Genomic DNA, 60,948 nt, shown 5'->3' on the forward strand with positions numbered 1-60,948 from the left:
GAACGTACACATGTTCCACCAAAACAAGTTCCTTCCTGAGACTATTTAGCAGAGGCACCGTGGCTCCCCGCCACAAGACGATTGTGATTGGTTTAAAGAAATGCCAATAAACCAGAGCACGTTTTTCTCTCATCCCAGAATGCTTTGTGGACCAGCCAGACCTTCCTCTGCAGCGCTGTGGAGGAAGGTCTGACAATGCGAGACTAGACTAAAGGTGGATACAAACGTCAGGAAACTGTTTGCTTCCACGTTTGCTGAAACGACTGTAAAAGTCTGACGGAACAGCGTCGCAGAGCCGCCTCGGAACAGCGACTCGTCCTCAGCCTTATTTTTCCTCAGAAGATCAGCAGGCTGCGTCGGCGCAGAGGATCTTTTTTAAAGCATTCTTCATACATTATACCATATCTTTAATTTAATCTCACACTCTGTCTTCTCCTTTATTAACTCGGCTTCTGTCCGTTCTCTGAGATAATCCTTAATGCATTAATTACTAACGCAGTTTCAGTGGGGTTACTTCATCTGATCTTATCTTATTAAAACATTGACTGTGTGTGTGTGTGTGTGTGTGTGTGGGTGCATCCATCGTGACTGACTGCAGGAGGCTCTAATCGCCTCATTAACAGAAGCCTACATCGTTAACACATTAGTAATTTCTTCGTCCGTTGATCAGCAGCCTCTCTGCACTTTTTAACTTTTGTTTTTTAACTTTGTGTTTGCGATTATAACTCTAAAATCTAAAATGTCACATGATGTAAAATGCACGATTCAATTATTTTTGGAGCCGACGTGAACGTTTTCAAACGTACAAAGAGACACAAAATGTGTGGGGACATTGCTTTATAGTTTTTTTATTGAAAAACGTCACATATTCAAATTCCCCCCGCAGCCAAACACGCACACCTAAATCTTCCATAAACTTAAAAAGTATTAAGACTTGATGTGAAGTCTTACACATGGGCGTTTCTTTGTTAAGATATGAGGACTTGCTGCCAAATTTCGAAACTAAAACCTGTTGAATGAAGTAAATAAAGGCGTAGTGAATCTGAAATCTGAGCGCCCGCACATCCACCTGTTGCTGTGTTCGTCTTTTTACACCTTCTGCCGTGTAAACTCCGTCATCTCACACACACGCGCACGCACACACACACACACACACACACACCCCTACACACCTACACACCTACACACCTGCTTCTGTCGGCCGTCCTGTGTGTTGAAACACGTGAACAAATACTGATTTAATCCACCTGTACACACACAGAATAATAAGACATGAATGCACATGCAGTCCGGTCATACGCAAATACATCTGAGCACACTACAGCTACGTGTACACACAGAGTTTGGTAATCCTTTCTCAGACCTCATTTCCTCTCTCCACCCACCGCATCCTCTCTTCTTTGCTTGCTTAAAGGAACATGCCGACTTATTCACCGTATTCCCCAGAGTTAGATAAGTCCATACATACCCATCTCATCTCCGTGTGTGTTGTAACTCTGTCTGATGCACCCACCGCTAGCCTAGCTTAGCCCAGATCCTGGAGGTAACCGGCTCCATCTAGCCTAGCTTAGCACAGATCCTGGAGGTAACCGGCTCCATCTAGCCTAGCTTAGCACAGATCCTGGAGGTAACCGGCTCCATCTAGCCTAGCTTAGCACAGATCCTGGAGGTAACCGGCTCCATCTAGCCTAGCTTAGCCCAGATCCTGGAGGTAACCGGCTCCGTCTAGCCTAGCTTAGCACAGATCCTGGAGGTAACCGGCTCCATCTAGCCTAGCTTAGCACAGATCCTGGAGGTAACCGGCTCCATCTAGTCTACTGCTCTCAATAACTGAAAAAATAACGCCAACATTTTCCTATTTACGTGTGTCATGACATGAGTCAGAATAAGTATTTAGTATGAAAGTGAAAATCTGACATCATGTTCTCCTTTTTCTAACAGCTGCTTTGGCCTTTCATGTTTGCGTTAGATAACATGTTATCAGCTCCTCTGCCTCACAGCAGTCGGTGTGTTTGTGTGACTCTAATCAGTCATTTCCCGTTTAAATTAAAAGCATCAATGGCATGAACCTTATCTGTTTTTATGACTTTTGGTTTTGTCCCCATATCCCCTCCCCCTCTTTCTCTCTCTGTTCTCTCTGCCCGTGACTCAATGATTTTTTATAGTAATAGTGAGACCTACGCACAAACAAAGCTGACAGGTGAATGGACGTTTCCACTGAATGAAACACAATAGAAGCTAAATAATTAGCTTGGGAACCACGGACAAAAGACACAAATAACACAGTGTGTTTGTCTAACCGGGGAAGTCATCTGGTCCTAAACACACACACACACACGCACACATGAACGTCATCGAAACCTTTAATCTGAATCACAGTCTGACACAGGTCACGTTTCCTCTTCTGTACATTTAAATCATGGGTGTCAAAGTCAATCTCACTAAGGGCCACACTGGAAAATAGGAATCACTTAAAGGGACAGACATGTTGAGTTTATTCACATGCTTTTTTTTTTTTCTTCGCAAAAAGTGAAACATCCTTTTCTTTATTATTACATGTCTCATATTGTCTTCTCACTTACAGCTTGGTTGACATAAAGCCCCAAAAAAGTATCTTCACGAAAGAAAAAAGCGACAAAAAAGGTAAAAAAAAAAGAAAAACCTGAGAAAAACATCGGACAAAATGTCAGAAAATGTGCCAATAAATGTTGGAAAAAGTGGCAAAAAAAGGCGCCAAAAGCGTCGCCAAATTGACAAAAACTTCAGAAAAAGTGACAAAACGCTGAAAGAGCGATGTATGCAATGTATTGTGGACCTACAGTGCTCAGCATAAGTAGTTGCTAAAGTTGACTAAAAAGAGGGATAAAAACAATCATCTTTTGGAAATTGCTCTTAATGCCTTAATTAAAAAAATGAGGAAAAATCCAACCTTTAAAGGTGCCCTGCCACACGTATTTTATTACTCTGTGGTGATGTCTGAAGTTCTACCAATGGACTCTGTAACATTTTTTACCTACAGATTGGGGTACTTTCCTTAAAATCATCTCTCAATGCAAATCAAACCAGCTATTAGGCTAATTGAATAACAAACATTATTTTAATTAAGGCATTAAGATCATTTTCCAAAAGATGATTTTTGTATTCCTCTTTTTAGTCAACTTTAGCATGGGTGTATTCACTTATGCTTAGCACGTATACATTTATGTATGCGGCCCGGATCAAAATCTGCTAGGGGGCCAGATTTGGCCCGCGGGCCATGAGTTTGACACATGGGATTTAAATGCTGCTGATGTCTTTTGAAAATGTAGATTTTGTCGATTCCTTGATGCTGCATTGTGTCAAAATATTCCAATCTAAAAAGCTGACTCACAGTCGGCAGTAAATAATAGTTGTTGCTCTTTTTATGACGCCAATCAAGGCTTTAGTGGCTCTTAGCTGCAGGATTATTACTGCTGCTCGTTAATGCACTGAATGGGAGCGCTGTGACAGAAATGCATCATTTCTGTAGGCTTTTTTTCTTCTTGCCGCTGCACTTCATTACGCTGCTGACGTTTTGCTCCGCAGTTTGGGTGATGAATGTGTTGGACTTTCACTTTCTTGCATGTATTTGTGAATGAGCGAGCACAGAAACCTCCATTCACTGTGGTCACAAACAGATATTTACACTAAATAAAGACAGAAAAGAGGTATAAGTAAATGTTTTAGAATAGACTTTATTGGGTTACACTTTACTTGAAGGTATCTACATAAGAGTGACATGACACTGTCATAAACATTATAAACAAGTCATAAACATTTATGACTTAATGCTTCTTTTAGTGTCATTCGGTTCTTGTCATGACAAGTTATGGTTAGAGTTAGGGTTCATGTGTTATGACTGTGTCATGTCACTCTTATGTAGATACCTTCAAGTTACCCTCTATTGTCCCCGAGGGGAAATGTGTCTTGGGTATATTGCTGCAACACAAACATGTAGCAGAAAAAAACATTCTACAATCGACTTAAAATCAACATAAAAACATAATCATAAGATCAAAAAAACATTTCAGGACATAAAGGAAGGACACATATGTCTTTACAGACAAGACGACATCTTAAGAAGTGACTGTAAGAATTGAAGTGCGATGTGTAAAAGTGCTGGTGTGTTTGTTGCACTTTGCTCGGTTGTGCTAAGATTTACTATTCGACCTGATCTCACAGAACTCCGTGAAATGAGCACGGCCCCTTAACTCAAAATCTGTGGCAGTTTCACAGAATTGCAAAAGATTCTCCTTAAGTTAAGGAAAAGGTTGTGGGTGGGCTTATGTTTAGGAAAAGAGGGTTAGGTTAGGGTTAGGGGTTACGGTTGGGTTTAGGAAACGTGACACGCGGGACACGATCCCCGGTCTCCTGGGTGAAAGTCCTGTGTTGTTTGACCCATCCCCCAACCAACCTCCCTAACCGGATTTTCGGACTTTCATACTACTCGCTACCATTGTCACTCCTAATGCTACGTCATCTTCTCATTGACTTTACATTGGCATTGTTTTCCGTGGTGGCCACACTGAATTTTCACACATTCTGTGCCACCACCACGTAATGCGCAGTTTGTAAAACAGTTCGTGATCATTTCACGGAATTAAGTGAGACCAGGCTGTACTATTGGAGTTCAGCAGCTCGACAGACGTTGGGATAAACGATAACTTTAGTCTGTTGGTTTTACATCTCGGCACACGGGAATCTTTTCCCTGATGGCAGAAGTTCACATTCAGGAAGGAGAGGGTGTTGAGAGTTACCTGACTGCTTGCTCGTACAGACTATGCATGGACTTGTGCTCTGTTTTCATCGTTTGACTGTCCGCTTTTTTTTTTACTCCCTTCAAGCAGCAACTTAATCACATGTTGAACATGTTAGTCACAAGCACATGAGCATCTCTGTGAGGCTTTAATTCTCAATTCACTCCAAGAGAAAGGGTGGAAAAAGGCGGAGAAAGTTTGCTCTTTTTAAATCCATACCACTAGGACAAAACATGTAAAGTTTGTCCTGAGAGGCATGTTGTTGCCTCAATGCTCACTGGCAGTTTTTAGACATGTTAAACTCAGCTCTAGAGTGCCAGATTAGGGCCTTACTTTCATCATCTTAAGGCCACAGTATACCTAAAATAAAGTGCTCGTTGGATCGTCTACCAGCATCTGAAACCTTCGTTTTAACCCTTGTGTTGTCTTTGAGTCAAATTTGACCCGTTTTCTAAATGTCTATATCAGAAATATGGGTTTCTTTGTTACTACCTAATTGTAATTACCCAAAAATAACACAAATGATTCCATACAGCGCGCTTCACAAGTACGACAAAAGATCAGATCTCTATTTTCATTGAATTTTGGATGTTTTGTTAAGTTTTGTAGCATTTGAAAAAAAAAAAAATCGAAATGTTTCGAAACAGTATCCTGACTGAACGTTGACATATACCTTTCTGTGATTATCCTTCCTTTATTATTAGTCTGAATAATTCATAATTTCTGCTTTTTTAACTCCAGGATTAGGTATAATTTCCTATAAATAAGGTTTATTGGCCATGAATTCCAAAACTAAGTGTAAAACTGATAATAAGTTGGTGTTAGTGGTGTTCATACATGGTAGTGAAAGGAAGTGTAAAACGGTGGGAAAAAGGGGCCAAAAACATTGAAAAAAGTGCCAAAAGGGTCGAAAAAAAGAGACAAAAAACTGTGAAAAGTGAAAATGTTCAGTTTTGACCCGGGAGGACGACAAGTGCATGAGCCAATGGAAGACAGCACAAGGGTTAAGTGTGAAATTGGAGGATAGGTGCATCCGACAATTTTCGGTAATTTTCTGAAACCGACAACTGGACAATCACGGCCACTTTATGCAGCAATTGGCCAAGTCTGTGAAGGTGTAAAAGTAGACATGATTTGAACTGTCTGAAAGTGTGCACTGTTATCCCCATTTGGGTTGATTCTACACAGACAACGAGTTCATGGAGAGAGATAAGGGAGGCAGTGGGATGCAACCCAAAGGAGGCTGTAATGGCAGTTTCTTTGCCCCATCTTTAAGGCTAAAAAACAGATATCTTTTGCTCTCTTTAGGCCTGGCGTCCACACTACTGCAGTGTTTTTGAGCCCCTAAAACTTTAACATTTGGGGCCCTGGGGCAGGCTGTACCTGCTACTGAATCATTTTACTTTTCTTTTCTCACATGCAATGCAAGGCAACTGTATTCATGTAGCATATTTCAGCCACAAGGCAATTCAAAGTTTAATCATGTCAAAGCACTGCCGCATTTTGCCGCACTGAAGCTCACGTTCCCCACCCTGAAGAAGCATCTTCTGGCCAACTTAAAGATTGTTTATTTCTCTAACAGTTTGAGTTCATCAATCGTCACCAAAGTCCAGACACCAATTCACTCTGCTCATTAAGAATGAAACCAGTGTGTGGGGCATTGTCACACACACGTACACCCATCGGGAAATCGAGTGTGAGCAGTGATTTACACTAAGAGCTCATTCAATATATAATATCTCTCAATGCCTGACTCTCCCCAGACACCCATCGCTCAGTGCGTGTGTGTGCGTGTGTGTGCGTGTGTGTGCGTGTGTGTGTGTTTGTGTGTGTGTAATACGGGCCTAATGGAGCCCAATGGGAGCTGCAGTGTTCCCTCTGAAAATGATTTAATTACATTTGCAAAGTGGATGAGTCTGGAGGGAGTGTTTGCTGAGTCAGAGCTTTGGACACATACACACACACACACACACGCACTACTCTGTAAAGACCAGGAAGAGACACAGTCTTTCAATTAGTCTGATTGGCCACTGCTGCCTGACGTCTAGCAGCAGTGTTTTATTGGCCCTCTGTTTCTTTCCACTTCTAATCTCTCTCCGTCTCTTGCTCTCCTTTCTCTTTTGCCTCTCATATATATCTTTATTTTTCTGCATCTCACTCTCTACATTGCTTTCTTTTTTTTGTTTACATCCCTTCCTCTTTACATCTTTAAACTCTTCTCTCTCTGCATATCTCTAACTCATCTTCCTCCCTTCTTTTCTGTGTTGAATCCTACGCGTGCATACCATTTATAATCATGTACAGTGAGGCATCAATCAGTAGACTTAAATTGTGACAAAGTTGTAACAATTCTGATAAGTTGTGTACTGATTTTGCTGTACCATTGTACTCCTCATGCCTTCATCACTTTATGTTTAAGTTAGTTTTCACATTACAGTTAATGTTGTGCCAGTTGTTGTTAATTTCCTTTTATTCATATGTTACCTTGGCAATATAAGCAATGTCTTGTCATGCCAATAAAGCTCTTTAAATTTGAAAAAAATAATTATTGATGAAGCTCTGCATTAATCTTTGTAGAATGAACTAGCTAAGGATCTTTACTTAGGTTGCTTTCACATCTGCCTCATTTAGTCCGTTTAAAACTAACCTGGACCATTTGGGAGGATAGTTGGTTAGGTTGGTTCGGGGCGGTGTGAAAGGTCATCCGAACTCTGCGGCTCAAACAAACTCTGGTTCGCTTAAAAAGAAGGAGTCTCGGTTCTCTTCCAAATGAACTAGAGTTCGTTTCACTTCAGGTGAGAACTAGACTGGCTTTCACCAGACCAAGCTCAATATTTTAAGATTGAGCATTGGTCTGGGGAGTCTGCTCTGTATTTTCTACTGCACAAGAGGTCAGATCAACGGGCATAGTTCCAATGACTCTGTACACAATTGGATAGTCCTTCAACCAATCAGATCAGACCAACGATCTTGGTGACATGGCAGCGACAGCGGCATCAACGGTGATTGCTGCGCTTCTGTGGCCGCCATGTTGAATGTAAACAAGACGCTGCTTGGCCGCTTCTCTATCGCCATCGTGTTAAACCAGCCAATAGCGCGCCAGGTGGATAAGCCAGTTTGTGATTGGTTCCTCGCAGATTTGCAACGGAAGCAGGATAGATAAATGTACAGGTTTACCCAGCCTGAGCTGCAGGGAGGAATCAAATCGCCGGCAGATCGGGCTGGGGTTACCCGGTCTAGGTGAGAACGCGATCCGACCCAAACGCAGAGCATTTATTAGCCTGCAGTTTCAACCTCGCACACAATTTCCAGACTTCTATATGACATAAGGGATGATAACTTTCAGATCCATAACTTCTTCTGAGCACACATCGCTGGTCGTCTGTGTGACATCATCATCTCTCGCTTTCACTCGCTGTCTCAGCTGCTTATTGTTCGCCTTCTCCTAAAATATTAGAAACTCTAAAGCAGAACCAGGAAGCCCGAGACCTTATAAATGTGGTGTTGCTCCATTATATCTGAGAGCAGAAGTGTCGGAAAGTTTCGGATATTCTGTCCAGTAAACAAGCGCCCGTCTCGACTGCGTGACGTGTGGTTCCAGTGTTTGGTGCGTTTGACAAAGTGCGGTTTCAACACAAACCCATCGAGAGACGGTTTAGAACCGAGACGCCCCAACTCAGAGTAGTTTCCTGTATCTGTGTCACGTGGGCTCCGACACGGCCACGCCTCTTTAGGAGACTAGCAGCAGGTCCTGAGTGTGTTGATTGTGACCGATCCTTTCGCCCTGTGTGTGTGTGTGTGTGTGTGTGTGCAGGTTCTGGGACTACAGCAGGAACCAGCCTCTCCTGGACACCGTGGAACATCACTCAGAGTTTGTCTGTGGACTAGACTTCAACCTGCACATCCCCAACCAGGTGACCCACACACACAAAAACTGCTGTTTCTAAATTTAAGTGGACTTTGCAGAGACGCGGTTCTGAGAATAACCACCTTAGCCCAACCCAATGACCCTTGGAGTTTTGTTTTTGGAGGTCCTGGTTTTTGGTTTCAAGCAGGTGATACCCCAACGTTTGTATGCAGTTCTCCGTAAGAAATACACAATAACAAAGCAGTGGTGTTTGTTTTAAATGATTATTTTCCGGCTCACTGAAGCTCTACATGCCCACATAGAAACCAGAAAGCTCCCAGTGAGACTGGGGCCCTCGGTCCATCATTATAGATAAAACTGAATCATTCTTAACATGTAAACATCAGGAGGTCTGCTGCCTGTGGAGATTACACTTCACTAAACATGTCAGAGGAAAAGACACAGGGGAGGACTCTGCCACTGTGACCCAGACCTGGATAGGCCATGGCTGCTTTAGAAATAACTCATAGTTCTTTATGTACTCTGATCTAATACTACTGCAAGTAGTATTAGGCTAACATCCCAAGAAGAAGTAAATGCAGAAGGACATATATTTGAGTAATGCAATATTTGTATTCTTCTAATTTGGTTTCCAGATTTAGGAACTTCTCTTCCTCCCTTTACTCACATCTTTGTCTTCCTGTCGACCGTGTGGGTAACCATCGAAACACCGTGTCCACCAAGGGCGTAACTTTGGGTTCAACATTGGTGTGGGGGGGGGGGGCACATAACAAACACTTCCTGCATTCTGGTGATTTTTTTCTGCAACAATTTGTGCCTTTTCTGCATCAAGCTATGGTGCAAATATCTTCATTTCTGTAAATGAAATTATAATAGGTTTTTTGGGGGGTTGCACTGGACAGTTTTGATCATTGGGGCGGTTGTAAGCCCCCCCCTCCCCCTGTTAGTTAAGCCTATGGTGTCCACATCCGGTTTTCTATCTGTGTGAGTCTTTGCTGTAGCTCTGGAAGTGGGCCCATCTATCAATGTGTCTGCACACGAGCAGGCCGAGGTTAACCCACACACAGCAACACACGGTAACACACGGCAACACACAGCAACACACGGTAACACACAGCAACACACGGTAACACACGGTAACACACAGCAACACACAGCAACACACAGCAACACACGGTAACACACAGCAACACACGGTAACACACGGTAACACACGACAACACACAGCAACACACAGCAACACACGGTAACACACAGCAACACACAGCAACACACGGTAACACACGGCAACACACAGCAACACACGGTAACACACAGCAACACACGGTAACACACGGTAACACACAGCAACACACAGCAACACACAGCAACACACGGTAACACACGGTAACACGCAGGGCTGTCGGGGAGCTGTGTGCTCCGATGTGTCGGGGTAAAGAAGCAGTGATTTGAAAAGGCCACACGTGTCTAATTCGGGTTTTTTTGGCTAATTTGGTCTGGCGGTGTCCCAGAGATGAAAATGTGGTGAGAATGACAGCCAGCAAAGAGATCAGCTTAAGGATTAATGCGTGGGAAATAGTGACAAAAAACATACTAGGAACAACGTTGTGATTGGGAAATGAGTAGGGGGCGGACGTAGATGATTCTGCATCGATGCAGTGACGGACAATAATCCACTCAACACGTTCTCACTCCCATCTCCTAAAATACGGACGCTTGGCCAGGTGCCTTTGTTGTTGTTATTGATGCTAAAAGTCTCCTTTAGTGTCATATAACGCGCTTTATCTAAACACGCTCGGTCGGGACTATTGGCGGGTGGGCTTACGGTTCCGGGAAACGCGGGAATAACGGGACGGTTAAAGAAGAAAGCGACTTTAGGAAACACGCGGGACCTGAAGTCCTGTGTTTGACCCATCAGCCACCCCAACCTGCCTCCTTACGCAGAATTTCATCCTTACACACTACTCGCTAAACCCTGTTTAGCTGCTGCTCTCCCTGGTACGTTGTACAAACATGCTGTAGGGCGCCTTTTTCGTCGCTTCACACGCTGACAGCCACTGTCCAAACCCATTTTATGAGTTCGGAGTAAGAACGGGTTGCTCCACTAGGGCTGCAACTAACGATACATTTCACAGATTAATGTCTGGATTATTTTCTGGATGAATGGATGAGTTGCTGTGTTTCTAAAATATCAGAAAATGGTAAAAAAATGTGGATCACTGTTTCCCAAAAAGCCCAAAATAACGTCTTCAAATGTCTTGTTTTGTCCACAACTCAAAGATATTCATTTTCCTGTCACAGAGGAGAGAAGAGACTAGAACAATATTCACATTTAACAAGCTGACATCACACAATTTTTAAGCTTTTAGATAAAAAATGTATCAAACTGATTCTAAACTTTATGTAAGTTTTCAAGTATGTAAGGAAAAGAAGAAAGGAAGTACGTAGAGAATAGGAAAGGAAATAGGGATGAAAAGAAGAGGAGGGAAGGAAAGGATGGAAGAAAGGAGGCAAGCATGGACAGAAAAGGGAAGGAAGGAAGAATGGTAGGAAAGTAAAGGAAGAATGAATAAGGAAGGACGGAAAAAGGGAAGGAAGGAAAGAAGACAGAAGAAAGGAAGTACATAGGGAAGGAGGAAGAAATGCTGAGAAGGAAGGAAGGAAGGAAAGAAGGATGAAAGAAAGGAGGCGTGCATGGAAAGAAAAGGGAAGGAAGGAAGGAAGAATGGAAGGAAAGTAAAGGAAAAATGAATAAGAAAGGACGGGAAAAGGGAAAGAAGAGGAAGAAAGGAAGTACGTAGGGAAGGAGGAAGAAATGCAGAGAAGGAAGGAAGGATGAAAGGAAGGAGGAGAGAAGAAACTAGAACATATTCACATTTAACTAGCTGACGTCACACAAGTTTCACTATTTTTATAAAAAAGGACTCTAAACTGATTAATCGATTACTAAAAAAGATAGCAATTAATGTAATAGTCGACAACTAATTGATTAATCGATTAATCTTTGCAGCTCTAGTTGTTAATACATACAAAAATTACATAAACCTTTCTGCCTCTACGTGTCACAGCTTTACGTCGACAACATGCTCCTCAGTGTTTCCCACACAGACTAATGTGTGGCGGTCCGCCTGCTCTCCTCCATCTCTCTGTCACTTGTGTCTCGCTCACATACACACACACACACACACACACACAAACACACACACACACACACACACAAACACACACACACACAGCGCCTCCCACCGTGCGGTGTTTGTTTCATCACCTTCCAGGCAGCGCGGAAACGGTTATGTTTAAGGTTACGGTGAGGGTTAGCTGCCTGTAAGGCGACGTTGGGGGCTTAAAACACCATCGAGCCCACCGTGCTCTCAGCGTCTGTCTCCATCAAGGAGAGAAGACGGCTGGCCAAATTCACAAGTTCACCAAAGGTTGGTATCCATCTGGTGAACACCTTCACACAATCACACGTTCACAATCACCGACCCGACTCTCAGCAAACAAGCCATTGCGCCCGCTTTAGAAAGTTCACTAGTCGCAAGTTAGCGGTAAAATGGAGTTCGGTTGTCGAGGTCAAAACACCATATGGAGCAGCTGTGAATCAAATGAACGTATCATAAATAATGTTATGTCATTTTTTTACTCTCACACTGAATGTTGCTGCTTCAATCCAGATCAGTATTGAACGGTATTTTCCGTGACTGAAGAAGGCCCGTGTTGAGGATGAGGAGCCGCTGAACCGGAGGTATCGGTCTGAAACAGAGCTCAACAGTCCCACCAGTGGAATTAGTTATGGTATTAATTAGTTTACAGTATTTTCAGGCTTCAACCAGTGAAAGACAGGGGAGAGAGAGAGATTCGTTAGGCATTGAAGTAGGAGATGAGGACAGCATTCAACTGCGTGCGTCTCTCTCTCTCTCTCTCTCTTCTCTCTCTCTCTCTCTCTCACGGGGGGACACCCACCCACCGCCACGAGTTGCTTCCTAATCTGTGGGAAACACTGCTCCTTTTTATAATAGCTCGCTGGAAAAATCAGAGAGTGAGGACTTTTTCCAGAGCACAGATGAATGACGAGATAGGAAGTGCGTACGTGATAGCGTGCCTCACCAGCCGGAGCTCGAACCCACAACCGCCAAGGTAAACAGTCGGTTTCCCACGGCAACCAATCACAGGGCTCAAGCCTTCCTGACCGAGTTCCCCTCGACAACGTGACGGACAGAGTCGGAGCCGTTTGTGTCTATAGCAGAGAAGTAATGAGCTGTATTGTCCTTGCTGTCGATGTTGGAGACTGTGTGTGTGTGTGTGTGTGTGTGTGTGTGTGTGTGTGTGTGTGTGTGTGTGTGTGTGTGTGTGTGTGTGTGTGTGTGTGTGTGTGTGTGTGTGTGTGTGTGTGTGTGTGTGTGTGCGGGAAGAGGCAACAACAGTAATGAGCTGCATTGTTGTTTTTGTGGTTATCAGACATGTCATTACAGAGAAGCAGGCTGCCCTGCTCTGTGTCTCGACCCACCCGCTCCGTCTTTGCTTTCTCCGTTTCTCTCTGGTTCATTTATTTCAACCTCTCTATATTTTTTTGTCTAAATGTGTGTGCTTGTTTCTTTATTAGGTTTTACTTAATATATACTGTATAATAATAATATATATCCTTTAATTGCCAAGTACATATTTCTGTTTTTACTCCAAACCACAGTCTAAACCTGACCCTACACTGCAGGGGGAAAGTGACGCCGAAGTGAACCCTGCAACGCATTCTCAAGAATGGGTTTGTATGATATCGTACGAAAATGTACGCACAACAATTCATATGATATCCTATGAAATTACAGCAGCCGCTGGCCGGTCACATGACAGTTAAGTGTAGGTGTCCTTAAAGTTAAATTTAGCTGACAAAAGCTGACTGTCACGTGGCGACGACACTGTTAAGTTTATTTTTTTTAAGTTTAAGTGTGTGTGGGAAGAGGCAACAACAGTACATATCTATATGCGAGAAACATAGATTTCCAGCGTGATATCACCAGCGTTCCAAGTGATATGTAACATTAATCCAGCATTTAGCTTGTAAAACAGTAAATATAATAATAAAAAGAGGAATAAATAATATTAAACCAAACATTCAACTAAATATTGCACATTTGATTAATTGTGGTATTCACGATTAGCTAACCGCATTCTTTCAGATCGCGATTTCGATTTGAAAACGATGAATCGTCCAGCCCTAGTGTGTGTGTGTGTGTGTGTGTGTGTGTGTGTGTGTGTGTGTTCCTGCCTGCGTGCGTGCGTCTTAATCCTCATGAAGACAAATCTTGACTAAAAGAATGCTTTTTCGACAACTCCCGACTCACGCAGCAGTGTCTCAAAGGTCAGCTAGTCTCCTCGGTGTCTTTAGCTGCAGACTGTTGGACGTCCCGGTGTTGAAATCCTTTCTAGTGAAATACAGCCACATGATAGGCTGTTTAGCTGTCAGCATTTTAACCTTGTTTAAGCCAGCTACTAGCTAACGGTAGGCTAACACTACCTGCTAAGTTTGATGTAATGTTAACTAGCGTGCAGTGATGACTCTGTTGTCTGTAACGTCTGTTTCGGAGCATCCCAGGGCAGCACAGGCAATTAAATGGCACCTAAATGAGGCCCCCAAATCTGCGTTGTGGTTCAAAACACAGGACTTTCACCCGGGGGACCGGGGTTCGTGTCCCGTGTGTGGCATTTCCTAAAGTGGCTTTCTTCTATTTGTAAAGCCAACCCTGTTCTTCTTTTCCTAAACTCAACCGCAGCTTTCTTCTTGCGATAACAAGTTCTCGCGATAGCACGTTGTTCTCGCGATAGCACGTTGTTCTCGCGATAGCACGTTGTTCTCGCGAGAGCACGTTGTTCTCGCGATAGCACGTTGTTCTCGCGATAGCACGCCAAGTATGCTGTCTACAGCGTAGACATACATGTGGATAGCTCAAAATGCGTACAGATAAAACGCCACTTGGCTTAAGAAAGTTGCCGCGTATGTTTACGAAAAGTCATGATGCCATGTTGCCACAACTGAAAGAAATTCAGTTTCCTGTCACAGAGGAGAAACTAGAACATATTCACATTTAACAAGCTGACATCACAAAAGTTTTGACTCAAATTGATTAATAGATTATCAAAATAGTTGGATTAATTAGATTCATTTACTTATTTAACTTAACGATTCATCCTTTGCAGCTCTGCTTTACTCCCACCAGCTCTGGGTTTTTCTTTTTTTCTGGTCTGCTCTTGTGTTGACTGTCTTCCTCAGATATCTGTGCTAACTAACTAGCTAACTAATCTCCTCTTCTTCTAATCACTTCCTGCCCCCATCACTTACTCTTTTCTTGCTCTCTGTCTATCTCTCCCTCCCTCCCTCATACACTTCCTCTCCGGTGTGGTCTCTGGTCTTATCTAGACATAGCCGCATGGTGATGGATCACCGCAGGCCAAAACACACACACAAATCAGGCATTTGTGTGTGTGTCGTGTGTGTGTGTGAGAGAAATGGATAAGATAAGGTGATAGATCATACAGGACTGCAGGATGACAACCATTCGCAGGTCTGTAGGTTGGATATTTTATTTCATATAACTGCAGCAGTTACATTTGTACTGGTAAGCTGATACATGATGCTAGAGCTGGGTGATTTGGAGAAAAAAAAAATATCACGATATTTTTGACCAAATACATCAATGTCAATAATGTCGAGAGTTGGTAAAGGCAGATAATAGAACAGCTAGAATAATCTGGTAAATTCAGAAAATGACTGTAATGTATTGCAGCCTTAAAAAAACAGGAAAAGACAACACTTGATATCCAATATTATATATTTTCCCAATCTGTTTATTACATTTTCCAACAATGATGACAAAACGATAAACAGTGCAAAGGTGGTCCAAACACGGTATCATGCAAATGTTAAAACAAAGACAGAGCACTATTAAGACAATAAAAAAAGAGAAAAACAAAAATAAGAAAAACAAAGGCTGTGGGCTGGTCTGCTGCTCGTCATGGCATTTCAGTAAGTACATCACTCAGGGATATTTGGAAAATGCCCGTCTCGAAAGTATTGAACGAAGGGGTCTCATATTTTATTGAATTTTCTCAGTGAGCCCCTTAGTATACATCTAATTCTTTCCAATTTGACAAACCCAACAACTTCCCTGCAGAGGTGGTGCCGGAAATTTCCACTGTAATAAGATCATGCGCCTGGCGAGTAGAGTGACAAAAGCTACAAAGCCTTTTTCTGAAGAAGTTAGTGATAGCATGGGTGGAGTCACGCCAAACAATGCTACCATAGCATTTGGATCAACTGCTTTCCCAATGACCTTGGACAATGAACTAATGATTTCTACCCAGTAAAATTTTAGAGAGGAGCAAGACCAAAACATATGGACATGGCTTGCAGGAGCTTGTTGACATCTATCACAAGTTGGGTCAACATCTTTATACATTTTAGAGAGCCTAACTTTGGTAAAGTGAGCACGGTGTATGATTTTACACTGAATCAGTCCATGTTTTTCGCAGATAGATGACTTGTGTACATTATCAAGAACATTGTCCGAGAGTTCCTCAGTGATCCCCTCTCCCAGTTCCTTCACCCAAATGGTCTTAATTGAGTTTAAGGAACCTAAACGCATGGAATGCATTAGAACATAAATATGTGACATCATTCCTCTATGTGCGGGTGTTGGTTTGAGGAAAGGGTCCACTGGCGAGTCAATTGGTAGATTAGAAAATTGAGGGAATCGGTTCCTGACAAAACTGCAGATCTTTAAATACCTGAAGAAATGTTGTTTAGAGAGGGAACATTTCTCAGTTAACTATTGAAATGATGCAAAAGTGTTAATATATAGGTCTTTAAATGTCTTAATACCTAGGTTAAACCAGGTATTAAATGCACCATCTGTTAAGGATGAGGGGAAAGTATGGTTCGCAATTATTGGGGCGGCTGTAGAAAATGTTTGCAGACCAAAGTACCTTCTAAACTGACTCCAAATTCTCAAGGACGATTTAAGAATTGCATTCTTAGTGTAGGGACCAGTAGGGCTCTTAATAGGAGAGTGAGCTAATGCTGAAAGTGACACCGGCCCACAAGAAGCAGCTTCCATTTTAAAGGAGAATTCCGGCCAATTTTTTACGTTAATCTTGATCTTGATCGCAGTACAGTCGATAGAAGAAAAAAAAAAACGCTACTGCCAAGCCTCCTACACGCCAACACCAGATCAATCGCACACAAAATGGATGAGCTACATATACACACAGAACTGCTGTGTGATGATTATCACAGAAGCCTGGCATGAGGACACCTCGTGAGGACCTCTGCCGGTAGCTAGCTCGCCCTGCTACCGGCAGGAATTGAGACAGGGTAGGTGAATTTAAACAATGTCTGAGTTGAAAACGCATCTTGTTGTCACGTGAGGGCCCTGTTCATGTTGCACAGACATATTAATTGCATTTTGTGTGTATTAAGATGCACAAAGGCACTCTAAAACTTGCCCTGACAACTGCCGTTTTAGCTCAGTGGAAGCTCGTAGACGTGGCTGCAGCTACTCCGTGTTGACCGCACCGATTCGGGTCATTATTTTTTTCTATCGACTGTACTCGCATATTTATAGCGATCAAGATTAATGTAAAAATTGGCCGGAATTCTCCTTTAAGCCAAACAGGTGGGGAGCTGTGCGAGCCAAAATGTAGCTAGAAATTCTAATATTGTCTGCCCAGTAATAAAATCCAAAATTAGGTAGTGCCATTCCTCCCAACGCCCTCGGCCTCTGTAAGAACTGCTTGCGTATCCTTGGTGTTTTCCCACCCCAAATGAAACCTAAAATCATGGCATCAATTTTACAAAAAAGGTAAATAGAAGAAAAATGGGTATGCACTGAAATAAATATAAGAATTTAGGGAGGATGTTCATCTTGACAGAGTTAATTCGGGCAGCCAAAGACAGATTACGATATCCAATATTTAAGACGATGTCTAGCCTCATATATCGATGTAGATATTAGGGATGCACCGAATCCAGATTGTTGGAGTTTGGCCGAATACCGAATCAACTGGTTAAGATTCTCCGGCCTAAAAGAACCGGAGCGATCCCGGAAGTGGAATGTTGTGGATATAGACTACATCAGACATAATCTGATGTGGTTTGTTGGGGTTCTTTGTTTGGAAGGAAAACATGCAGATTGTTGGCTCTTTATAAAAGATGGATGGCCATGCTTTACATCATGAGTTTGGTCTGTACACACGTGCATTTCATCATCACCGTATCACCCTTCCCTCCGAACCATCAGGCTTTTGGTTCCGTGCTCCTGATCGGATCTTTGAATCAGCGAGTCAACAAGCTTAATGGCCTTTCCAAGCATGAGTAGGCAAAGTAGTCGTGCAGTGAGTCAGCTGTTGAGGAGAGGAATGCCCTTTTTTAATTAACTTTAACAGCTGGCCGTAATGGAAAGGCACACACAACAGCCAAGACTGCAGCAAAAGCACAAAGAAAGAGAGACAGATAGAGAGAGAGAGACAGAGAGGGACAAAGACACAGAAAGAGACAAAGAGAGACAGAGAGACAGAGAGACAAAGAGAGACGGAGAGACAGAGACAAAGAGACAGAAAGAGAGAGACAAAGAGAGACAGAGAGAGACAAAGAGAGAGAGAGAGAGAGAGAGACAGAGACAGAGAGAGAGACAGACAGAGAGAGACACAGAAAGAGAGAGACAGAGACAGAGAGAGAGAGAAAGAGAGAGAGACAAAGAGAGACAGAGAGAGAGACAGAGAGAGAAAGACAGACAGAGAAAGAGAGACGGAGAGAGAAAGAGAGCGCGACAGAGAGAGAGAGAGAAAGAGAGAGAGACAAAGAGACAGAAAGAGAAAGACAAAGAGAGACAGAGAGAGACAAAGAGAGAGAGAGGGATAGACAAAGAGAGACACCGAGAGAGAGACAGAGACAGAGAGAGAGACAGACAGAGAGAGACACAGAAAGAGAGAGACAGAGACAGAGAGAGAGAAAGAGAGAGAGACAAAGAGAGACAGAGAGAGAGACAGAGAGAGAAAGACAGACAGAGAGAGAGAGACAGAGAGAGAAAGACAGACCGAGAGAGAGACACAGAGAGAGAGTTTTCTTTGTTCATGCCAATAAAGCAAAATTTAATTGAATTGAGAGACGGAGAGAGAGAAAGAGAGAGGGAGACAGAGAGAGAGAGAAAGAGAGAGAGAGAGAGAGAGAGAGAGAGAGAGAGAGAGAGAGATGTGTAATGAGGAGGAACCCAAGAACCAAAGACTAAAGGGACTATAAAAGCAAGATAAAGTTCAAAGTCTGGCTAATAATTAACGTCTTCTTAATAATGAGGGAAACGACGAAGAAGAAACAATAATTAAAACAGGCTTGTGGTCGTTATGTACTCTCAGTGGGAAAGGCACACGCACAGTACAATGCGCTCGTTATCAATGTTAAGTTGTCATGGTAACGGGATGCGTGACACTCCCCGAGTGACAGTATGACAAAGGAGTCGTCACACGCTAAGGTTAGCAGCAAACAAAAACCGACCTAAAGCCATGCATTTGAATGCTTTTGTTTTTCAAATCACACAAATAACGTATCATAGCCTACAGTATTTTCATGAATCCGTTAACTGTTTTGTCTATAAAATGTCAGAAAGTAGTCCAATGGGACCATTTTAAAAGGCTGGTGTTGTTGCGGTTTAAAAACAAGGCCCCCTGTTGTTGTCCTCGGGTCAAATTTCGCGTCAAAAATCTGAAATTTGGGTTTTCTTTCAAAAAAAAATAACGTGGATGGTTCCATGCAATGCTCATGACAAGTTAAAAAAATAATCAGTTCACTACTTTCATTGAATATGGGTGTTTTAGTCAATTTTATAGCATTTGAAGAAAACAATATTGATAAAAGAACTTTCATCAAAAGAAAGTGACATAAATGTTGAAAAAAGTGACACAAATGTTACAAAAAAGTGACACAAATGTTACAAAAAAGTGACAAAAATGTGACACAGATGTTAAAAAAGTGACAGAAAAGGAAAAGAAATTGTCGAAAAAAGTGACAACAAAAATGTCGAAAAAAGTTTTAAAAAATGACAAAAAAGTGACAGATGTTAAAAAAATGACAAAATGTGACAAAAATGTTGAAAAAAGTGACAAATGTAAAAAATAAAAAAAGCTGTAAAAAAACGCACCAAGGAGGTAAAAGCTCCAGGGTTTGATTCAACCGAGCTATACAAGAAGGTAGCCTAGAAATCTAGACACACCCTAGCGGCAGCAAATATAATTTGCAGCCAGGGTCGTCTAGCAACTGTCCGTTGGCTTGCGAGCTGGAAAAAACAATCTCTAGTCAGGCCAATCACATCGTGTATAGAGTCGGTGTGAGGGGCTTAACATAATGATAGCAGAGAAGATTGCTGCTGCTGCTGCTGGCGAACAGCGGTCTTTGGAATCGGCTTTAGCCGCGACTCTGGAAGACTTGGAGTTAAGCTTTTCTTTGAGAAAAGAACAAAGAACGGCACTGAAATTCTTAAAAAAGGAAGATGTGTTTGGCAAAAGTTGAATCTATCAGTTGAATCTTGTCAGGCTATTCTAAGAATGTTGTAGGAAAAAATTATAATGCTACAGACCTCTCTCTGTATTTCTCAGTTTGACTATGTTTGTGTAAACATAGTGGTGTCGTCCGGCGACTTAAGCGCGGAGAGTGATGCATTTTACGTCACCGCTGAGAAAGGAAACAGCAGTGTATGAGCCACCTATTGAATGTTGTTTATGGTCTCATTCATATTATTAATTGGATATTACATTGTGCACTAATATTGTAGGTGGTGGGTGTTTTCATCGCGGTTTGAGCAGAATTGATAACATATTTGTTTGCTTCACCTGTTCACCTGTTGTTTTTTTGGGCTTTTGACATAGAGGGAGTGAGCCTGGGAGCGAACACTTTCTGTTGACCGCCGCACTAACGCACTTATTTCGACTCACAAAGTGACTTTACATTTGGTAACTGCAGTACTAGTTGTATTTTACGTGTGGAGGAATAAATCATTGCAATAAAATCTTGAGAGCGTCACAGTGTGTTTACGCTCGTCTCAGTGTTTGGTCCCTGGCAGCAGGACTTTGCTGGACTGCTTGCAGCCGCAACAAGCAGCTTTCAGCTTTGGAGACAAAGAGGACTGCTACAACAGGTGAAGGCACGGCTGAAAACCCAAAGAAGCGTCCATGAAATGTTTCATTCAGGTCAGGCAATGCGAGATTGGTACAGCATGAATTAAACACTTTTTTTTTCCATCTTTAAATTACTTTTTGTTAACATTTTTGTGGAGCACAACCATTGTGATACGGCTCATAGTGGCGCGGGCTTTAAGCCTTTTTATAATTCAGATTTACCAACTGAAACAAATATGAATGAAAATATGAATTTTTAACAACCCCCCCCCCCGTCCGTCACAGTGATAGATTATAATTAATTATAGCACAAACCCTGCCGACATGTTAACGCATTACCCTCTGACCGAGCTTTTTTTCTGATTGGCTGGGCTGCCTTGCAAGCTTTTTAAACAGGAAACAAGTGAGACAGTGAGGACCAAGAGTTCTCTCAGTTTGGATCCAAACCAGCAATCATGTACTTATAATCCCTCTTCCTCATCCAGCAGGCTGCAGCTTCCTCTTCATTGTTTAACCAAACACAAAGCGGGTTCTAACACCTGTGACGGTATAAAACAATGGATATAATTATATGAATAACAAAGTGGTTCCATATTCCTGGTGGTGAAAGTGAAGCGGAACCGGCGTTTTACTTTGCTGTGAGAAAAGGGACGCAACTCATCAGCCGGGCTTTGTGTTCTGCAGCCAGGACAGATGACAGAGAGGGAGTGTGTTGTTCAGATGATAGCCACGTCCCACACGGAGGCGTGTTATTCAGCCGATAGTCACGTCCCGCTTAATTATAGAGTGAGGAGAGAGGGGTGGGGACGCAGCTGTACTTTCTCCTTCGCTGCATCGTCTGAAATGTCTCGGTTTAGAAAGTAAAGATCTTCAGACTGCTGAGGACATTTAAAAGAGGGTTCTACCTGCTGAAGAAACAAAATAAACTTGTCTGTCTATTTTTTCTTGGTAGAAAATATCACTTTTATGCGGATAACACCATTATGTATAGTTCTGTCTAATGTTTAGCAAATGCGAATTGAGAAACTGTTTAAGAAAGTATTTGCACTCTTATCTTGGTGTGAGCTACAGAGTCTCCTTAACCCTTCCTGTAGTCTTTGGGTCAAATTTGACCTGTTTACGAAAAGTTTCTCTATCAGAAATTTGGATGGTTCCATACATCACTCTTCACAAGTTAAATAAATGATCAGTTCACTATTTTCATTGAATTTTGGTGTTTTATTCAGTTTCATAGCATTTGACGCAAAAAGATTTACATAAGAACATTGAAAAAAGTCAGAAAAAGCTTCAAAAACGTCGAAAAAAAATCTCAAAAACATCAGAAAAAAAAATTGTCAAAAAAATAATTTAAAAGAAATTTTTAGGCTACTCAACTCTCTCTGACATTTTCTACCTTTTGTCCAAAACCTTTAAATATTCAGTTTCGTCTAATCAACGTTGTTTTGTCTTTGTCATGAAAAAAAGGTTGTTAATGAACGTATTTTGTGACATTGTTTTTAAATTAACAGAGGTGTATCTGTTTGTTTTTTTGAAAGTGTATTAGTAACCATTGGACTCTCTCTGACTGGCATTGTCTACCTTATTATTGTGTTAGGAAGATAAATAGGTACAGAAATTGCACCTGAACCCAAACCTTTATGATTTGTGCCAAGCCGTTCACCCCTGATTTTCGTGTGCGTACTAATGGTAGTAGGGGAACAATTATGTTCAGCCATTAGAGGTAAAAACATCAGAATGGAGAGAAAAGCTTTCCGACCATTTGGACTAAATGTCCAAATTGCTCTTCCGGCAATTGTCAACAAAGATAAAACAGTCCGCTGTGCAAACATTGGACTACTGACTGACAAGCGGTTGCAAAGAAATATAAAAAATAGTAGAGACCAGTGGTGTAGTCTACGTGATACGCAGGTATACGCAGTATACCCACTAAGAAAGCTCCAGGATTTCCATATACCCAATTAAAAACGCCCAATGACCCACAACAACATACTTTCCATTATATTTTGAATTCTCATCTGTTCCTTTGCATATGCTAAATAAAAGTACTTCCACCGTAAACTAGTGCATCAAAGTGTAACACAATGCCAGAAATGAAGTCTTTGATGCTCAAAATTTCCCTGGGGGAGAACACCCAGACCCCATATATCCATTCTGGTCCATATATTTATATAGTACAGTATACCCGCTAAAATATATTAGACTTCACCACTGGTAGAAGGGCACTCAGGGAGCTCAGACCTCTGCCAAGGCCAAATGACGCAATTTTAACAAACGTAAAAATTGTTTTTGTATCCACTCCGTGATTCGATCCGCTCCAAAATTAAATTGGCTCTTCCTTCGCTCATGCTTCACCCTTTCACCAAGTTTCAGGAAAATCGGGTCAGTAGTTTTTCCGTTATCCTGCTGACAGTTAAACAAACCCAAACAGAAAATATATCCTCCTTGGTGGAGGTAATATGCATATTAATTATGAGAAATGTAGAATTATAATGTGATAATAAAATAAAGAATTAGAGATGCTACCGACTCAGTGTCCTTATTAATACATCAGGGCTCCAGACTGCGACCAAATGGTCGCATTTTGCGACCAAAATTTGAGAGTGTGCGACTGAATTTTACATCCAGTCACACATGTGCGACCAGTTAATTTGCCCCCTTTTTTTACACATTAAATGTGGAAATTTCGGTACCTGAGAGTTCGTAAGCGCAAGCTTATCTGTCCTCTCTGCATATGACAGAGAGCGGAGCTCCGGCGCACACACACAGAGGTGCGGACGGAGCAAACTTCTCTGCAGTTTTGTTGAAGTCACAGTTAGTCACGGAAATACCGACAAAGTGGTTGCAAGTGTGGTTACAGTTGTTCAAAACTTCACGCAGACAGCGTTTGCTGCGATATGATATTAACGGCAAGGCGAAAGCGGTCGCGGTGCTGTTGATGTACACTTCCTGATAAGCAGGCACAACTTTGTTTTATCTGCCCTGGGGACTGACTGACAGGCTGAGGCTGTAAGGCAAGACAGCTTGATTTTTAAAGAACCTTTCAGCAACAAGGCAATTCAAAGTGCTTTACATGAAACATTAAAGAGCAGTTGAAAACGGTCATTTAAAAAATAATAATATACAAATACAAGAAGAAAGAATACAAGTTACAGTGAGTAAGAAATGAATAATTATTCAACTCAAGGTTGTAGGGACGGGTTTGGGAGGAGAGAGGGAGGGGTTTTATTTTTCATTTTAGTTTAGTAGCCTAAACAATGCATTTTTTATTTTATTGTGGACTCTTGTAATTGTAGACTGGAGACTAGAGCTGGTATATTTTTTAAATATTTGTACTGTCATGACAGCGATGGTGCTGTCAGTTTACCTTGTATGTTGCATCTTCAAAAGTGCACAATAAAATGTGAAACTAATTTGAAACAGCACATTGTAATTTCTATTATCAAAGTGTTTATTAGTAATACAGTGGAAATTAGTAGAAATGTGAATATTTGGTTAGCATGTTGATTTACGGTGCGTGCCCCTAAATTTTCTGGTTGCGCCCCTAAAATTTTCAGTTGGGGGCCACTGTGCTCCTAGTGAAAAAAGTTAGTCTGGAGGCCTGTACATTTTTACTTTAATGAATTCCCTCCGAAGTTATAATACTCAGCTTGGCCTTCTCCGCAAGGAAAACATGATTAAAGGTACAGTCGATCTATATCTTTTTGCCTCGAGACAAAGTGTACATTAACAGGGGAGTGATGAAAGCAAGAGGATGAATTACACCGAATAATCAGGGGAACTTCTGTCTGATGCAGGCCATCTCGTAGGAAACTCTAATTACAGAGAATGTTCTTAGCTTTTGGAAATGAAAAATAAAAAGGACAGAAGACAGACTTTAGTCTTCAAAGTGGAGACCGGGGGCCAGTCGGCCATTTCTCTAAATGCCTTTTGTCCCACAACTGATAATGGAGGGTAATTTAAAACTGATAATGGAGGGTAATTTAGGTGGAACACTTTGATATAAGTGTGTACCTGAGGACACAGAGAGCAGAACGTCTCGACTCTCTGTCTTCCCTGACATGTCCACACTTAACCTGCAGCACCGAGGTTTTTTCCAATGGAAGCTCAAGTGTTTTTGCACGCAGAAAAACCCCACTGTCTATTCATTCTTTGGGATCAGCCCTATGGTCCCACAGCCCTATGTTCCCACATTTCTAAGATTTTTCTTAAAATTAGACCCTATGTTCCCACATTTCTAAGACTTTTCTTAAAATGAGGCCCTATATAAGGGTTAGGGTTACATTCCACCTGTAGTCCATTGCTACTGGATAATAGGTTGGGTGTAATTGGCTACCAAATTGGGAGAAAGGGGGATAAAATCTAAAACAAATTCATGAAAAAGGAAATGTGGGAACATAGGGCCTAATTTTGGGAAAAAAATCTTAGAAATGTGGGAACATGGGCTATCGGGACATAGGGCTGTGGGAACATAGGCCTGTGGGAACATAGGCCTGTGGGAACATAGGCCTGTGGGAACATAGGCACGCTCCCCACTCTTTGTCCTCCTACCGTTGAGCGCATTCAGGCCATATGGTCATGAAGCAGCTTTTCACTGGATTCTTGTGTGTTTTTACTTCTTATCTCCACTCATCAGGACACACACTGTAAGAAACAAAGTCAGACAGGGGTTTTCTCATTGGTGGGGTTCACATGCTTGTTCACTAATTATGTACGTTTTGGTTCTCTCTGTTTATTCTCCCAATGCACAAATAAATATTGATACCAAGTTAGAAAATGGCAGAGAGAAGAGAGGCGACATGGCATTGTAAAGCCCACTGACGCAAAATTTGGGACGTGCTCTTGAGCAAGACACTTATTCCCCCAGAGACCTTTCTTAAGCCTGATTTCTGGTCCTGCGGGGGCTTCCAGTACAGACTCTAAAGTCATAGTGAGAGAAACATAGGGTTGGGCATCGAGAACCGATTCCTACTTGGAATCGTTTCAGAAATTTCGATTACGAATCGTTTGGAGTATTAGGTTTCAAATCTGATCATGGGTTCCAAATTTAACGTGCAAGTTTTGGTTTCCGTAGCGACCAGGCGCTTGTTGTGTTGCAGCTTTGGAGCACAGTAAGCGGCGCTCTAGTGTGGCTTTATTTTACATTGAAAAAGCCCGGTTAAACTGCAAACCACCTTTAGAACGAAATAAAACTTTCCTCTGATCTGTGAAATAAGCACGTGACATGTTTCAACTCCACCACTCAAAGAATCGATAAGAACCGGAATCAAAAGGAAGAATCGGAATTGAGAATCGATAAGAACGCTCTCTTTGATTTCATGTTTTTTATGGAGAAGGAGAACCAGGAAATTAGTTGGGAGGTTGGGAATGCAACGCCACAGCAACGTGTAGTTACTGTAAATTTTTTGAGAGGTGCACGTCAGGCTACAGCGTAGGGTCTGTGTCTCCACGTACCTACGTATATAACCACAGCGTAGATTTAAATGTCCCATGGCATGAAAATTTCACTTTGAGGTTTTTTAACATTAAAATGCATTCCCCCAGCCTGCCTATGGTCCCCCAGTGGCTAGAAATGGTGATAGGTGTAAACCGAGCCCTGGGTATCCTGCTCTGCTTTTGAGAAAATTAAAGCTCAGATGGGCCAATCAGGAATCTTCTCTATGAGGTCATAAGGAGCAAGGTTACCTCCCCTTTCTCTGCTTTGACCGCCCAGAGAATTTGGCCCACCCATGAGAGCGAGACATCATGGCTTTCAAATGAGCAAAGTGGCAGTTGGTCAAGGCCCCACCCTCCACCTTGCCCCCCCCTCTCATCTTCAATAGCATTTAAAGCTACAGACACAGAAATGGCACATCCTAAGGAAAGCTCATTGTGGGACTGGCTCTAGTGGCTGTAATTCTGTACCAAGACTGAATTTCAGGAAAGAGACTTCACATACAGTATTAGGGGACCACTAAGGCCTATATAAAAGAGACTTCAGATACAGTATTAGGGGATCACTAAGGCCTATATAAAAGAGACTTCAGATACAGTATTAGGGGACCACTAAGGTCTATATAAAAGAGACTTCAGATACAGTATTAGCGGACCACTAAGGTCTATATAAAAGAGACTTCAGATACAGTATTAGGGGACCACTAAGGTCTATATAAAAGACACTTCAGATACAGTATTAGGGGACCACTAAGGCCTATATAAAAGAGACTTCAGATACAGTATTAGGGAACCACTAAGGCCTTTATTAAAAATACTTCAGATACAGTATTAGGGGACCACTAAGGCCTATATAAAAGAGACTTCAGATATACAGTATTAGGGGACCACTAAGGTCTATATAAAAGAGACTTAAGATACAGTATTAGGGGACCACTAAGGTCTATATAAAAGAGACTTCAGATACAGTATTAGGGGACCACTAAGGTCTTTATAAAAGAGACTTCAGATACAGTATTAGGGGACCACTAAGGCCTATATAAAAGAGACTTCAGATACAGGGTTAGGGGACCACTAAGGTCTATATAAAAGCATCCAAAGAGCACCATGTCATGGGACCTTTAACACAGAAGCATGAATCGGCCTTAACGGTGTGTGTTGTGTTGTGTTGGCTGCAGGTGGTGGACTGTTCGTGGGACGAGACGGTGAAGATCTACACACCTGCCTGTCTGTCTGCTGGAACTCACAGCACAGCACCGTAGAACAAGTACTACCACACTTCTGAGGACGTGTCTGAGGGAGTCACAAAAAACAAAGGAACTAAACATAGTTTAAACTGACATCAACCACATTGAACATATCGGCCAAAACAGGAGAATTACAACTTCTGTGTCCGTCATGTGATTCCCTCAGGCCCAAAACTACTTTCTCCCATAGACATACATGGCCAAAGAGACATCTTTAAATCAGTGGATACCTTTTTTGAGCGTCGCAACAACGGACTGTAAACAGAGAACAATGATGAGTCTTCACTTCCTCCTACATGTGAAGACAAAATCTCCCAGATACGGGTGCTGCCAAGTTGTAATTTTGGAGCTAGAGTCTGCGCAGAAGTTATCGGGCGTTGCAGCTGCGGTATCGAAGTCCTGCCCACACACCCGTTCGACCAATCTACAGTCAATCCCAGCAACTGCTCAGAAAAATGAACACTTTGTGTGATCAGAACTACCTGAAATGACAGAAACCATTTTTATTTGACATGTACTTTGATTTGTTTATTATTTTTTTGTCAGGACCTGTAGCTCACCATCTGGAAGTCCCCACAAAGTGTTATAAATATACACACACACATACACATTATCAACAGCAGGCTTTGGGAAAAATCCACCGAGATTCCCAAACTGATTCAGTTTTATAATTAACAAGATGTGTTCATTTTTCCCGTAATTAATTATGTAAATCAAGATGCTTTACAGTTGGTGTGATCCATAATATCCATGTCATTATCTGCTTCCTCTTTATCTATCTCACTGATATCCTGTTTAACCGGAGAAAAGAAATGTTAACTGTGACTAATTTCACTACTGAAATGTCATCAGTGTTATTATGGTGTGTTCAGTGCCTTCAATAAAGTAGCGAATACCACATGAAAAGCTCTCACTGCATATCATCTTAGCTTATCGAAACATTTAGTGTACGATTTAATTCCTGAGATAAGAAACAAAGATATACATGCTAACTTTTCCCAATTTGAGTTGACTACCTTCGAATTGTACTTGAGATTCAATCTTAACTCTTTTTGTTGCCTAAACTTAACTGTTGTCGCCAAAATGCCGCTCAATTTTTGTCTTTTAAACTCAACTAGCAACAGCCTCTAAAAAGACCGTCATCTCGCGGCGCTCCGAAGCTCCCAGTGACCTTTTTTTGGCTAAATGTAACGGTAAAGGCGCTGAACTTAAAGGGATACACGACCGTTTGTTGAAGTAGGGCTTATCACGGTCTCCTCTAGCTGTAGATAGGTGGGCCAACGCATTTTTTGTGCATGCATTGTTTTAGTCCGGTGCAACACCGGCAGCACCACCGCTAGTTAGCTTAGCTTAGTGAATGGAATCCTATGTTGCCGGTTAGCATGTTGTGATTAAAGGTGAGCCAACAAAAGACCAAAAAAACAACCTAAATACTTGCACTGAGACAAAAAATGCGTCGGCCCACCTCTCTACAGCCAGGGGAGACCATGATAAGAACTATTTCAACAAACGGTGGCGTATTCCTTTAAATGTCATTGTGATTGGTCGTCACGTAGTCTCGCTTTGCCGGACCTTCCTCCACGGTGCCGCGGAGGAGGGTCTGGCTTTTTGATAGTGAAAGTCACCAAACAGCAGCTTTTAGGCATGTTTCTTTGGTCCGTTAGAGGACGGAATAGACGAGGAGGAAATCTTCACGCAATACAAGTCGACGGAGAGCGGAGAGTTGTTTTCCCCTCCTGTGGGGGCGGGACTTAAATGCGCTCTGTCTCTATCCTCTGAAATGTCACAGATGATGATGATGATGATGATGGTGATGGTGATGTGCTGTGTGTCGTACGGAGCTCCCCCACTCGTTCTCGCTGCAGCCAATCACAGCTCTCCAGGTGATGATGCATGAAGGCTTTCCTTCCGCCCCGCAGCCAATCACAGCTCTCCTGGTGGTGATGATGCATGAAGGCTTCCCCTCCACCCGCAGCCAATCACAGCTCTCCGGCCGATGATGCGTGAAGGCTTCCTCTCCGCCCTGCAGCTCGCTCTCACTGTGACACAAAATTCCCCCGTGAAGACAGCTTCTCTATGCCGCTCATCCCTCTTTCTCCTCTTCCTCCTCCCCCACTCGTTTCTTTCCTCACTTCTCGTGTTTATCTCCTTTCTGTCACGATCGTCAGTCGTCCACTTCATGTCCTCTCATCTTTCTTCACCCTCCCTCCTGTCTTGGCATTCACTCTTTTCTTTACCTCTCCCTTACCCTTTTCATTCATCTTCCTCTTCCTATCTTTTGTTTTTTCCCCCTATCTCACTTTTCTCGTTATCTTCACCTGCATTTCTTTCATGGTTTTCTTTTCCCTCTCGTCATCCTCTCTATTCCTTCGGTTCTCCTCCTTCCTGTTCTTTTTCTTTTTTTCCACCCATTCTTTTAGCTTTAGCTTGCCTGTCCTTTTCTTTATCTTCCATTCCCTTCCTTCTCCCCTTTTCTTTCCCTTCTCCTTGCTCTCTTCCCCGTTCCTTTTGTTTCCTTGCTTTTTCTTTCCATTCCTGTCCTATCCTTTTTCTCTGCTCTTTTCTTCTGTTTTTCCCCTTTCCTTTCCTAGCTGTCCCATCCTTTGCCTCCCCTCTCCTTTGGTTTCCTTTACTTACATGTCTTCCCTTTGCCTTTCTTTTTATCCGTCTTCTTCTTCCCCCCTCCCCCCTCCCCTTCACGCTCACACAGACTTTGAATGACTCTGCAGCAAACCGACCGGCTGCGCTGCTTAACTTTTAGCAGTTTCTATTTTTAAAAGAATTTGAGAGTCGTACGGAAACGTCCCAGAGGACCGTTCAGTGCTGCAGTCTGTCAGAGATCTTTAAAACCTTCCGTCTGACTCTGAGCTCCAATCGGAGGACTGAATCATGGGTGTCTCTCTCTGAGGTTTTATGGAACTAAAAGGACTTTCATTTAGGCTACATTTACACCGCTACGTTTTGGTTTTTAAGCGTTTAGTTTTGAGCCAAAACAGGATCTCCGTGCACCAAAGCTGTGTCTCAAACTGCCTACTTGCACACTTCAATCACTTAGTTTTAAGTATATAGTGTAGATATCGCAAAAAGCCAGTGCACTGAAAGCACCCGGATGACCCCCTAAAAACCGTTAAAAAAGTTCAGTGTGGAACGATGGACCCTACGCGTACTAAACGGGTGCCATCTTGACTACGAAGCGGCAGGGAAGGGAGCAGGGACGTCGGAAAGTTAAATCCAGGCTACTGTATGCAAATGAGGAGCGGCCGGCTCAGCTCGCCGCCTCGTAAAATTTGATGAAAATCTTTTAAACTGACCTTTTTCGATCAAAAAAACAGACTGTATGGCCTGTTTCTCGCTTAAAATGTTTTCAGAAACACGTTTCTGTGAACTGTTTTTCATTAAATACGAGATCGTATTCCAAACGAGCCATTACGGTCTGTTTTGAAATTCGGGAGCAGCCAGACCCACGTGACGCGTTCGTCCAATCAGCTGCCATGTGTTGCGTTCGTCACGCTCATCCCGCTCGTCATTTCCGGTAAGTGTTTTAACATAGGTGTTCCTTTTGGGACAATGTTAACCATTGAAAGTGGGCACTACGGCAGTAAGTGGTCAGTACACACTAGCAGTGTACTGACGGAAGTATGCTGAATGAGACACAGCCCGAGTGTTTTTATCTCCAGTAGAAGAACTAATCTCTGTTTAAACTAACACGCCCAAACCAAAATATCTCCTCAACATCCTGGTATACTGGACATTAACAGGAGGCAGCGTGGAGACTCCGCCCACTGCTGTAGTTACATGGTAACGTTAGTAGCTTTATTCTCAGAGAACGAGACGTTGTGACCGATAAGACCCAATCAGGAGGAGAAACGTTGGCGTCCGTGTCGGCGTTGCCAAAGGTCTCCATTTGGAGCCGTTGAGACTGAAACACAACCCCGCAGATTACCAACCAAAACAGGTCAGAGGTGTTTTCCAAATGTCTCCGGTTTAGGGGCTCGGAAACGCCAGAGCAGGGGGAATGACAGGGGGAAACACCACCAGAGCAGGGGGAATGAGAAGGGGAAGCGCCACCATAGCAGGGGGAATGAGAAGGGGAAACGCCAGAGCAGGGGGAATGAGAGGGGGAAACACCAGAGCAGGGTGAATGAGAGGGGAAAACACCAGAGCAGGAGGAATGAGAGGGGGAAACACCAGAGCAGGGGGAATGAGAGGAGGAAAGAAAATACATTTTTTGACTTTTGTACAAAATGTTCAGTCATAATTTAAAAAAAAGATAATTTCATTTTAAAATCAAACCGTTTTTTTACTTATAGTGAAATAAGATAAGATAAACCTTTATTTTCATCGCACAGAGACCCATAGAACGAGATCATGAGACAACTGCAGGTTGTAAATGGTTCGTAAATGTAAAGAATAATTTGAGACATAAAAACACTAACGACTGGACAGGAAACAAAATTCACATGGTGTATGAATAGTGTTTTCTTACAATTTATAGGATTTAAATTTAATAGACTTAAATTGCCGAGACAAAATGCACAAAATCACAAATCCAACTGCACATTCAGCACATAAAACGACCAGAAACATGTTCACACGTGCCACTTTTTTATTTTTTTCATTTATTTATTTGATTGGGACAGTGCATGTTAATGAACAAACATGGAATACATGCATGTAAACATGCCGGATTGTAGCCAAGGGCTAATTTCCATCCGTAGTCCCACGGGCTAAGATCACACAGGTCACAAAACATTGCATAATAAAATTTACATCTACAGTAAGTACATCGTTTATCAATAAATTAACAAAAGCCCTATATACAGTATTTACATAAGACTTAAAAATTCATTCTTCAGATATCCACATACACATTACAAAATAAAAAAAATTCAGAAAAAGATACAACACTAATGTGTGCAACTTTGGTTTGCCCATAGCCATTTTTTCAACTGAGCTTTAAACGATATGTAGGGCATTCTCTCAATTTTAGAGGAAGACCATTCCACAGCTTCCCACCTCGGACAGACAACACCGTCTGACCGAAGGTGGTACGCCTGTGGGGTATTATCAGGTCTCCTCTAGTAGAGGCTCGAGTGGTCCTCTGCAAATTTTCTTTAGATTTGATAAAGTCCTTCAATGGTGGAGGAGCGAGGGAGTGTAGAACCTTGTATATCAAACAGGCCATTTTCAAATTGATCATATTTCAAAAATCCAATAGTTTATGTTTTTTTATAACATGACAATAGTGGTGGGATAGCGGTTTTTTATCAAGTGTTTTTAATGCCTTTTTATAGACACTTTCCATGGTTGCAAGTGTTTTGGGGCAAGCAAGAGACCAGGTAGTCAAGCAATAGTCAAAATGAGAAATAATTATTGAATAAAAATATGTTTTAGCAACATCCATGGTTAAATTATTTTGAATATGTCGGAAATTTTGAAGATTAAATTTGAATACCTGTGCTACTTTTTTTACATGACTTTTGAAACAAAGTGTTGGATCAAGGGCTACCCCAAGATATTTAAATTCTGAGACCACGTCAAGTTCCACTCCATTCATAAAGACATTGGATCTGGTTACTTCGAACTGGCGTTTTGAGAAGTACATGCACACAGTTTTTCTGGTGTTCAACATGAGGCATGAATGCTTGAGCCAGTCCTGCACATAGAATAGGGCATCTGTGAGATCAGCAGCTGCTTGTTGGACGGTTTTTAATTGCACAATTGCAGAAATTTGACTTACCGGCTGCACTATAAACTATAAACACCTTCTCGGTCATCCAATGCGATTGTGATTGTGTTGCCACACATTCATTTGGAAATCCATTTTAGAGTGAAATCAGGTCTGTTCCATTCTGTGTTTTAAGTTCAAATGACTTAATGCCTAATCTATAATAGCTATAGTCTGTGGAATAATGGATGCATGCATTTTGTTTTGTTTCCTCCCTGCAGAGAACGGCCTCGGTCTAAATCCTCCTCCCCCCTCCTCCTCTGTCTTAATCTGCTCACGTTTTTGAAAGCGTCTCCGTCCGTGTCTTCTGTCTCCGCGTGTTAATTGGGAGCTAATGGGCTGTGCTCGATAAGGGCGGATCTCCCTCCCTCGTGGCCTGGAAGCTGATTTTTCTGATGAAATATTTCAATTAAAAACATTGTCCGAGCCATTTTCCACGCCGGTTATGAGTGATGGGGATGTCTCTGCTTCTGAGAAGGAGGAGGAAGAGACTTCGAAAATAAAAACAGAAAAAGATGTTCAGTCCTTCGAATGAATGGCAAAACATCCAAACATTTGTATCTACAGAGAGAAAAAGCTGCAGGTGTTTTTATCGATTACTTTTATTGTTTTACATTTTCTGTCTTGGACTCAGGGAAGGGAAATCTTAAAGCTCCAGCCATGGGCGTCAGTTTGGTTTGAAATGTGCTGGGGACAGAGACGCATTCGGAAGTGCATTTTCAGAAGTGCTGGTTACAATGACGTATTCATTTATTTTTATTTTTTTCGTGTTTTTCATGTTTTGAAAGACGCTGTCCTGTAGCTTACTTACTAAAAAAATGTATACATAAATGTGACACGTTTTATGAAGAAGAAAGCCTTAAGTTTTCAAAAAGCATTAGACATATGACCCACTATGTTCTGCTTCATTTAACCCTTGTGTTGACTTCGGGTCACATTGACCCATTTTAAATCTTTGTTTTATATCAGAAAATATGGGACGTAGAAATAAGCGCTGAAAATGCGTGGAAGAAAAATGTAACGTTGGAAAAAATAAAAACAAACGGCTTCAAAAACGTCGAAGGTTGACGGGAAGACAACACCAGGGGTATCCATGTACCATGTTGACAATGTGACATGACGTGACATCAGAATAAAGGCTCTGACACACCAACACGACGGCCGACCGTCAGCAGAAAAGCCAGTCGGACTGACCACCTCCCCGAGGCGGTCCAAAAGGTGCCTCGGAACACACCAAAGCGACGTTGAGCGTACGTTCTGTGCGTGCGCGAGACGTAATACGGTGGAGCTAATCTGTATTGTCCCCAAAAAATGAAAACCGGCAGCTGATTGGACGAAAGCATCACGTGGGTCTGGCTTCTCCCGGATTTTACATTCCCTGCATAATGGCGTCTTCGTTCGGAATACGATCTCATATTTTACGAAGATAGTTCACCGAAACATGTTTCTGAAAACATTTGAAGAGAGAAATAGGCCGTGCAGTTGCTGAATCTGTCTTCATTTCAGATAGACAAAGGTCAGTTTAAAAGATTTTCGTCAGATTTTGAGAGGGGTTCGTCAGGCTCATCCCGCTCGTCATTTCCGGGTTAGCTCTCCACCAATCAGATTGGTCATTGAATCTGACTGCCCGCCCTCCGACCCAGCAAGTCAGGTCGAACAAAATGAACGCCGACGGCTCCTCCGGCTGACGACGGCACGGAACACACCGAACAGACTCGAGTCACCGACCTCGGCAGACTGTCCAATGGCCGAAAATCGGGTTGGTGTGTCAGGGCCATCAGAGAGAGGAGCTACGAAAGGATTATAGGCCTGGCCTACCATAGGCTACGTGTTGAAGTTCAGTGGGCAAATGTGTGGCTATGCCTTTTGCTAACATTTTGATTTAATTCCCAGTACAATTGACCGTATCTACACACAAGACAACTTCTGCAAGTTCTGCATTACAAATTTCACCAAGATCAAGATTGAAAACGCAAAAATATGTATCACACAGAAGAATGCTATATCACACCATTACCCTAGGATCCGTCTCTTCCCACAAGCCTTGTCCTTTCTACGGAGCCGTAGCCAAAAGCTCCCTTTCTCTGCCTCCTCTGCCAGCTCTTTGAGGACTCTCTCCAGTAATTAAACAAGATACTGACTAGTCCACGATCATCTCCACTATGCCAATGCTTGCTGTACGAACGCAAACCGTAACTAAGTAAGTTGGTGCCTAAGGCTAACATGAATTGCAGAGAAGTGTATAGCCAGTGCAGCAGCAGAGCGGCTGTGTCTGTGCCTGCCCTGTGGGGATAGTAGAGATTTTTGTGGATTTGTTGGCATCTGTCGCTCAAGAATGATATGTGTTATATGAACTTTATTGTTTTTTTTTTAACTAAATTGAGCTTGAAGTTTTCAAAAAAAAGTGGTGGGTACAAAATGACTCATGATGAAATCCGATAGGTACGTGTCCCCACCAAACTCGACGCCTATGGCTACAGCATACAAATATAGTTTTTATTTCGGCAAACAGTTTGTGTTTGTCCCTTTCCTGCGTCAACATTTTAACTCCCATTCTAATCATTTCAGATTATCGTTCCTTTTTAGTGTGTGCATCAGTACACAATACCTCACAGAAGTAAAATAAAAGAAGAGATGTTCATTTCTTTGGATTAATGGCAAACATCCAAACATTTTTATGTACAGAGAGAAAAAGGTGCAGGTGTTTTAATCATATTTTATTGTGCATTTTCTCTCTTGGACTTACTGAAAGTAATTCTAAAGCTGCAGCATAAAAATTGACTTTCTATTTCAGCAAACAGTTTGTGTTCGTCCCTCCGGTGTCAACATTTTAACTCACATTCTAACTTAAATTACAATTATTTTACATTACGATATCTTTTTAGCGTGTGCATTACAGTCCCAATGTCTCATTTCTTGTTGTCACCTGGAGCACACAAACCTGTCCAATCAAGAGATCACATGACCCCAGCTGAGGCGCGGAGGACAGGTGCCATCACTTCACCTTGACGAGAGGAATCTGCTGCTTCCTCCCTTTCTTCTGTCTCTCTGACCCTGCGCCATGTTGTGTGTGAATCTCCTCTCTTTATATTTGATATATCTTACTCATTGCACACTATTTCTTTAACCTTGTGTCGTCTTCCCGTTGGCCTGCAACTTTGTGTTTTTCTTGGGTCGAAATTTCAACATTTTGTTGTTCTTTTTCTACCGTTTTTTTTTTATGTTTTTGTCAAGTTTTTAACAAGTTTTTTGTCGCTTTTTCCGATAGTTTTTTCCCATTTTTTTTTGTCACTTTTTTTAACAATTTTTTGTCACCTTTGGCGATGTTTGTTTTTTTTTGGTCAATTTTCTGATTTTTTAAATTTATTTTTTGGTCGTTTTTTTCAGCGTTTAAAAAAGAAATGTTTTTAATTTTTAGTAATTTTTTTTCCCTCCGTTTTTGTACCTTTTTCCAACATTTGTCACTTTTTTCAACGTTCTATTGTCATAGTTCTGATATAAGCTATATATATAAAGCTTTTGATAATGGGTCAAATTTGACCTGAGGACAACAGAAGGGTTAAGATATGTGAATAAAATATTAAGATTTTGCACTCTTTCTAAAGCTTCAACCACCCACAGACAAACAGAGGAAAATGAAATTTAAAAGGCTCTGCATTCTGAACTCGTCTATTTTAAACTGTCCAGTCTGCACACTGGTTAACTAGAAAAGAAGGAACACATTCTGTCTCTCTACAAACTTTGTGTCCGAGTATTACCAACAATTTTATTAATAATCAACCCGTTCTCACTCCCAACTCGTCAAACACAGCAGCTCTTCAGTGGCAACACGTTCTCACTCTCCCACGCGGAAAATACGGACACTTGGTCAAACAAGATCTTTTCCTAAACCTAACCAGGTAGTTTTATTGTCTAAAGATAACCTCCGTGTCTGTGTGTGTGTGTGTGTGTGTGTGTGTGCGCGTGTGTGTGTCTGTGTTTTTATTTGTGTGTGTGTGTGTTTTTATTTGTGTCTGTGTGTGTGTTTTGTGTGTGGTGTTTGTGAGTGTCTGTGTGTGTCTGTGTGTGTGAGAGAGTGTCTGTGTGTGTGTGTGTGTGTGTGTGTGTGTGTGTGTGTGTGTGTGTGTGTGTGTGCGTGTGTCTGTGTTTTTATTTGTGTGTGTGTGTGTGTTTTTTATTTGTGTGTGTGTGTGTGTGTGTTTTGTGTGTGGTGTTTGTAAGTGTCTGTGTGTGTCTGTGTGTGAGTGTGTCTGTTTGTGAGTACGTCTGTGTGTGTGTGTGTATTTGTGTGTGTGTCTGTGTCTGTGTGTGTGTGTGTGTGTGTGTGGTAGAGCGAGTGAGAGAGTGATGGTGATAATCTTCAGAGTGAGTAGAGAACCAGAGTGTCTCCCCTGTTTTTTGACCACGGTGGGAAATCTGGAGCAGGAGAAGTTAACCCTCTCCTTGATCTCATGTTGTTTATGGAGAAGGAGAACCAGGAAATGAGTCGGGGGGGGCAAGCCAAGCCACGGCATGATGTCCATTTTTCGAGAGGTGCATGTCAGGCTACGACGTAGGTTCCGTGTCTCCACATAGCTACGTACGTACGTGCCGACAGCATCGATTTAACCAACACGTTCTCGCTCCCGTCACATAAAATACGGACGCTTGGTCAGGTGACCTTTGGCGTTGTTATTGACGCTAAAAGTCTCCTTTAGCATCAGATCTAAATGTGCTGGGTTGGGACTATTGGCGAAAAGGTTGTGGGTCGGCTTATGTTTCCATGACACGCAGGACAAGAATGGGACAGTTGGGTTTAGGAAAAGAAGAAAGGGACAGTTGGGTTTAGGTAAAGAAGAACGGGACAGTTGGGTTTAGATAAAGAAGAACGGGACAGTTGGGTTTAGATAAAGAAGAACAGGACAGTTGGGTTTAGGAAAAGAAGAACGGGACAGTTGGGTTTAGGTAAAGAAGAACAGGACAGTTGGGTTTAGGTAAAGAAGAACAGGACAGTTGGGTTTAGGAAAAGAAGAACGGGACAGTTGGGTTTAGATAAAGAAGAACAGGACAGTTGGGTTTAGATAAAGAAGAACAGGACAGTTGGGTTTAGGAAAAGAAGAACGGGACAGTTGGGTTTAGGTAAAGAAGAACAGGACAGTTGGGTTTAAATAAAGAAGAACGGGACAGTTGGGTTTAGATAAAGAAGAACGGGACAGTTGGGTTTAGATAAAGAAGAACGGGACAGTTGGGTTTAGATAAAGAAGAAAGGGACAGTTGGGTTTAGGTAAAGAAGAACGGGACAGTTGGGTTTAAATAAAGAAGAACGGGACAGTTGGGTTTAGATAAAGAAGAAAGGGACAGTTGGGTTTAGATAAAGAAGAACGGGACAGTTGGGTTTAGGTAAAGAAGAACGGGACAGTTGGGTTTAGGTAAAGAAGAACGGGACAGTTGGGTTTAGGTAAAGAAGAACGGGATCGTTGGGTTTAGATAAAGAAGAACGGGACAGTTGGGTTTAGGTAAAGAAGAACGGGACAGTTGGGTTTAGGTAAAGAAGAACGGGACAGTTGGGTTTAGGAAAACGTGACATGCGGGACATAAACCCCGGTCTCCTGAGTGAAAGTCCTGTGTTGGTGGCGAAGATGTCATCTTTGACCCCAGACAAGTTGTGTCAGACATGTTTCACTATTTAATTAGATTTTTTTAAGAGGGAAATTATCACTAATTAAATATATATATATATATATATTTCTCTAAACCATTTTTTTTCCTGGTGTTCTGTGTCGACTCGTACTGGATGTTCTGAGCTGATTCTACAAGCTTAATGTGCCTTTACAGAAACTGTTGATAATTTAATCTGCCATCTGTTCATTTTCTGATTTATTTCCTGATTTAAATCCTTTATCTGTCACGCCAATAAAGATGTGAACTAAAATGAACTGAGGAGACAGACGCTACAGTGAGACAAAGACAGAGACGCCCCAACTCAGAGTAGCTTCCTGTCTCTGTGTCCCGTGGGTTTGTCCTCGGCCCCCCTCCCCCTCTTTAGGAGACTAGCGACAGGTCCGTGTGGATTGATTCCAGCGGGAGAAGTGAACACAGATAAAAGTGATTATTTCGCCACGGAGTCACCAAAGTAGACATTGGAGCCATTCTTCAACAAGCCACATGTCTCCAGAACATTGTGACACTGAAATGGTAATTTTCAGACGGACACATCAGGAGAAAATTAACTTTATTTGAGACCTATTTCGGTCTCAGGACCGAACTCTCGCGAGATCTGGCAACATGGAGAAGCTAACGTCAGCTATCGGACGTGAACGCCCTAACAAAACTAATCTCTGTGATGCTAAATATGTCTTTTAGCTGTGTAAATATCTAATGTTAGCAAAAGAGAATATAAATTATACAAATATAACTTTTCATCTCTCACTACAGTATTTCTCAAATGGGGGTACGTGTCCCCATAGGGGTACTCTGGAGGACTGCAGGGGGTACGTGACATTTTTTGCAAAATGTTTTTCAGTTCCAAGGCTGTACTTACTTCTACTGTCTTTTTTTCTCCAAGTTTGTTGCTTTTTACAAAGTTTTTGTCGCTGTTTTTGAAGTTTTTCACCTGTTTTTGAAGGTTTTGTCGTTTGTTTTGACCTCTTCTTGCCTTTCTTTCTTACTTTTTTCTACTGTCTCTTTTTTTCTGCTTTTTTGTCACTTTTTTTTAAGTTGGTCGCTTATTTTAATTTTTTGTCCCTTTTGTCGCCCTAGTGTTGCCTTCCTTCTTTCTACTGGGTCTTTTCTCGAAGTTTTTGTTACTATTTTCGACCTATTCTTGCCTTCCTTCCTTCTTTCTACCGTCTTTTCCCAAGTTGTTGTCTCCTTTTTCCATCAGCATCTAAATGTTTTCCAGGAACAAGTCTGTTGTTTAGTAAATCTATCGCTGACATCGCTGGATTCTTCCTCTTTATAGAGACTTTTTTCTACCAAAAATTATTCGCGCTGGTTAGGGGGTACATGACTTAAAGAAACTGTCCAAAGGGGGAACATTATTGAAAAAAGCTTGAGAACCAGTGTCTTAGAGGATCTTTGATGAAGACAACCAGTAAGAACGCACATGTTGTAAACCATTTGGTTCTCGTGCCGTAGTCGGTTTGTGTTTGCGCCAAATGTTGTACAGATATTCCCGTTCCCCAGAGGATGAATTCTACACACTTTGGACTGATCTACTGAATATTCCTCCATTGCCAGACCTTCCTCCACAGCGCTGCAAAGGAAGGTCTGGCTAGTCCACACAGCATTCCTGGATGGGAGAAAAACATGCTCTGGTTTATTGGCATTTCTTTAAACCAATCACAATCGTCTTGGGGCGGGGCTAAGCTCCGGACGGAGCCACGGTGCCTCTGCTAAATAGTCTCAGGAAGAAAGAGAGATTGGACAGATAGTCTAGCTAGCTGTCTGGATTTACCCTGCAGAGATTATTAGTTTTTCTGATACGTCAAAAATAAATGGGAGAAAATACCTTTCCAAACGTTAGTGAAAATTGCGCCCTGCTTTAATCATTGGCCTACTGTACTGTCTATGCAAAAGAGAGTGAACTGCTTCCATTCGTTGGACAGTTCTGCAAATAAAAGATGAATGAATGTATCTGAATGAGACGGATTGTTTAAAGTTAGTCACATGATATCTGTGTGCTTTGTTGTTTTATAGGCTACATTTATAATTTTTCTGCATGCTGTTATGGGTTCATGGTTGATTTCTCCCTCTCTCTCCCTCTTTCTCTCTGCCTCTCTCTCTTTGTCTGTCTCTCTCTCCCCTTCTTTTTCTCTTACTCTCCCCCCTCTCTCTCTCTGTCCCCCTCTCTCTCTGTCCCTCTCTCTCTCTCTCTCTTACTCTCCCCTCTCTCTCCTCCCCTCCCTCCCTCTCTCTCTTTTCCCCCTCCCCTTTCTCTCGTGCAATCAGCCAAGAGGCTCTGCGGCAAAATGTCACCCCCCCCTATGCAGCCTCTCAGAGGACGGCCTCCCCTCTACTGTACACCTCCCGCACATCTGCTGCGCGTCTCTGTCCTCCACTGCAGCTTCTGTTCGCAGGGAACCACTTCTTCTCCCCGCTTCTTTTTATCACTCTTCCTTTGCGTGTGTCTCATACTCTCTCTCTCTCTCTCTCTCTCTCTCGCACTTACCGGACGTTTTCTTTTTTTTTTTCCTTTTTGGAACAGAAGCGCAACGAAAAAGTCCCTGGTGAATTCTCCTGCTGCTCGTGGTGAGTGAATGGAAACTAATTCAAACAACTGCTGAGTTTCTGAGTGTTTCAACTGAATGCAGCTGACGGAAAAGAGCTGGACTGAACTGCATTTTGAACTAAAGAAGAGGCGAGTCAGCAGAAGCTAACAGCGATCTCCTCGTGCGCATCAGTCCCTCTTTTCTTTTCCTACCTCTCGATCTCACTTTTGCTATTTCTTTTCCAAAAATCTTCTGTGTGCGGATTAATTTCCCCTCACAAACGTTTCCTGCCGTGTCTCCGTCCGGCAGCAGTGCGTAAAAGCCAAACCGAACCCTTTCCCTTTTTATCTCCAAAACTGATAGCTCTCCAACCCCCGGCTGAAACAGGGACCACCGGGCACAAACACCACTTTCTCTCTCCTGTATGACTGTCTCTAAAGCAAACAGCAGCAAAGCATCATGGATGTGGTTAAGAGCCGTTTTTTGGGGATCGCCGTGGCCGTTGCGCACGGCTTTTTCTCCGGCTCCCTGAACATTTTGCTCAAGTTTCTCATCAGTAATTATAACTTCAACTTCCTGACGCTCATCCAGCTGCTGACCAGCAGCACGGCGGCGTTCACCCTGGAGGTGCTGAGGCGGCTGGGGTTGGTCAAAGTCCCGCCGTTCAGCGTGCAGCTATCCAAGGTAAAAACTGACATTGCAGTTTTGGTTTGATTTTGGTTAATCCCAAACTGGGAGATTTCCAGAGGGGGCTTGTAGTTGCAGCAAGGGCGTAACTTTGTTCAAAGTTGTGTGTGTGTGTGTGTGTGTGTGTGTGTGTGTGTGTGTGTGTGTGTGTGTGTGTGTGTGTGTGTTTGTGTGGGTGTGATACAATATTATTATTCTATCAAGGCTGAAATTATGTTCAAAATGTATTCTGATCTGGCTTCCTGGAAACTCTTTATGCTCCTTATTCAGAAGTGTAATTATGTAATTAGCATATACTTGACCTAACAAGACACAAATAACATACTTAAATATTATACCGGATAATTAAATTAGGCTAAAATGACTAAAGTAGCTGATGACATCCACAGCTTTTTAGTTATGTTGTAATGGGCCTATACAAGAAAACAATCATATTACTTTGATTTTTCTCTGCATTTTTTTGTATAAAAAGTTACACAATCAATTGGTTTACAAAAGAATGCTTTTAGATTACTTCAAATCAACCAATGAAAAGCTAAATAAATTGACGCAGCCACAACAATTTGAGACCCACCATTGTTCATTTTCTGTTTAAACATCTCAAGACATTTTTAATGCAGATGACATGCAAGAAAACAGTACTGGCACACACTGCAGGTGTACTGTCTGATACTGTATCACAGGGGTCTTCAACGTTTTTTAGGCCAAGGACCCCATTGCTGAAAGAGAGACAAAGCAGGGACCCCCTACTATATATTTAGAAGCATATTAAACTGGGCCTACAATAACGTGTAGGGCAGCCTAAAGCCTTTACACATACCTTTTGTATGGTGCATACAATAGGAGGTTATTAAAATATTTATTGACATATTCATATATTTATGTCATGTTTTAATGGTAAACGTACATGTAACACAGGGAATCCTTAGGCTTAACTGTATCTGTGGATGGCTACAGGCCAATAAATCATCAATGTTGTGTCAATTTAAAAACAAATCACAAATAGGCCGATTCATCTTTAGCTAATGATATGTTGGACTCATGTTTATGTATATTTTCTGACATATTAACCTTTGAACAGCATATTGGGCCCCACCCTACCACTCCCTGCAGTAACTCTGAATACCCCATAAGGGTCCCAGACCCCCAGTTGAAGATCACATGTTGTTTCTTTTGTGTAAGTTTTTGTTGCTGCTGTTTTATAATCACAGGCCACATGGAAGACTTTGCTCTTCTAACACAAGAGGAGACCTCACAGGAAAGAAATGTATTCCTTGACCATATTTTTTAAGCTGAGCTGATTTAGTTACATATTTTTTTAAATGTGATTATGTAATTCCGATTACATGTAATCAGTTACTACCCAATGCTGAAATTCAGAGGTTTGTTCCAGCATCATTCTGACCTATAGTTATGTTTGTAGTGGTGGTGCCCACTAGTGGCCGTAGTAGTTCTGACGGGAGCAAAGCATGATGTAAGGTGAGGAAGTATAAAGGCCTCTTTACAGTCGCTGTTCCCGACCTGTCGCGCAACAATGTGACGTCAAAATGACGTAGATCTAGCTGGCGCGCCAGGATTATAAGTGCGTGACCAGCGGTCGTGCACCACTCTACTTTTTAAGCGGTGCACGACAAAGCGGAAACAGGGAGCATGGACGAGTTTGAGGGCCAGGACTCTCAGAGTGACTGCAAGTCTCTCTTGTAAACTTACTGGGTTAAGATCAGTTCTTTTATGGTTAATGAAAGGCTTAATCCGACGAAGTAGGTCATTGAATCGTTGTGCAGACATCCTGAAGTATTCAAAGTGCTTCTCTTCGCCGTTGTTTACCTTTTTCTTCTTCTTCTAGTCTGTAGATAGAGCAAAGTGGGTAGCCTTTCCTCATTAGCTCCACCTCTGTTCAGGAGAAGACTGTAACTAGTGTCGCGACCACCATGCGCGAGTATAGATAGTTATGGCGCTCCCATGACGTCACACTGTCGTGCGACAGGTTGGGGAGGGCGAGTATACCGGACATCTTAGAGTGCCAAATGTCCTGGTAAGGAGGTAGGTTGAGGTGGGGGGGTGGTGGATGGGTCAAACAAGCACACGACCTTCACCCAGAGAAGACCGGGGTTCATGTCCCTTTTGAAAAGAAAAGGAAACATAGAGTTTTAACTTTACGGAAAAAATGGAGCTACGTCACGGGCGCTAAATTTAAGGGGGCGTAATTTTATGTAGGCTACTCAGGTACAACCACATTGGGCATTGTAGAATTAGACATATTCCAATTCCAGGTGTGTTTTCAATCATTTACAATCCTGTAATTGTCTCCATCTGGTATAAACCTAACTGAGATTGACTGAGGGTTTTGCCTGTCGTCTGTCACTCTCTCTTTTAGCTTTTACCATTAGTTGTTTGTTTCATTTCCTTTTTTTCTGCGATGGCACCAGTATCAGCCATAACTACAACAGATAACTTCAAAATAGAATACAAAGGCCTAGCCTATATCTCCTGCTACCCTTTACCTGGCTTGATATGCTAACACAGGCTTTACCAGTGTTACAAAGAAATCGGTGACCCTTTAGTGTCTGCTCTGTAGCGCCGTCTACCTGCTGCAAGTAATTTTCTGACTTAGCGGGAAAAATCGGACCCAGGCAGAGGCATTAATAACAACTATATAAAAATAGCGTTCTTTTCACTGTTAGTGCTCCTGCACACTGGCTGCGTGGCGTGAGCGTGTCAGCTGCGTGCCGTGACACACACGTCTCAGGCGCGACTCGAGCCGTGCCGAAACCATGTGCATGCTAGAAATAGAACCAACGCCAATTTTTCATGTGACACGCAAGCGTGTTGGAAGCATCTCCAGGCAAAATAGAATACAAAAAAATGTTTATATATCATTTTGACATGAATACATTTAATGAATGACATTTTGATGTTTGAAAGTCTCTAGGATAGCCTATGCTTTTAACATTTTTACAATTTAGCAAAATCTGTTGAACTTTTTAAATTGTATTTCCATTGGATTCTGATAAAACAATGACATGGACTTCATTATCTCAGGAAAGGGAATTGAAATATATATATATATATATATATATATATATATATATATATATATATATATATATATATATCGAAATAAGAGCAAACAAATGTACACAAAATATTGACAAAATAAAGTTGAAGAATACGCTGTTATTTAATTTTATCAATGGGAAACTTGTACAGACAAAGCTAGCAGCAGCAGCGCTGCGTCAGACATGTTTTTAGTGTGCAAAGACATAGAAAACGCCACGCAGCCGCCATGCAACTGACACGCAACAGAAATGCCACGCTCACGTCACGCAGCCAGTGTGCAGGAGCCCTTAGTCTCATTTGCTGTTACACATCATTTATGATCATCGGATGGAACAGTTTCAGAAACATTACATATGATTACTAACGATGTATTTAAAACGGTGACCGTTACCTTCTCTGGTTTAGATGTATTTAGAACGGTGACCGTAACCTTCTCTGGTTTAGATGTATTTAAAACAGTGACCGTTACCTTCTCTGGTTTTGATATGAGGACAGAAAACGCTCCTGTGGGTCAGATCAGAGGGGAGGAATGAACGGACGAAAATAATATCAGTCTAAACACCTTAAGCCTTTTGAATTACAGTAATATAACGCTGCCTTTAACCTGCAGCTAGAAAATGTGTGGATATTGTGGTTTGGTAGACTATTATTATTAATCAATGATTCAAAATTAAAGCACAGCCTTAATTTTATTAACATTATCATTTGGCAGAGGTGAAAAGGTTTCTCCTTTATCAGTTCATCATTGCATCACTGCAATGTAATTATAATGATTTACATTTAATGTTTGGAATGGGAGAAATGTGCATGATGGTTGCCCCTCCAAATATTGGTGGATATTTTCCAGTTGATGATCGATTGAGTGAATGATTGACTCACTGGGTAATTGACCGCCTAAAAGATTGGCTGAGAGGCTGATTGACTGACACGATTCATTAACTTTATTGGCAGGACTGTTCATCCAAATCACTGCGGCCAAAATAAATGTTAAATGCTGTACAGGAGGATTATGAATGCGGCAAAAAAAATTTGGAGAATGTCGTGTTTCTAACCCTAAGGGCCCTATTTTAACGATCTAAGCGCACTGCGTGAAGCGCCTGGTGCAGGTGCGTTTAGAGCATGTCCAAATCCATTTTTGCAGAAAAAAGGGTCCGTGCACCCGGGACATGGTTCAAAAGGGTTTACTCTGTGTCTTCATTAATCATAAGTGTGTTTTGGGTGTAACATGCAAAAAAACAATCAGAGTGTCATCTCCAATTCCCTTTAAAAGCCAGGCGCGTTTGGATCTTGGCGCATTGCTATTATGATGGCGGATTTGTACTGTAATATTTTTATTTGTAATCTTTTACTTTTTTGTGCTGCTGTGCGTCCTTGTGTGTGTAACAAGGATAGTGTGTGCGCGCTGTGCATGAGCCTAGGCACATTTTAATAATTTGCTGTTGAATACACCTGTGCTTTTCTTACTATGAAATGTCAACATGTCTGCCGTGATAAAGGTCTATACTGCTCCTGCGATTGGTGCAACATCTGTGTGGTCTGGTACCAAAAATAGTTTGTTATATCATTTCAATTCTAACTGCCCCACAAGTTCAATCGGTGTGTTTTCCCAAAATAACTTTCATTATGGTTATTTAATCGTGCAAACTTGTTTACAGCTGAAATTATTCAGATCAAATATCAATATTGACTCAACACAGACCCTGCGCATTCAAATCATTTTGGCAGAACATTCATGAACACATTCTCACTCCCATTGCGTAAAATATGTACACTTGGTCAGGTGCCTTTTGCGTTGTTATTGACGCTTAAAGTCTCCTTTAGCGTCAGATCCAAACACATTTTATCTAAAAGCACTGGTCGGACTATTGGCATCACTTTTGACGCAGTTAGGTTTAGGAAAAGATGGTGGGCAGGCTTATTAGCGTTTCCGTGACATGCGGGACTAGAACGAGACAGTTGGGTTTAGGCAAAGAAGAACAGGAGAGTTGGATTTAGGACTTTCACCCTCTCCTGGGTGAAAGTCCTGTGGTGTAGCGCCGCATAGCTGCTGCTCTGCCCGGTGCTTGCGTTGTATCTGACGCTGAGAGCCACTGCCCAAGTGTCTGTATTTTACAAGTTCTGAGTGAGAACGGATTTCTACTACGGCCACTAGAGGGCGCTGCCACTATAAACACACATATGATTCAGAATTGATGCTTGTGCAACACTATTTTCTTCCAGCGAACGTCTCCTCGCTACAACCCTCGGTGTGCGTTACTTTTCTACTTTTCTTTTCTCTAGTTTCTTTTAGTTTGCACCTTCAGCACTACCACAGTGCATTGACTACACATTCATGTAAATCTCTTGCATGGACTCCCCTCCTTTGTTACATTCCCTGAGCCTGAGTTTGTGACAAAATATAAATCTGTTATGTTCCTGGTAGTTTAAAGCTGTGTGTAATGTACTGATTTCACAGTAAAATGAGGTTCAGAGAGCTTTTTTGTCCCTCAAGGGGAAATTTGATCTGCAGTTGGTGGTACAAAAAACTAAACAGTTTAAAAACACAGTAAACAAGGCATAAAACATCGTAGCAGCACACAACCAACAGATTGATTGAGAGCAATTTCATCTCTTAAAAAGGGAACAGTGCCAAATTAAAATCCTTGACGTTGTTTCAAAAGGGAGAGATTTCTTTTAAATTTTGCGTCATCATCAGGGCAAAATAATGAGCCTCAGTTGTACTTTTGTTTGTTTACTTATTTATAAATGTTTGTATGTATAGTTTTTATTGTTTTATTTAAATTTGCACGCAAGAAAGTGTTGCATGCTCACACTTTTTCACAACAACTTCACCAGGACTGCTGACCCAACTTTTATGTAGGCCTATCTTTTAATTACAATGAGTGTTATAGCCTCACAGAGCCACAAACGTGTGTGTGTGTATTTGTGTGTGTGTGAGAGACATACATTGTGGGGACTAGTTCACACAGTCGCACTGTGGGGACTTCTCTCCCATTTGGGTACAAAAAACTTGTCCCCACAAGGTGAATCATTAAATCTCAAAGTCTTGGTTTTTGGTTCTAATATACTATTGTAAACAAACCAAAAACCATTTATCCACAAAAGCCTATGTGTGACACAGCCAGCTAAACTTCTATGGAGGAAAAAATCCCATCTTTCGGGAAATAAACAGCAGCGTTTCTGTTCAGACAACTCTAAGTCGTCAAATCACCCAGTTCTACTTCTAATTGACAAAAATGTGTGTGTGTGTGTGTCTCCCTCTCTGTGTGCAGGAGTTCGGCCCGGTGTGTATCCTCTCCACGCTGCAGTCCACTCTCACTCTGTGGTCTCTGCGCGGCCTCAGCTTGCCCATGTACGTCGTGTTCAAACGCTGCCTGCCGCTCTTCACGCTCAGCATCGGCATGTGCGTGCTCAGGAACGGCGTGCCGTCCCCCGGCGTAGTGACCGCTGTCGTCATCACCACCGGTGGAGCTGCACTGGCCGGTAAACACACTTCAACACTCTTCTTTTACCTTCCTTTCATATCCACTTTCTTCATTTGAATTTGCTTTATGTCCTCCTTTCTTTTTCCCTTTTTTTAAACACAAATGGCAGTCCATGAGTATTTTATGCCCATATCCGACAAGAAGGATTTGGGAGTGGGGGTTTAGGGGTTAGTGAACAGAAGAGAGGGGAAGGGGATGGGATGAGGAGGAGGGAGGGGCGAGCTAGCCTCCCCTTTGTTTGACAATACTTCGAACGTCAACAAGAAGTGACGTCGCCCAATATTGCTTAGAGCACCTTTAATGTCATAATCAGTAGGCTGAACTCTTCTTTTTCTTCTGTTGTTTCTCCTTTTCCCAACCTAACTCTCCCTCTGATAACTGCTTTACTTTCTCCATCTTGCTCTCTCCCTTTTAATGTCATTGCCTTTTTTTCTCTTTAACTTTAACAAGAAAAGGAAAATACCGACTCTGACCTCTAACAGCATTTATTTTCTTTTATAAATCTCCCAATTAAACAGCTTTTTCTTCATATGTAAATCTGTTAAACGGTTAACATTAATCTCTGGTCCTGTAAAGATCCTTTAATCATCGTTCCCAGCAGCGAATGTTCCTCTTCCATTACTGTTAATGATCCCGAAGTCATAAACACAAAAACCTACACATAATTCATTTCCTGAATCAATCTCCACCGCCGCTGTTTCTCAGGAAGGAGGAGGGGTCGAAACATAAAGTGTGAAATTTGCAGAATATGAATCTAATGGACTGATTCATCACTCTAGTTTTAATCTCGCTGACAATCGCCTTTTTTCGCCTGTGGATAATTTGATATTTGCATCTTCCAGACATATTTTAATGGATTGATCAAGTGAGATAATGTCATTTTGTCAATATTTTGTCGCTAAAAAGTAGATCATAAGTAAATATTCATTGTTTTCCCTCGCTTTGTGGAAGACTTAGGTGTGCATATTTGGCGAGGGGTTTAGGCGTCCTTCCTCAAGAAAATGTTACATTCTTCAATGAGAAACACTGTGTCTCTGTGGGTTTTTGCGTCTCTTTGTAGCCGTGTTGTCTCTCTTTTTGGTCATTTGTCTTTTCTTTGGGGTTGTTTTGGGTATCGGATCATTTGGCGTCTCCCTACAGATATAGACCTTTTTGTTAAAGAGTGAGATCATTTTAGTTTAATAAGAAACAGTCCCGAAATCACCATCCCCAAACCAACCAGACTCCGTGTAAATAATCAGGACTTTTATCATCGTAAAACACACTTTATTTTATTCCACAGAAATAAATTAAAACTATAAAAAGCCATCTTGGTTCGTATTTCCACTGTTCCAACAATCTTAATTTACCCATTTACATGTGGAAATATGCTGGCTCTATACACGCTAAAAGTACTGATTATTTACATGGAGTCTGGTGGGTTTGGTGATGGTGATTTTGGGGCTGTTTCATGTTAAACAAAAAGGATCTTACTCTTTAACAGAAAGGTCAATCTCTGTTTTTGTGTCTAAGTGACTGATGGGAACAACAATCTTTGACATTGGTCCAGTATAGTGAGGCCGCTGCAGTCATGTATTCTCAGTTAGCATCCACTAAAAGTTCTGTTTTTGCAACTGACAGGCTCAGATTATTATTCTAAGTGTCTGACAACATTATGGAAAGGAGACCGACCTTTTTGTTAAAGTGTAAGATCCTTTTAGTTTAACATGAAACAGCCCCAAAATCACCATCACCAAACTCCACCAGACTCCATGGAAATAATCAGGACTTTTAGCGTGTATAGAGTGGAAAAGACGAACCAAGATGCCATTTGAATGAAGTCAGACAGTACTTTTAGATTGATCAATTCATCTATGCAGTTTGTCAACTGTAGTTGTCAAGGTCCAAATACTGTGAACCTTCATGAAATGTGTTATCATTCGCTCACTGTGTCTGTACATACTGTAGAGATCACATGTTGTCTAAACAGTCACGTTTGTTCCCATCATTTGTATTGAGGCTACATTCTATATTGAGAAGTCAGATGCTGCACGTACTGTATGACCATAAGCTTCTTCAGCCAAACTATAAACAATGCATGTTCTGTCTCTCGGGTCAGAAGACACATCATTAATATGTTTCGTGGTTGTATGTCCGTTCCCATTCTCATGAACTCAAAATGTCAAGGAACCCCCGGAGGGAACATCTTCTTATTTGGCACAAACACACACTTTGACTCGAAGATTAACTGATTGGTCAAAGGTCAAGGGGCAAAACACTGCAAGGCTGTTTGCAGCCATCTTACTCTCCAGATCTGTATGTACTCTTTTGTCTCCAAAGCTGACCGTTGCTGTTGTTCTTTCTTAGCTGGGACGTAAAACACATCAGTCGAGCTGCTGCGTACAACAGACTACACCATTTTGTAAACATAGTCATACTGAGAAATACAGAGAGAGTTGTATGGAGCTAATAGTCTTAATTAGTTTTGCAGCAACTCATTTGGCGATGGCTTGAATGTTACAGACGTCAAAGTTACACACTAAAGCTTTAACTGTCCTCTGCTCCAATCTCTCTCTCTCTCGTTCGCTTCTGCCGTTACTTTTTCTCTCTTCAGCAGCTGTGCCACTGACATGGCAGATGAGCTGGCGCGAATATCCAAAACTTTTATTGAAAGAAATTTGCATCCTACCGGTGTGAAAAGTTTTGATGCAAAATATTCACAGGCGATTATTTTGCGTGTTTGCACAGCATGACCAATTGCAAACATCTATCATATTTTAAATAAGAAGAGCAAACTATAATTCTACATAAATATGAAGAACACAAACACGGTTTTGCAGGCAAAACGCAATACAGTTGCTGCTTCCTAACCGGGGATTTCCACTAGATGCGTAACTGCTGCAGACCGGCTCCGCTGCGTGCTCCACCGTCCGTCAATACCCACCAGGTCCGGATTTGTTGCGGAACAGCTGCGGCCATGACTGACAGCTGTAGTCACAAATTCAGGTAGAATAGAACTACAAAACCAACAACAGTTTGTTTCCATCCAGAGGAGTAGAGGGGAAACATCTCTGTGCTGTGTTTTCAAGGTGTAGTGCAGGGAAATATGATCCGCCGTGAGCACGGTGTATTTTATTTTGAAAATTAAACGGATATTTATTTTGTTTCTGTGCTCGACTTCCTGTCCCGCACTATCTGCCGTCTGCTGAGTTGCTGCGGAGCTCTCCGTCGTCCGTCAAAAATAGAAGCTCTGCCTATCTGCTGCGGAGGGCTGCGGACTGACGGAACTGGGACGGAGTCGGGACGCAGACGTTCCGCAGTCAGTGGAAATACACACATTGACTTTAATGGAAACCTAATGACTCCGTCGACATTCCAGAGATGTTCCGCAGATGTTCCGCATCCAGTGGAAATTGCTGGTAACCCAGGAAGGAAAGCTGGCAAAAAAATAGCCTGTAAATCACAACGCTTATCAATATCACTTCCCCATCAGTCAGGCACAAGATCCGACCATAATTACACTTGTGCTTTCCATAAACTGCCGTTGCTTTAGCCTATTATTTAATTTGCAACCCTGGCAGTGGAAGCGATCGTGAGAGCAAATGAAAAATATAAAAACATAATTCAAACCGATGTGCGCATTGGCAACACACGGCTCAAGAAGCCGACAAATAGCCAATATGTAATTCCCTCCGCTGAAAATCTATGTCTTTCATAAAGATACCCATCAGGGAATGTTAATGGGGTTGTCGGTCTCTAAATGTTTTAATTTTTCTGAGCGCACCTCTCTCTCTCTCTATCTCTCTCTCTGCGCACCGAGCTCAACTGGATCTTCTAAGAACGGTGACGCCGTTATCAATCGAGTATTGATTGGTCAGTAGGCGGTGCTTTTACACCGGTTGATCTCTAATCTCCAACATAACCTGCTCCTCAGTAGGTTAGGTGTTCAGCATAAGTTACCACAGTGATGTAACCCGGCAACAAGTGATCCACCGTCGTGATCCACAAAACCCTGGGTTCAACCTGAAGTTACCTTGGTAACCCCAAATCTTGCTTCGTAGTACAGGCCTCAGGAGACCAGGAGTCGTGTCCCGTTCTTGTACTAGTTTTCTTTGCAAGAAAGGCCAGCAGCGCCTGTATTGCCTTAGGAAGCTTAATGTGGACAAGACCCTGATGACCCTTTTCTATAGGTCCTTTGTTGAGTCAGTTGTCACCTTCTCCTTAATCTGCTGGTATGGGTACAAAAAAACTACCTTTCCAGGTTAATTAAGGTGAGCAGTTGCAGCACAGTTTCTAAGCAGAAAGGCCTGGAGGAACTTATCAGAAGCAGATGCTAAGAAGGGTTGAATCTATCCTGTCAGATAGTTCTCATCCCTTACAGGCTGAATTTCAGATGTTGCCATCTGGAGCACGCTTTAAACTCCCAAAATTCAGAACCAACAGATATAAACACTCTTTTGTACCTGCAGCCATTCTACTACTTAATGCTATAAAGAACCATAGATAACTTATTGACTTACTATTTATTGATAGTTTACTGTTTTTTTTAAATTGTTTTTAACTATGCCTGCAAGGTAGGCAATCTCTGTATTGGGTGTGTGATTTGTACTGTACTATCTGCTGCACAACAAATTGCCCCATTGGGGAACAATAAAGTAACTTGAACTTGAATTTGAACACCCACGTGTCACTGAAACGTACATTTTGGAACCCCAGCAACGATCTTTTCCTAAACCTAACTGTCCCGTTCTTGTACCGCATGTCAGTTATCATCTAAATATGATGCTAAAGGAGACTTTTTTTTGTCAATAACAAACGCCCTGGGAGGGAGAATGTGTTGCTTCAACATGTGAACTTTTTGTGTTTTTGTCCCCAGGTGCTGGCGATTTGACCGGCGATCCCTTCGGTTACGTCACCGGCGTGTTGGCGGTCATCATCCACGCATCCTACCTGGTCGTGATCCAGAAAACCAGTCATGACAGCGAGTACGGGCCGCTCACAGCGCAGTACGCCATCGCCGTCATGGCCACGCCGGTAAGGCCCCTCGAGCAAGGAGTTTGACTCCCTCTTTTCCTCTTTCTATTTCCTTTCTCGCAAGTTCTTTTTCCGTTTGTAGAAGCGGTTCCCTTATTACTTCTTAACCCTTGTGTTGTCTTCCCCGTTGACCATCATGCAACTTTTAGTTTTTCTGGGTCAAAAAATTCTAACGATTTGGTTATCTTTTTCAACACTTTTGGCACTTTTTTCAAAGTTTCTGTCAAGTTTTTGTGGGCTTTTAAAAAAAAAATGTCCTACATTTTTCAACGTTCTTCTATAAATGTTTCTTTACATGCTATAAAATGGACTAAAACACCCAAATTCAATGAAAGTAGTGAACTGATCATGTATTTCACTCGTGAAGAGCGTTGTAGGGAACCACCCATGTTATTTTGTTTAAAAATTAGTTTGAAAGAAACCCATATTTCTGGTATAGAAACTTTTTGAAAATTGGTCAAATTTGACCCGAAGACAACAAGAGGGTTAACCTTTCCTCTCTCTGTTATCTATCACACACTATTCTTTCGTTTACGATTTAATTTCCTCTCAGTTTAGCAGTCACTTCCTTTTTTTCAATTGTTTGCTTCTTTTTATCCTTATCTGTTCTGATTATCCTCTCTTCATCTTTACATCAGTTCTCTTTTCCATTTCCTCTCTTTCTCTATTTCCTCTCTCCTACTTCTTACTGTTTCTCTCTCTTTTCTTTCTTTTTCTATACATCCATTTCTTTACATCTTGTATTTTTCTCTTTTCCTCCTCTCTGAGTGATGTTTGAGTCTCTACCTCTTCTATTGCTTTCTTTCATTTTATTCTTTCTTTTCTCGTCTACTCGTCTTACTGTTTTTCTCCAAATGTCCCCCCTTCTTTCACTTTTCTTTCTTTTCTTTCACCCATCTCTTTGTCTCCTATTTATTTCTCTCTTTTTACCTCATTTTCTGTTTCTCCAGCTCTTCCTCTCTCTCTCTCTTTCCTCTTTCTCTTTCTTTTTCTTCTGTCTCTTTCATTTCCTTTATATTCCTTTTACTGTTTTTTACTGTTTGTACTATTTCCTCTTTTTTACTTCTCTTTCCTTTTTCTCTCTCTCTGTCTCTGTCTGTCTCTCTCTCTCTCTTTTCTTGTCCTTTTGTTTTGTCTCAATTTCAATCAATCAAACTTTATTTATATTCAACTCATAAGTCATGCAACACCAAGAGCCCTATCTTGCACCTGGCGCAGCGCAGCGTAAAGCAGCGCAACGCAGAGCAAAGCCCGACGCAAGTGTCTTTGCTAGTTTAAGACCGACGCAGTTGTCAATTTCCCGTCCAGCGCCCACGTCGTTTAAATAAGAAATGCACCTGCGCCCGTCTTTGCGCCCATGGGTGTGCTGGTCTTACAGGGAGGTGTGTTCAGGTGCATTCTGGGCGTATTGCTATCTTGATGCAGCGGGAAGTGATCACACCATTGACCAACAAAAACCTCGTCTAAAGTCAATATCGCAGCATTTCATTGTTATTTTAACAGAGCATTAGTAAAATGCTCATAGGCTCGTGCACAGCACGCACACACACTATGCTTGTTACACACACAGGGACGCACAGCAGCACAGACACACACACACACACAGACACACACACACACACATGCAGAAGATTACATATAAAAATATTACGGTGCAAATCCTCCATCATAACAGCAATGCTCCAAGGTCCAAACGCGCCTGGCTTTTAAAGGGAATGATCTCTGATTGGTTGATTGCATGTCATGCCCAAAACACACCTCTGATTAATGAAGACACTAAGGACAACCCTTTAGGACCAGGCGCCCGGCACACGGACCGTTTTTTCCGCCATCAAACTATCAAAAGTGGATTTGGACACGCCTTATACACACCTGCACCAGGCGCTTCAGGCCGTGCCATTAGATCGTTAAAATAGGGCCCAAAGTGTTTCACATTATAAAAAAAATGTTTCTAACTAACTTCTGTCTCTCGTCTCTCCGCCGTCTCTTTCTCTCTCTCTCTCTCTCTCTCTCTCAGGTGCTCCTGGTGTGCTCCATCATCTCCCTGGATGCCATCAACATGTGGTCGTACGAGGGCTGGCAGAACCCGTACATCACGGTTGTCTTCACCATCTGCGTCTTCATCGGCTGCGCCATGAACTTCACCACGCTGCACTGCACCTACATCAACTCGGCCGTCACCACCAGCTTCGTCGGCGTGGTCAAGAGCATCGCCACCATCACCGTTGGCATGCTGGCGTTCAGCGACGTCGCGCCCACGCATCTCTTCATCGGCGGCGTCGTGGTCAACACCGTCGGCTCCATCACCTACTGCGTGGTCAAATATTTCGAGACGAAGAAGAAGAGCCTGTACGAGGACTTGGAGGAGGCCGCCAAGGACGGAGCGCTGGCGGGCGAGCCGCACACGGAAAAACCGCCTCCGGACGGCGACGGGCCAGCTGCGGGGATCGGACCCGACCCCGAACGCCCGGAGATAGAGGGAGTGTTGATCAGTGACAGGAAGGAGGACGTTGCTAACGGAGAAGTGCGGACAGGAGACGTTGCACAAGGAGACGGAGAGGCAGGCGTAAATTCCCGCGTCATGACTGAAGACGAGGTGCGGGAGATGCAGAGGGAGCATCTCAACAAGGAGAACACAGCCAACGCTAAGTCGGTTAGCGACAGCTACGTTGGGGTGTGGCGGTCCATCAGAAATCTGCAGTTTATGAAGAAAGACCCGTTGATTGAGAACATGGAGCAGCAGAGTCCGTAACGGCAATGCAGAGACCTGGACAGACTCAAGAGAAAAGAAAATTTTGAATGAATTAGATGATTAAAAAAAAGTCTTGAGGATTAAAATACATACAAATACAACACGAGTATGCAGGAACCAGAGAGGAAAGAATGACACAACGGGAGAGTAAAGCTCTGTGTCCACCAGGAACTTCTTTTACTTACGGTGCTGAACTAATGCTTGTTGGAAACATGTTTGCTGCTGTGATATCTCAATGAAAGCTCTCACTTTAAGTGCTATAAAAGTTTCATCACACAAGGCTATGAGTGCAAAGAACAGGCTTTTGGTTTTTTGTTAAAAGCAGGAAACAGAACGTCATTTTCTTTGTTTATGATGAGAATTAAAAAGAAGTTCCTGGTGGAGAAAAGTGGATGAAGAGTGTTGGGAGAAGCTGCCCGTCAGAGATAAATTCTCTGCGGCATCTGGCGGGGACTAGGCTGGCCGCGGTGTAGCATGATTTTGGTTTTGCGTCCCCCATGGATCAGCCAGCTTTCCACACAAAAGAGGGTCTTGTTGAAAAACAAAGAGAGCGCATCTTGTGTAAACATCCAATCAGGGAACAGCAAACACACAGCAGTAGATGCCTGAAAGTTTGAGTTTTTGTTATGTGCAAACCTGGGTGAATTCTTGTTTCTAATTGAGGGTGTGAATTAAACCCTTTAATGCACATGTAAAGGCATGCTTACAGCTATGTTCGCGCAGACTTTGATTGTTTGTCCACTGTCACACCTGTTCACTGTTGATTTGGCATTCATGTGTCTGCTCACCATCATGAACACCAAAATCTGGCTACATCTATACTTCTAAGTTTTAGTTTAAAAATGAATATCTTTTGCTACATTTACGCCTCGTGTCCACACTAATCCACCCTTAAAAACGGAGACATTTGGAAACACTGCTGCCCCCGTTTAGGTTTAAAAACTCGGGGTTGCTTTGTAGTCTGGACGGACACAAACGGAGACATTTGGAAACGATGACGCACATCTGTCAGTCTTATCTGTTAGGTAGCTTACAGACCTTTCAGTTACAGTACTGTCTGTCTGTCTGTCTGTCTGCCTCTCTGTCTGTCTGTCTGTCTGTCTCTCTGACTGACTGTCTCTCTGACTGTCTCTCTATCTGTCTGTCTCTCTGACTGTCTGTCTCTGTCTGTCTCTCTGACTGTCTGTCTCTCTGTTGGTCTCTCTGACTGTCTCTCTGACTGACTGTCTCTCTGTCTGTCTGTCTCTCTGACAGTCTGTCTCTCTGACTGTCTGTCTGACTGTCTGTCTGACTGTCTCTGATGCGTCCATCAGTCTTATCTGTTAGGTAGCTTACATCCCTTTCAGTAACAGATACACATCGCCATCGCAAGATAATAAATCCCTGCTCTTACATTTCATCGCTGTTCTTGCTCCAAAGTATTTTTCTATATTTTCAACTTCTACATCCATGGTTTGCAACCGCAGAGTAACGTCAGACAGTCTGCTTCCTGTTTACACTGGCACGCACATGCCCGATGTGTGTGAACGGTCATGTGATACGTGATGTCAGACGTGTTAATATGGACGCAGATTAGTTCTGCTACTGGAGCTAAAACTCTTGTGTGGATGGAGATCATTTTTGTTTCAAAACGCCGCTTTAAACTGAAAACGTAGCAGTGTAGATGTAGCCTATACGTCATCGGCTGTTTTGACGTATGCAGGGGAATTTATTGAATATAAAATGTTGTGTTATGTTGGGCTTCAATGTCATGTTCTGCTCAGACATCAGTGAGGCATTTTATATTTCTTGTTCTCTTCTGAAGACTGTGGATGTGCCACTAATAAAGTTATCATGACACACACCAAATAGTTGATGGTTCCGTACTCTAGTTGGTTTCTTTGGAAAGAGCGTTCTTATTATCAAATTTAGCTTAGTTTAGCATAAAGACTGGAAGCAGGGGGAAACAGCTAGCCTGTATCTATCCAATTAAAGAAAGTACGGTAACACTTTACTTAAAGGTATCGACATAATCATGGCATGCCACTGTCATAACTATAACATGACACTGTCATGAACATGTCATAAACGTTATAAACAAGTCATAAATGTTTATGACTTCTGTCATTAAGTGTCAATGTCAAGTTGACATTGTTTGGGTTGTCTTGATTATGACAAGTTGACATTACATTTATTTGGAGTGTCCTTATTAAGATAACTTGACATTAAACAGGATGACATTATGTCAAGTTGTCATGACAAAGATATCCCAGACAAATGTAATGTCAACTTGTCATGACCGAGACAACTTCTGGTAATGTCACTTAGATTAATGTCAACTTGTAATCAAGACAACCCAAACAATGTCAACTTGTCGTGACAAAAACCAAATGACACTTTTTTTTTTTTTTAAGATTATTTTTTGGGGCTTTTCCCTTTATTTTTGAAAGTGGATAGACCAGAAAGGGGTAGAGAGATGGGGGATGACAAGCAGCAAAGCGCAGCAGGTCGGATTCGAACCCTGCGCCGCTGCAGGACTCAGCCAACATGGGGCGAATGCTCTTACTGGGTAAGCTAGAGGTCGCCCCAAATCCAAATGACACTTAATGAAGGAAGTCATAAACGTTTATGACTTATTTATAACGTTTATGACACGTTCATGACAGTGTCACGTCATAGTTATGACAGTGTCATGTCACGATTATGTCGATATCTTCAAGAAAAATGTTACAGAAAATACACTTACGAACACATATAGGACTCACATGTTGTATCTTTGCTTTTAAAGGTATTAAAACCAAAATAATGGCTTTAATAATAATAATAATAATAATAATGGATTATTTTTTTGGACTATAAGAAGTTTAGTGTCTATCACAGTTTCCTTAAGTCCAGTTTGACATCTTCAAATATTGTTTTGTGCAACAAAAAGTCCGTAAATATTCAGTCTGCTTTCATATAAAACTGAGAAAAAGCAGCAAATCCTCTGAAATGAGAAGCTGAGGGTTATTATAGTTAATGAAAACTAAAAGAAAAATTAGCAGTGACAAAATAATTCCGTCAACTGAACGACAGAAACACGAAACTAAATAAAAACAATGAACAGCGCAACATGAACGATTAAGAACGAAATAGAATAATGTGTAAAATCTGCTTTGTTTCCTCCCTCCTTCTACACTTTGTCCTGTTCGGTTTAACTTCTTTATCGTGTTCCTATTTGACGTCGTACCTTCTTTCATCCTGTCTTTTTACAGCAAAAAATCAAACCTTTGCTCATAATACTTGAAAAACTAAAATCAGTCAATTGCTCAGAATAAAAACAAAACTAATACAAATAACTTTGCCCTATATATAAATAAAACCTGATTATTTTCAACGCTCTGAAGAAAGCGTCAGCGTTGATTCATTGTGATGTGAGGCTAATTAGAAAAAGTGAAATAGGAGTATTTTGTCTTCCCTAACTTGGAAACTTGAGATGTGCTACTTCTTCTTCACTTTTAACCCTTGTGTTGTCTTCCCGTCAACCGTGCAACTTTGTAAAAATGTAAACTTTTTTCAATGTTTTGGTCATCTTTTTTGACACTTTTGTCATTTTTCCCAATGTTTTGGAAATGTTTTAGTCACTTTTTTCCAAGTTTTTTGTCACTTTTTCTGATGTTTTTGTCGATTTTTTTGGCAGTTTTTTTCAAATGCTATAAAATTGACTAAAACACCCAAATTCAATGAAAGTACTGAGCTGATCATTTATTTAACTCGTGAAGAGCGTTGTATGGAACATCCACGTTATTTCTTTTGACAATTTGGTTGACCCAAATTTGTGATATAAAACTTTTTTAAAGTCTTTTTCAACACTTTTGTAACTTTTGTCAAAGTTTCTGTCAAGTTTTTTCTCCATTTTTTTTAAAGCTTTTCTGATGTTTTTGTCACTTTTTCCAATGTTTTTGTCACTTTTTTTCGCAGTTTTTGTCACTTTTTCCGATGTTTTTGTCACTTTTTTCTGTGCTTTTTTTGACATTGTTTTCCATGTTTTTTTCAACGTTATTCTATAAATGTTTCTTTACATGCTATAAAATTGACAAAAACACCCAATTTCAATGAAAGTAGTGCACTGATCATATATTTAACTTGTGAAGAGCGTTGTAGGGAACGATTCACGTTATTTTGTTTAAAAATTTGGTTGAAAGAAAACCCAAATTTCTGATATAGAAACTTTTTGAAAACAGGTCAAATTTGACCCGAGGACATCAGGAGGGTTAAAAACTACTTATACACTCAAAAAAGTAAAACTAAACTGAATTCAAAACAAAAGACTAAATACATATAACTAATGAATATTTCAAAACTATAAGAACTCTGGCTGGGACCTGTTTTGAAAATTATCTGCAAGCATCATACTAGATAATACTCATACTAGAGATGCTCCGATACCATTTTTTGCTTCCCGATAAATATTCCGATACCTGATCTTGCGTATCGGATCGGTACCGATCCGATACCAGTGTGTTTAAAAAATACATATTTATTATGCTTTAACAGCTGTATACGACTCTCCCTGTATGGTAGTTCTTTGTGAAACATG

General features: G+C 41.8%; 2 protein-coding genes across 4 annotated transcripts in view; both read left to right on the forward strand.

Moving 5' to 3' along the window:
* Nucleotides 1-28,385, forward strand: part of pex7 (peroxisomal biogenesis factor 7) — a 58,898-nt gene extending 30,513 nt beyond the window's left edge. The window contains exons 10-12 of one of the 3 annotated variants that reach the window (XM_039782540.1): nucleotides 8,590-8,689; nucleotides 13,331-13,402; nucleotides 27,408-28,385. In XM_039782540.1, the coding sequence (XP_039638474.1) occupies nucleotides 8,590-8,689; nucleotides 13,331-13,402; nucleotides 27,408-27,491 (256 nt within the window). In that variant the 3' untranslated portion in view covers nucleotides 27,492-28,385. The remainder of the gene's footprint in view (nucleotides 1-8,589; nucleotides 8,690-13,330; nucleotides 13,403-27,407) is intronic. The other 2 variants (XM_039782541.1, XM_039782542.1) reach the window with 2 other exon arrangements.
* Nucleotides 28,386-41,196: 12,811 nt separating this feature from the next.
* Nucleotides 41,197-57,482, forward strand: LOC120546192 (solute carrier family 35 member D3). Its single transcript, XM_039780971.1, has 4 exons — nucleotides 41,197-42,077; nucleotides 48,413-48,623; nucleotides 53,481-53,638; nucleotides 55,656-57,482. Exons 1-4 carry the CDS (start codon nucleotides 41,853-41,855, stop codon nucleotides 56,388-56,390), a joined length of 1,329 nt encoding a protein of 442 aa, XP_039636905.1. The 5' UTR covers nucleotides 41,197-41,852; the 3' UTR covers nucleotides 56,391-57,482.
* Nucleotides 57,483-60,948: the final 3,466 nt, after the last annotated feature.

This window comes from Perca fluviatilis, chromosome 18, assembly GCF_010015445.1.
Source record: "Perca fluviatilis chromosome 18, GENO_Pfluv_1.0, whole genome shotgun sequence".
Lineage (NCBI taxonomy): Eukaryota > Metazoa > Chordata > Actinopteri > Perciformes > Percidae > Perca > Perca fluviatilis.

Excerpts from the sequence above, each read along its gene's own strand:
- LOC120546192 (XM_039780971.1), top strand. The coding sequence starts at position 41,853 with ATGGATGTGGTTAAGAGCCGTTTTTTGGGGATCGCCGTGGCCGTTGCG. Across the intron at positions 48,624-53,480 it reads CGGTGGAGCTGCACTGGCCG|GTGCTGGCGATTTGACCGGC; the intron begins GTAAACACACTT and ends TTTTGTCCCCAG. Across the intron at positions 53,639-55,655 it reads TCGCCGTCATGGCCACGCCG|GTGCTCCTGGTGTGCTCCAT; the intron begins GTAAGGCCCCTC and ends TCTCTCTCTCAG.